General features: G+C 39.8%; 3 protein-coding genes across 11 annotated transcripts; 2 read left to right on the top strand and 1 right to left on the bottom strand.

Annotated features, from left to right (window-relative positions):
- Positions 1 to 2,094: 2,094 nt before the first annotated feature.
- Positions 2,095 to 26,443, top strand: GABPB1 (GA binding protein transcription factor subunit beta 1). Of its 6 annotated transcripts, XM_054213792.1 has the most exons (10): positions 2,950 to 3,260; positions 9,135 to 9,225; positions 9,561 to 9,668; positions 10,609 to 10,776; positions 11,244 to 11,438; positions 12,574 to 12,685; positions 13,081 to 13,194; positions 17,983 to 18,168; positions 19,502 to 19,617; positions 24,642 to 26,443. In XM_054213792.1, the coding sequence occupies exons 3-10, from the start codon at positions 9,561 to 9,563 to the stop codon at positions 24,792 to 24,794; spliced, it is 1,152 nt and encodes a 383-aa protein (XP_054069767.1). In that variant the 5' UTR covers positions 2,950 to 3,260; positions 9,135 to 9,225; the 3' UTR covers positions 24,795 to 26,443. The 6 variants fall into 6 exon arrangements, with proteins under 6 accessions (XP_054069764.1, XP_054069766.1, XP_054069769.1 ...); XM_054213789.1 differs by lacking the exons at positions 2,950 to 3,260; positions 9,135 to 9,225 and adding an exon at positions 2,095 to 2,225; XM_054213791.1 differs by lacking the exons at positions 2,950 to 3,260; positions 9,135 to 9,225 and adding an exon at positions 2,333 to 2,460.
- A 150-nt stretch (positions 26,444 to 26,593) lies between these two features.
- Positions 26,594 to 39,948, top strand: HDC (histidine decarboxylase). Of its 4 annotated transcripts, none has more exons than XM_054213765.1 (14): positions 26,594 to 27,413; positions 28,291 to 28,339; positions 29,197 to 29,354; positions 30,206 to 30,378; positions 31,451 to 31,564; positions 32,979 to 33,101; positions 33,917 to 34,051; positions 35,019 to 35,162; positions 35,417 to 35,483; positions 36,338 to 36,500; positions 36,603 to 36,693; positions 37,890 to 37,988; positions 38,686 to 38,787; positions 38,981 to 39,948. In XM_054213765.1, the coding sequence occupies exons 3-14, from the start codon at positions 29,327 to 29,329 to the stop codon at positions 39,740 to 39,742; spliced, it is 2,001 nt and encodes a 666-aa protein (XP_054069740.1). In that variant the 5' UTR covers positions 26,594 to 27,413; positions 28,291 to 28,339; positions 29,197 to 29,326; the 3' UTR covers positions 39,743 to 39,948. The 4 variants fall into 4 exon arrangements, with proteins under 4 accessions (XP_054069740.1, XP_054069739.1, XP_054069742.1 ...); XM_054213764.1 differs by having other exon boundaries at positions 26,594 to 27,420; XM_054213767.1 differs by lacking the exon at positions 37,890 to 37,988 and having other exon boundaries at positions 26,594 to 28,339.
- A 1,507-nt stretch (positions 39,949 to 41,455) lies between these two features.
- On the bottom strand, positions 41,456 to 56,188 carry SLC27A2 (solute carrier family 27 member 2). The gene is made up of 10 exons (XM_054213769.1): positions 55,711 to 56,188; positions 53,259 to 53,468; positions 52,352 to 52,510; positions 51,708 to 51,832; positions 47,810 to 48,004; positions 47,385 to 47,475; positions 45,565 to 45,763; positions 44,857 to 44,954; positions 42,709 to 42,839; positions 41,456 to 41,632 (listed from the first exon to the last, which is right to left on the bottom strand). The coding sequence occupies exons 1-10, from the start codon at positions 56,186 to 56,188 to the stop codon at positions 41,456 to 41,458; spliced, it is 1,863 nt and encodes a 620-aa protein (XP_054069744.1).
- Positions 56,189 to 56,811: the final 623 nt, after the last annotated feature.

Raw genomic sequence — 56,811 nt, 5'->3', positions numbered from 1 at the left:
ATCCTGGGAGAAACAAGTACAGCTCTATGTCTTCTATATTGTGCAATTGGAGAGGTTAACACCAAAGTAAGGTAATTAACAATATTAAACTGATCAGAATAATATTAATAACACAATGCTCTTGTAAGTGCCCTTTTCAGAACTGCTCCATTTGTTTTAGCCAAGGTGGGCCATGCCAGAAAGTTATGACAAACATTACTCCTTTCAGTAAGTCTACTGATGTCAAAGCTTGGGATCTAAGTGTTCAAATTGAGTGTCATATTAGCTGCTCTCCAAACTGCACTTGGAGTGTCCTCTTTATTGTTTCTCTTACATGAAGAAAGCTTTTGGTCTTACTTGTATGGGCAAACCCCAACCATATATAGAAAGGTGTTGAGGAGGACCTGCCTGTACAATTAGCTTTACCGTATTCAAGAACTTGTTAAAGCATGCTAATACATCGATTGCGTTATAACATGCTGTGGCGTTGCCTTAGGTTAAAACACATTTTCCTATCAGCACGTATGTCACTGTGTAGCAGTATTGAATAAATACAATAAGAATTGTAAACAATAGAAATCAGTGTGCTTTTTAATAGAATGTATTAGATTATTTAGTTAACAAAACCTATAAATTACTATCTTATAAAGCAGGGTAAAATAAAGGAAAAGAAACCAGGTACTATACAGATGTGAAATGTGTTTTGACTTGCCTACATCAGACATCAAATGTCTTTCTCTTAAATGTACTTTTGGTGAATTCCGTCAAAAAAAACCCCAACATTAGACACGATTATTTTAAAGATGGAGGTTGTGATCATAATAATGAAAACTCACATAAATGCAGACTGCATTCTTCGCCTCTATAAAAGATTTTCAATAATACAGAATGTTTTGCTTTTCCGTAGCACCTCAGCTAACGCCACAAGGCATTCCTGCGCGTTGGCACACGCCTGTGAGGACTTTGAAACGTTTTCTGTATCTACTGCTACTGTGTAAATGAACACCCATAAGATGGCAAGCTTGTTGAGAGACACAGAACACCTACCAACAATGGAAAAGAGATGTGATGAAGGCTGGATTTAAGGTTTCCACACCCTGGGGACAAATGACAGCGAGAGGAGGTGTCTGGACTTGTTCTCTAGTGCCGCCTTCTGGCTGGTCACTCCCAGAAAAATAAGTCAACAGGTCCCCGAGCCAGGTGACAACGTATCTGGGAAGATTAAATGGCTTTCCAAAAAGTTCGTGGAGAATTCCTCCCTGTAGCCTAACTCAGAGCAAAGATACTGCGGGAACTGGAGGGAGCCCTGTCAGCCAGGGTGACACAGGCCCCGCGGTGGCCCGCAGCCGGGAGAGCTGCTCTGCCGCCGGGCCAGGGAACGCAGAGCTCTGTGCGGGGCTGTGCCAGCAGGCGCTCAGGAGGCACTGCTGGGGCGTTTGTGAGGTGATGCTCACTCTTCAGAATCTGGTTATCTGTATTTTCCCCAAAGCTGGGTTAGGCACATCAAGGGCAAAAAAAGAATGGCTACGTAAACAATGTTGTTCCAAGTTTTCCTCTGAGTATCTAGTAGGTATTGTGATCTCCGAAATAAGAGAGCTGAACTTTGTGATTGCTAATCTTTAAGATTACGGGATCTATGCTTTACAGTGGTATCAGAAGATTTGTGACCTGAATAGCTTTGGGAGAATGTGAACATGACCATTTTGCATTGCTCAAACACAACCAGGAGAAACATTTCAGGGGCTGGCATCCCAACCCCAGTGCCCCTGTGGGACAGAAGGCCAGAGCTCCCTGCCAGAGCAACAAGGGCTTAGGATCATTTTGGAGTTGTCAACCGTATCAAATCCTATCTCTATGATCCCAAAGCGTAGCTAAAGCCCTGCCGAGGGCAGGCAAGGCAGCAAAGTCGTTTCTCAGGCTGGGCACGATGAGGCGGGAAGAGCCCTGTGGCAACGAAGAGCCCCAAGAAGGACGGCGGGCAGGACAGCGACCCCCTTTCTTACTTTTTTCAAGCTGCTTTCAGGGCGGTCCCCGCCCCCGGCACACTGAGAGCTCGCCTGCTGGCGCCCTGCCCCCGCCGGGCGGGAAGCGGGACGGAACATGGCGGGCCCCTCCAGTCCCCGCTTCCCCCGCCTTTCCCCGCGCCGCCGCGCATGCGCGGCGGGCGGCACCGAGGCCGTATCCCTCCGCCGAGCCCCTTTTGTCGGGGATATTTTGTGTAATAAGATAATAACCCGCACCCCATGGTAAGTGCCGGGCGCCCCTCCAAGCGCTGCCCGCGGGCGGCCCCCGCCGCCCCAGGCCCGGCGGCGGGCTGGCGGCGGGGCGGCGGGACAGCGCGGGCGCCCCTCCCCTCCGCCTGCCGTGTCCCTCCGCCAGCCGCAGCGGGGACTTTTGTGTGGGGCTTTTGGGCGCCGATGAGCGGCGGCCTCCGGCGCCCCTGGTTGTTGTGGCGGCGGCGGCGGCCGGGCCGGCAGCACGGTAAGGCCCCATCCCCGCGCCCCGTCTCTCCCTCACCCCCCCCGGGCCGGCCAAGCTTTTCCAGGTCAGTCTGCGCCTTTGTATAGGGCCCTGTTACCGGATGTGGAAGTTGATCTCTTCGCTGGTAAAAAATAATTCCACTTCCCCCGGAACCCGGCGCCGCGGCTCCCTCCGCAGCGCCCAGCCCAGCCAGGATTTCCTGTTGGGGAGAGCGGGCGCGCTGGCCGGCCTTCCGGGGACCCCGCCGTGCGGGGGGCGCGGGCAGCGCCGGCGGCGGCCTGGGCCGCGGCGGCGGCCTGGGCGGCCCGCGGGGCGCCGGGCGCGGCCTGTGGGGCAGGGGCTGCGCCGGGGTCGGGGACCGCCGGGCGGCTGGCGGGGCGGCGGGGGGACACGCACGGGTCGCCTCGGGACCCGGGTGCCCGCGGCGGCCCCTCTCCCGCTGCCGCCCAGGCCCGGGCGAGCGCGACGCGCCCGGCGAGGGGCCCAGGCGCTGAGGGGGCAGAGCGCGGCCCAGCTCGTCCCGCGGCTTTCCCCACCGGGCAGCCCGGTGTGGGCTGCGTGGGGCCGGTCTCGGGCCTGGCGTGGTGCGCGGGGACCGGTTCATGTCAGGGCCAGGCGCCCCGGGGCCGGCGGAGCTGCGTGCCGGAGCTTGGCGCCAAAGGTGCCCCGAGGAGAGGCAGCCTCGGCGGGAGGGGAGCGCGTCCATCCGCTGCGGCCGCCCTCCGCCGGAGTCTGCGATTCGCTTTGGATTCTTAATAAAGCGTGTGGTGGGAGCATAAACGAGGGATAAGATGTGTTAGGTGGGACTGCTGTTTTTGTTTTCTCTCCTAGTAGTCAAAAGTGGTTTCTGTTGCTGAGGGGCCTTCTGATAGCACGGCGGTGAAATCCCCTGCAGGAAGTCGGCTGCACTTAAGAGTTTTTAACTTAAAGCAGTGGTGTGTTGTCCTTTAACCTGCATACTAAGGCAGCCTTCATTTAATGTCAAGTGCTGCATATTAGAGTTAAATATGCTAAGAGTTGTGAATGCACATATAGGAGTACTTTTGTTTAATTATTTTTTTTTTAAATTATTTGTGGCTCCTGAAGTATTAGTAACACTAAGCAGTTTGGTTGAAGTGTGCACACAGAAATACTTGTAAAGGTACCTAAATCTGCTGTGTAAATAGAGTTAAGAGTATACATGGCAGATCAGTGTACACTAGGTGTAGGCACTTATTTGTGACCCACTTTCTTTGCTGAAAACAGTTTGTTCTCTAGTTTTTCTTAGGCCTATGTGCTAGACACAAACTGTCAAGGAAGATTCCCCATAATAAAATGAATGCTTTAATTAGAGACGCTGATGACTTCTGTTTGAGCGTATTTTCGAGTTTCAATCAATGTGAAACTTACACTTAAGGCTGTAGTACAGTTCAAAGGCTATGTCACAAGCCCTTAGATTCTTCATGTCAGTCATAGCTGCTGTAATGTAAATGTTTTGGTATCTACTGCCAAACTTAGCTGTGAAAGCTTTGCAGCTTGTTGGCAGTGCCAATCCAAGTCTTGGTTGGTGCCAATGGTTCACCGTTGTTGCATAATAATATTTTTCAGATGTTGCATTTTGTTGCAGATAACGGCTAAGTCAGCTCTCCTTTTTAAGGACAAAATTTTTCTACTGTCTGCATTATTTAATGGAGTTACGTTGATAATTGTTGCTAATTTAAATTAATATATGAACCTAATTGGAGGACAGACCTGCATAAATACAGCCTTGACTATCTTAACCACTGAGCATTTCTGATCTCTCTTCTCAAATCAGATATTTTTCATCTGATGCATGTGTAGTCCAACATGAAGGTCATGTTGCTGTTTAAACAAACCAGAGAGAATTTAGTTACAACACAGTCACAGAAAAGCTGAAAGCACTGGAATTAAAGCTGACTGCTATTAATATATTAATGTCACTTTCATTATCATGATAGAAGTGTGGATACTCTAAGCCTATGATACTTATATTAAGATTTGAAGTATGATGTGAAATAATCGTCAACATACATTTGGAAGAGTATGATTCCCTTAGGAAACAATACAGGAACTTTCTGAGTTTATCGCATGTAAGTCACTATAGTCATTTTTAAATGAGATATATATATATATATATATGGTAAAATCATACCAAAGTTCTAAAGAGATGCTAGCACATGGAAATACATGTGCTAGGTTTAAAGCAGACCTTCTGGTTCCTTTAAAAGTTACAAAACTGAAATTGAAATAAAAAACTTTCTGAAGAGTTGTTCTGGGTTCAAGTATTACGCTGTTATATCAGGATGTAAAAGAAATAAAAAATAAAGCAAGTTTGTATTATTTAAACTCTATTAATGTTCAAAACTGAGTGATTAAAGATCTAAATAGTTATTGCTAACTATTTGTACTCTGTACTTCAAAATACTTTTGACCTTGGTACAGATAGCCATATAAAGTTAGTTAGAAATTGCTTTTCTAAATTTCTAGTGATACTGGGCAATATTGAAATCAGTAGGATGATTTCTGAATATCAGGTCTGGGGAAGGAGGTTGATTTTTTTTTTTTTTTTTTTTTTTTAAATAATGGAAAGAAAAAGATATTCTGAAAAGGGCATTTTTTTCAAGATGTAATGGGTGTGAGAGATTATGGGTCTCAAGCCATAGTCCGGGCAATTATGCTGCGTGTCACTTTAGTAGAGAGACCTGTTTAATTAGCATTTTATGGAACTTTTAAGGGTTTTTAGGAATGATTGGAAATCCTTATCATAGGTATGGTGTATATTGATTCAGTTTACCTTTTGGTAAATTGCACTGCTGCAGTCCATGCTCTTCTAGTGTAAGTATTTCTCTTTTGGGCATGTGCCTTGGTAGAAGTACATTGGCGCCTGTGAGATCTCCATGTAAGCAGATGTTCTGCAACAGCTGTTTTGTGCCAGCCAGTCTTGGCCAGCTGATGTTCACCACACCAGTGGTAGAAGGGGAATAGGGCTGGGTCTGGGGTCTTTGGGGCAGGGCACCAGTCTGAAAGGTGCTGCAGTATTTTAAGCCAAACAATCTTCGTCCTCTGGACTGCAGGTGCTGCTGCTCTGTTGTCTGTAGGCTGTGGTGGGGGACCCCAGGCTTCCCAAGCTGCGTGTTTTTTCAGTTCCTCCCCACAGAGCCCATTTCACGCACAGTTCCACCTAAACTGCAGTCAAGTGCTGTTATATACCACTGTGGTAACAGCATGGTGTTTGGAGGTTTATAAGATGTATAAAAACTTTAAGATGGATACAGAAAAGCAGTATGATTTCCTATTGAACAGAAGTAAAATAGCAATAATGACTTAATGTAAGTTTTAATTACCAGTTAATTGTAGCATCTGGCTAACGATACTGTACAGAATGGTTTGCAGTAATGAAATGTGGAAGTTCAGGGGGTGATTAATGCAAAGTCCAAACCCAGCAGAAGCTCTTCCCTATTTACTCAACTGTAGACAAACCCCTCTGTTCACACAGTTGTGTAGGAGTTGTTAGAAGTCCGAAAACATACTCAGATTGCCATAAGAATAACTACAGTAGTCTCAAGACTTTATATCAGAGCCAGTAATGTATTTATTGTCTGAAAGAATCCTCTTACAAAGCACTACCCAGCTGTCATTCTAGCCAAGCTTGATGGAAATGACACAGTTACTGAATACAGTTCAGCAGGGTTGATTTGTAACACTACGTGGAGCAGAAGCGGTACTTAACTAAGAGCGATGCTTTGAAATGGAAATCTCATTTCAATTTTAAATATATTTTATGGTACTATATACAGAGCTTTGCTTTTGATAGTATCACTGCTATTGTAGTGTGACTAACTGATCTCGAGAGAGCAGCTGAAGAATTTTTCCGGAAAGAGAAGAAAGGGAAATTCTGACACTGCAGACCTGTCTCATTACGTCCCAGTGCTAGCAATGGAAGGGTATGGAGGGAAGTGTGGGGCATATCATTACTCAAGGTTTTCCTGACCTTACAATATGGTCCTTAGAATGGTCTGTCAAGTAGAAATCAGCTTTGGGTTGACTACTCTTGAGAAATTTTGTTAATGCTAGTATTTTTTGGTTAAAAGTGACTAAGTGTGCACGAGTCTTTTGTTGGAAAGGCCTCTTTGGTTGCTGTTGTTAGTGCATTCGTCACATATAGTGTGATTTTTATTTTTGAGCTCAACGGTGTAATTTCGCTAGGATTTTAACTTTCTTCCGCTAGATGGCCCAAGCATGCTTTCAAGTACCCTATGAGAGCTGAAACTTTTACTTCCTTTCTAACATAAATTTGTGTCGCTTTAACTGAAGTTAAAATTGTATATCATGAAACATACATAAACTTCTGTGATGCTTTGTGATTGTTTAAAATATGCTTTATATCAACCATGAGAGTATTGGTTAATGTAAGTAATAGGTGGCAATGAAGGTTATGTCATGTATGATCTTTCATGTCCCTCTTTTTTTTTCCTTGGTTACAACATTTCTTATTGAGTATAGTACAGCGCTGTTTAGTTTTGCATTGAGATGAGAACTTGATGTACTGTCACTCTGACAGTGTGTTCAACAGTAGTGGTTCAGCGAGACTCTGAAAAGCTGTCGATCTCAGGCTGAAGTTTGTCTTTAACATCCCTTGGGAGTGAGACTTGTATTTTGCAGGCCACCATAATTGGTTTTGTTTGTGTTCGTTTGTTTTTTTTCCTGCTTGATTTTGCTGCATAGGGTTTTGGTAACAGCGTTGCAGTTCATTTCATCAGCATAGATGTGGTCAGTGGGTTCTGAATAGGTGTAGTTATTAAATGTACATACTGTAATTTAATTAGCCTACTTATGTTGTCTAACAGACGTCAAGTCTTGTTATCAAGGCTATCTTTTTGTCTGCTGGAGAAAGACAGGTAAACACAAAAGGCAGCTCTTCCCATGAGGGTGGTTGGATGCTGGAACAAGGAGTGGTGGGATGTTCATCCACAGAGACATTCAGAACTCAACGGGACAGAGCCCTGCACAGCCTGAGCCTGTTGGGCCAGCTCTGACTGGAGGGAAGGCTCAATTAGGTGACCTTGAGAGGTCCCCTACAGCCTCAATTGTTCTGTAATTCCAAAAGGAGACTCCATTAGTTCCTTCTGTCTACTCTTGTTTAAAACAAAAATAAATACAAGGAGAATGAACTGTTGTCTTTCTGAAGTAGTTCCGAACTTCAGTATTTTGCATTAAGTTCCAGTTAAGTTCCAGCTTTCCTCTTGCTTCTGAGGACCTTCATGTGATGGTATTAGATCACTCGAAAAAGTGTGTGTGTGTCTGTGTGTGCTTTTTTCCCCCTCTTAAATCGGGCTCCCTGTGCCCCTTTCTCCCACCAAAAAAAACCGGATGCCATATAAAGAGAGTGCTGTATTCCTCCATTTCACTGCTGCAGTTGCCAAGTGCCCTCTCTGTCCTATAAAGGGAGACAATCCTAGTGTCTCCCTTTAGCTGGGATAGTAGATTTTCTCTTATTCATGTTTCTCTTTTGCTCTTTTTCTTTATGGAAGAGAGTCAGCTGTTGGCCTTTCCTCTGCATCTGACTCTGTGCTCCTTTTTTCCTTCCTTTTCCCATTGTCAGTATTTGTCCTGCCCTGCCACCTTCCTGCTTCTCTTCCCTTTTCTGGCTAGAGACAAATCAATGTGTCCATATGTACTGGAAGGATGGACATAAATGGAATATTATCTTGGTGAAGGGGATATTGCTGCCTGCAGTCAGTTCTGTAGACAAAGAGGTAATCTGCTCCAGTTCATGGCTCTACTGATACATGTTGGAGCTCTCCATTTGCACTATTCCTGTCTTCCTTTCTAGTTTCTTCCAAAGTCGATAGCTTTCAGCTTATTGAGCAATATACCAAACAGATTTTGCCAGTTGAGCCAAGTGCAGAAAACTTTCTAAATATGTTGGTTTTGTGATAGTGGCGTATGTTTAAGAAAAGAGATTAAAATATGATCCTATAGGTATTTCTTTTTGAACTGATATACTCTAACTTTTTGTAGGAAATTGGTAGCATAGCCAATTATTAGTAATACAGGCTGAACTGTGCTTGTGACAGGAAACCAAACTGATGAAAGTAATTCCATTTTTAGCATCTTGGTAGTGGAAAACATAGGTATAGGACTAAAACGGTAATGAGATATTTTGGGTAGTAGCATGAGTTAAGGTTTAGTTAGCAAGTATGGAAATAGAGTGGGTTTAAAAAGATGTTTTACTAGGAATCCTTTGATGCAATGGAAACATAGATAGGTGTCATTTCTCTACATATAGTTTTGCATGCTCTTATTATATGGAATGTTGAGTGTTGTAAAAGGGACGTTATCTAAAGATGATGTGGAAGTTCTTCAGCTAGTATCGCAGTCATGCCTCAATCAAAATTTTGCACTTAACATGTTTTTAGCAACTGTAGACAGTTGAAGCAGGTAGTAATGTTTGTTTTCAGGCAGACATTTTATTTCATGTATCTGATGCAAATAGTACAATAATACATGTCTGTTGTGTTGTTTTGTATCTAGGAATACAGAAATTGTATTTTAGGGTGAACAAAATGAAGTGATAGTGATGGACAAGATGTCAGAAAGGTGTTGTGTTTCATATCTATCTAAATGTGTTTACATAGTGGTACCTCTTAAATACGTATGGGCATTCTGGATAGGTGAATGCAGTGCCTTTGGGCATGTGACATAGCAGCCGTGTTGTAGTACCATTTGAAACCTGCACAAAGCTGCAGAAGGCTGCAGCATCAGGTGAGAGCTTCTAAACCACTTTCTGCTAGAAGAAATTCGCATCCAGTTCAGTTTAAATTTAGTGTCATGTAACCATAGCAGCTGCAAAGTTATAGCATTGTAGTACTGAAATCTTCACCCCAGTATTTGTTCTGTATGGCTGACAAAAGTAATTTTAAAATGAAGCTGCTTATTGCAATCAATTAAGCTTGTTCCATGGCTAAAATACCAACTCTGTTTTTTTAACTTTTCAGAGTAGTTCAGAAATAATTAAAAAAATGATAGTGGCAATTGTGTATTTAAAATAATATTAATGTTATTATTTTTTCTTTATATTCCTTTATGTCCTTCACTAGATGTCACTAGTAGATTTGGGAAAGAAACTTTTAGAAGCTGCACGAGCAGGTCAGGATGACGAAGTTCGCATTTTGATGGCAAATGGAGCACCTTTTACCACAGATTGGGTAATGAAAACTTTTGCAGTGTTCAGTAAATCCTCTTACTTTTCTCACCTGAAGAAGAAAATAGGATTATTACAATTAAGCATTTATATTGCCAGCCTTGGGAGTTTCTTCTTGGAATTTTGCAGTCACATCATCTAATGTCTAATTAAAAATTAAAATTGTCGGTTTCTTCATGTGACCTCCTACTGATTTTAGTAACATACTGCAAATGAGCTTGTTCCGCTGGCTTTTAAGATGAACTTTGGCATGGTTAATGGGAGAAAGCAGCAATCATCCTCCTAGGTATTGTGTTTATGCATTTAGCATAGCAAGAGGTCTGAATTACGAAAGCAATCCCAACTACCTAATACGTGGAGCTGAGAGTTCACTGTAATAGGGACTCTGAGGGGTCTTTGGAGGTGCCTATTTTTGAATAGGTTTTATAGGGAGGTCAGATACCTAAAATTCTAGGGTATTCACAAGTCCTTAAGAGCGTTAGTCTACTTAGTGACCTAACTTCTGACTTGACTCTGTTTTGAGCAGGAGATTGGACTTAAATGACTTCCGGAGGTCCCTCCCAATCTTGGTATGGTGTGCTGACCAATACTAAAAATGGGGTTAGGCCCCTTGAAACATCACACCTGAAAAAGACAGAAAAAACATAACACAGACCTCAAAAAGTTGCTTCCAGTGAGCTGCTTTTAGTGTGGTGTGATTATTAAAAAACAAAAACAACAACAACAAAAAAAAACACAAACAAAAAAGAAAACAACCCCCCCCCCCAAACCTTAATTTTTTTCCCTTCATACTCTGTAAAAGTCCCGACAGCTTCTTTCTTTGAGACTGCAAGGGAAAATGATTTGAACTGGTGACCTGACACCTGAGCTTGATAGCTCCAGAATAAGAAGAAATATTTCATACTGACATCTGTTAAAACTCCACTTTTTCCATTACTTTACAGTTGGGAACATCTCCACTTCATCTAGCAGCACAGTACGGACACTACTCAACAACAGAAGTGTTGCTGCGAGCAGGTGTAAGTCGGGATGCCAGAACCAAAGTTGACAGAACTCCGTTACATATGGCAGCATCAGAAGGCCATGCCAGCATAGTGGAAGTCTTACTTAAGGTAAAGACTGCTGAAACAAGGTCTGAGATGGGGATATTACAATGGATTATGATCAAATATTTACAATTTCCTTTTAGTCATGAAACCAGCATTGAAATGATATTAATATTTATGTTGTGTGCATTGGGTGCTTTGTTTTCCTATTAAACTGTAGTTTATTTTAGCATTAAAAGCATTGTGATTTCAGGTGAATTATTTATTGCTGTTTCAAAATAAGACTACTTCCTAATTTGACATTGTGTGAGTAACAGCTTTTAGAACTAAGATATGTTATGTTTTAGGGAGTCTTAAATCCTTTGAGGTAAATAATTTGGTAGATAGATTGAAGTACATTTAATACATCTGTAAATGTAAGATAACAGGACATTACCGCTAGAGAAAGGCAATTTTGGGCTTCATTCTGTGACCAGCATTATTTAATTCAGATACTTCTAATGACATAATTTATGCAATCATCTTGTTTGTAGCACGGTGCTGATGTCAATGCGAAGGACATGCTCAAAATGACTGCACTTCACTGGGCTACTGAACATAACCACCAAGAAGTTGTAGAACTCTTAATCAAGTATGGAGCAGATGTTCATGCTCAGAGTAAATTTTGCAAAACGGCATTAGATATTGCAGTAGACAATGGGAATGAAGACCTTGCAGAAATACTACAGGTAACTTTTGATTCATGATGTTAAGGAACTTGCAGCAAAGTACCTGTTTATACATGTGATAAACTAAGCTTTTAATATATATAGCAGCTGTGAGGTCATATATTCACTAATAGTGCTACACTCCAGTCTAGTTCATGACATGGAAATTAGATTAATGTTAGTAAACATTAGTTAGCCAAAGAGCATTTTCACCACTTACAAAGTCAAGGATAAGTGTCCTTTATTTTCTTAAATTTGAGCGTACACAAAACTAGGTGGAGTATTCACAAGCAAGGTATAAAAAAATGTAACTCCCTACTGTGCCATTTTTTACTTTTTTTTTTTTACTATACCCGAGCGTTCACTTAGCTTCATGTATGGATGTTAATTTCGTAACAGAACTGAACGTGAGGAGAGATGGCAATTTTTCCTGAATTAGAAAAACTAGGATTGGATTGTTGGAGAAGCGATTGGGATCAGGATTATAATAGACACTTCCATGGAAATATGAGCTCACTCTTCAGTAGTGGTCTTAAAGACAAACTGAGTGCTAAGCATTATTGAGAAAAGCACAGAAAGCAAACCATAAAGTACCATTAAGCCACTATATAAATCTGGTGTTCCCCTACATCTTGAACTCTGTGAACTTCTGGTCTCTTCCTTTAGCCTCCTCTTCATTACAGAAAGGATATAGTAAATAAAAGTCAATAACCATTCAAAGAAAGACAAAAAGAAGAAAGCCGTCTTCAGTTCCTGGCAATTACTATGTTGTCCAAGCCAATTTTCATGGCACGTAGCTGCCACAGCAGTCTTGGTTCTTCAGGCCTCTGTTTTAGATACTTGAGCTTGCACATCTACAAAAAGGCCTTGTTTTTGTATGGTCCTCTTTGTTTACAATAAATGGTAAGGAGAAGTAGCAGTCTGTCATTATTCTCTTCCACTTCATCAGACCTTTTGTCTTTAGATTTCGGCCAAAAATATGTTTCTCATGTACTTACACAGAGCACGAGATGTGACATGATGTGTGTATGTTGCATGAGTATAACGAGGAAGGCCATTCCTGTTTAAGTGGAACGTGCAAAAATTCTAGTTCTTACAAGGTAAATAACTTCTTTATACCTACAGTTGGAATGATATTATTACCTTTGTCTCCTAGATTGCAATGCAGAACCAAATCAATACGAATCCAGAGAGTCCGGACACTGTGACGATACACGCAGCAACACCACAGTTCATCATTGGACCTGGAGGGGTGGTGAACCTAACAGGTCTGGTATCTTCTGCAAATACATCAAATGGATCAGGTATTTAGATGCCTATAGGATAGCTACTGGGATTTTATACTTCGATTGATTTTCACCGTTTAGTGAAAAGGCTTGAGGAAAAACAGTGGTAAGAATAGAGTAGTTCCCATGTTCCTCTTTTTTTTTATGTGTTGTAAATATCTAGGTACTTAGAACAACAGTCTTCACAGAGATAAATTATCAGAAGTTGTGTTTGCTTAACAAACTTACCTTCAGGATAGCACTTTGGTTTATCAGAACGTTGCTGAGAGCAGAGTGTGTGTTTGTGTGTTAGAAGCTTCAGTGCAATAATAATAAAAAAGGTACTTCATTGGTTTGAAATTTATTACCTAACATTATTTTTTTTTTCATCCTACTAGATGAAACAGGAGTATCCGCTGTACAGTTTGGAAATTCATCAACGTCAGTATTAGCCACATTGGCAGCTTTAGCAGAAGCATCAGCTCCACTGTCTAATTCTTCAGAAACACCAGGTTAGAAAGCTAAGTCATTTAACCTCATTTAATAAACTGGAAGTACATAACTGACGCTTTTGGAGATGTAGTTCATTCCCTTTTTTCAGCATGAACAAAATTTTTCCTTTACTTTCACCTGGAAGGTTGCCAGATTCATATGTACAGTTATTTCTTAGTAAGATTTCTGACCACAATTGGTATTTCTGGGCCTAATGTGAGTCACATTCATCTTGCTGAAAGCAGGAGTAATTCAGGAGATTGAATTCACATCTTTGTCTACATACAGTGTAGTTGCATTTGGTGGGAGAGTGTTTTCTTTGAATGCTTCTTTCTGTTTAAATATTGGGAGATGGCCCATGATGTTGTTTGCGTCTCCCTTGTCAGCAGTTTTCTTAATCTTTTAACCAAAAGGCCCAAGAATATATCTGGTGATCTTAATGTGCAGTTTGCCCATTAGAATGTCTTTGGGTATTCTTTTCAACATTGAGGCATTTTACTTGCATTTATAGCAATACGTAGTGATTGGTGTGTCCCATGTCAGGTAAACATAAGCCTAGCAATACGTTATTGTTCTCCTAGGAAGAAGCATCCTGCATCCCTCACTGCAGATGTATGCAGACTCTCTTATTCCATAAGGAATGACAAAAAAGCCAGAAAGGCATGAGGAATTCCATTGTCCCTAGTTCCCAAGTTTTGCATTCCTCTTTCTTAACACGAAAAACCTTCACCCCTGCCCCATGGATCTTTGCCAGTTAATGCTTTGTCTAAAAACAAAAAAAAACCCACAACTTTGGTCAAGGTTCCATACCCTGCAAGTTGCCCTGGATATCTTTCTCCATTCTTTCTGAATAATGTGGTGCTTGCTTTGCGTACTTTTTCACTTTTGTTCATTACAACGCACTAAGTGAAGAAAGAAAGGGCAGTCAGGACTAGTCGTTACCACTAACAGGTTTGAGAGAGATATAAGCAAGGAAAAGACCTCCTTTTAAATGTCAAGCAAGTTGTAATACCATCTACAATAAAGTTAAAATGTGATCAAAAGCTTCTGAATTACTGAAAATTATTTTATAAGAGGATGCCACTAAATTTCTCTTCAGACCATATTTTCCAATTATGTATGTTAATGTCTTGCCATTGCATAAAAAAAAAATCAGGTAAAACTAGCACTTAGGAGGTCAAGTGCTCTGTTAATTCTTTGTTAGCTAGCTTTGGGACACAGAAATCCCTAGGTTTTTGTCTCTGAAGTAGGCTACATGGTGTACTTGCATTAAAACTTCTGTTATTCTGAGAGTCCCAAAAAGTGTTTTGGTGGAGACCTGGCTTTCTAAAGAAAGCTGTGAAGTATTTCATGCATACTTTACTTGCCCAGTGCTGTTTTGCATATGTTGCTCCCCAGTTTTCTCAGGCAGTACGATATGTCTGTAGCTACTGGAGTTTTATGGTAGGCCAGATTGTTTTTTGTTTCTTTAGTATTTATAGTATCCATTATACTGACGTGTAGCACCATAGCCTTATTTCCAAGTTAGTTCGGGATTTTGAGCTGTGATTAGTGATGTGATATGTAGCAAGATGAGGCTAGCTTTAAAGCCAGTGACTGGAGATCACTATGGAGGGTGACAACCCTCTATCGATCAAGAATTTATGATGCTTATGGAAACCTGAATTTTTCCAAATACGTTTCTAAAGAAATGCATTTATTTTACTTTTTTATTGGTGATGGTCAGTATGATAAATTTTACAGAACTGAGATACTTTCCGTGGTCAAAGTCTTTGGTACTTAAAAATTCTCACAGAATTCAAGTCTGCAGATGACATCATTCTTAAGGACACAGCTTTCACTGAAAATATATACGTGATCTGTACTTTCAGACTTGCTGACGTGACAGCTGCACCCCCAACATATACCTGAGTTTTAATCTCTAAGTATTTTGAAATCATGCAGGATTTCTTGTTAGTACAGCTCTTCTCTTCTACTGCTATTCAAAGCACTACCTCAGTACAGCTGTACTGTTCTATGACATTTAAATATTGGAAGTGAAGTGGCTGATTCAAAACCAGAATGCAGCGTCTTTCATTACAGAAGAAACTGCTGTTTTCAATCAATTAATATATTGAAATGAAACTCGTATCTAATTGTAGGAGAGAGAAACTCGAGAAGGGATTGCATGGGGTTACAGAGCATTAGGTGCATATCCAGGACTAGTAGCCTTTGGCAGGTAACCGAGTGTTCTCATGTTTCGTGGCCCTACCCTTGCAGTGGTGCAGCGTAACCTACCTTACATCACAGTAAACCACTGAAGATAAAATTAGAGAGGAGGCAGGAGATGACAGGCAGGAAGGAATAAGCTTGAAGTCTTGATGCAGTAGCTTCCCACGTCCATAATGCAGTGTGCATCATACCTAACCCTCCTGTTTATTTCTGTTCTGCTTTGATTTTTATGCAGTCATGTGGGCAGTCTTGCAGCATCTTACTGTCTGCAAATTATTTCCTGGGTTCTTTCTCCTTTAATAGTCCATAAAGTGTAAAATATACAGAAGCAGCTTTTTGTCACCCATGCATCTAGTAAGTGTGTTCAAGAAAAAACCCAAACAACCAGCAACATAAAAACCCCTTTCTCTGGATCCCTTGTAAAAGATCCATTTATAAATACTCTAAAGAACTGCAGGATTGAGAATTATGGTTTTGGTTCTTATCTTTAATTTAGCCTCCTGTATTTAAGACTGTATAAACTTGGACAAAGCATGTAAGTTCTGCCTTTTATGTTGTTTCTGTCTAGGTTTTTCTCCTTTTTCCAAGTTAACTTTACCCTGATCCTCCTCCCCCTAGTTCCTCATGTCTTACAGTTAAAAACACATCGATTTCTTAAAACCAAAGAAAGAAAGGTGCTTCTCACTGGAACTGAATTGAATAATGCTTTTTTTAATGGTTGCTCAAATGAAGTATATATGAAGACGTTGATGTTACGTACAAATGTGGTGCATAATGTATGTATGGAACTCAGAGTTAGATGAGAGAAAAATCTGATTTAAGATGTGTATTTGGAATGCGGTATTTGGTGTACTTATATTGGAATTAGGTATATGTCTTACTGCATATGCAGGTGTTCTTTCCCCACACACTCTGCAGAAGAAAATAATGCACGTTAATACAGTAATTCTGGAAAATAATAGTGCTGCTGTTTTAAATGACTTCACCTTTCCTTCAGCATATGAAGTATGATAACTATTGGATATAGAGAGGGAAGGAGAGCAAGGAAGGAATAAGGCCTGTATTTATGGGGATATCTACCTTTTGTATAGAATAAATTTTTTCCGGACAAAATCTCCATTTTTCTTTCAAAGTGTGAAGAAGTCCTAATAATATTTCATTCCAGATCTAAAAGCCCAGTGCCGAGCTTGAAACTGAAAGATCAGAGCTGTTTGCTACAGCAGCTAGTATTGGCACTTGCAACTTGGATTTTTTTGTGACAGTGGTCTTTCTTACTGCTGAGCCTGCACTTGGAAGCCAAATCAAGTTCAGTACAACAGCACTTATTCATGTAGGACTTACTGTTTTGGTTTACTGAATAAACACTCTGAATATTTAAGCAGTACTATAGGACAGTAATCTCCGAACATAAAGAAGGCAATGACTGCGCTCATTATTTGAACTACAGAGTGATTTTTGTGTGTGTGTTATATTGTAATTAACTTAAAAGATGAAAGCTTCAGGGTTTTATCTACCTTCTCTCATCTTCAGCATCACAACACACTCTATAGGGTTTTAATTTCATGTCTGTAGATAGAAAGCACTCTAATGTCTGTTATTTAAATCAAAGGCTTTGCTTTTACCCTGGCAAATTGAAAATAAAATACAGAGTCAGTGTGCTTGAAATTCTTTGATTGTGCTACTAGTGATCTTGCTCTTTGCCTCAGTATCTTGCTTTAAAAAAATAAGGGTGGTAGTGCGAGACCCCAGTTATGTTGTGTAGTGCTAGCTGTGGTATGCGTTCTAGTTCTGAGTGCAATCTTTCCCTTATCTTACCTTGATTTACAGATGTAATATAGAACTCTGAGAGTTCACAGCTGTATATTCATTACTGAGTCATGAATTTGAAATGTTTAGTTGAGCTGGGATTTTTGATTTTTACTTTTATCTATGAAATTATATACATGTTTATTTTACTTTTTAAGCTTTATCTTTCTCCTTCAAAGGTATAGAAATGTCAGCTCTGCAGAACTTTTCCTTTAGTCCTGTTTCATACTTCATATAATAAATAAAGTTGTGGTTGTGTTTGAAGTACCCATGTAGTACAGAGAAAACTTTAAGATTCTCTAGAATCTCTCAGTCTATTACCGTTTTGAAGACCAGTATGGTAAGCAGCAAAATCAGGGCTGGGTCCTGGCAAGGCACTGGTTGAGGGGTAGTTTCAAGCTGGTATTTCAAGTTTAATTTTCTTTTTTTTTTTTTTTATTCTGCTGTTAGTGTAACTTAGTCCAGCTTGTGTACAATGCAGAAGTTATTTGTGTTCTTAAAAACGACTCATGTTCTTACTGCCATGTTAACAGTGAACCCAAAGTGTCAGTTTTGAATGGAGTGTATCTATTGGGAAACATGCTAAATTAAAAAAAAGGTTATATTGAGCAAGGTAAACTAGGACAGAGTTTGCATGTACATTTCAAGCTTTTAGTGCTTTATGTAGGCTTGGTGAAAGATTTGTGTTAATTATATGTAGTAATGCATTATGGGGGGTGGGGGGAATCAAATTTTAAAAGACATGGCTTAGTTTATAAATTGACTTAATTCCTTTACTAATCTGTTGATAGTTGTGGCCACAGAAGAAGTTGTGACTGCGGAATCTGTGGATGGTGCTATTCAGCAAGTTGTCAGTTCTGGAGGTCAGCAAGTTATTACTATAGTTACAGACGGCATTCAGCTTGGAAATCTGCATTCGATTCCAACCAGTGGAATAGGGCAGCCAATCATTGTGACCATGCCAGATGGACAGCAAGGTGAGTGGAAACTTGTACGGTTCAAGCTTAAGGAGCTATTTTATTTACAGTAATAAAAATAAATTGAGGTGCAAATGGATTGGACAATTTAGTGTAATTATCAATTTAAGTATATCTTTGAATTCTTCTACTGCAAAAGGCTCAGACCCATGAGCTGCTGCAGTTCAGTGAGTTACCACATGTTAGCTGAGCCTCTGCATTAGGAGAAAGAATGGAAGAATTACTAAACTGTATGACAGAGAAATGGGATGTTTAAGGGAAAAGTGGTAATTACTTGCTTTGCCTTCAGTAAGTTTGATTATTGCAAACTTGTTAAGAAATTTAGAAGGTGGAGTAAAACAAAAGCCTTCTTCCAATACTTACGCTGTTGCCTTGCTGGAAATAGCCTGGGGAGGTGAGGCTTGGATTTAGAAATATGATGCATGGAGCGAGCTGTGCAAGTCCCATGGAGTGTGCTCTTCATAGAACAAAAGCCAAGTCTTACATGCCTGAGGTTTTAGAGGAGCAGTGGCAGAACCAGTGAAACCAGGGTGACAAAAATTGTCTTCTCATTGGGTTATGTGTACTTTGTTTGTGGAAGCTGCTAGTGTAATAAGTGCTGTTTTGTGACGTGTGTGTGTGTTGGGTGGTTTCTTTTAAAGATGCTCTGCCACTACTATTTAGACAAAAATGATTCCTTCTCTGGTTTCTCCGTGAGGATTCCCAGTGTGGAGCTTGAGGAGTTGTGCACTGGAGACAAGTGATTTGGTTCACAGTCTGTCTGAACAAGTACAGCTAGTTATCAGAAAGCGTGAATGTGTGTAGGTAGTAATTGAAGTGACAATTACAACATTTATTTGGCAGATGGTTGCATCAGTAAATTAGAGTATGAATTTTTTTAGATCCCTAATTTTTTTCCTCCAAGGTTAAAAACTACTGGGTTTTCAGATTACCTGAGGTGTTCTAATTAATCAAAAGCAAAAGCCAGTTTTGTATTTAGTATTTGCTTAAGAAACATTATAAAGGAGATAGTCTGATACATAATTGCAGAATGAACAGACTGGTAACGTCTGTTTACTCTGTGAAAAATGGTGATGATACTCCAAAGTGACAGCTAACTATTGTAGACCTCAGTAACAGAATTTAAAATTCTTCAGCAGCATATAAGCAGCTAAATTTTTTAGTAAATTTTCCCTGTAATGATTTTATAATTCACTTTATTATATAGTTGTCTTTTCATAAGGGAAAGTCTTTGCATTTTATTGCTGTTAATAAAATTATTTAATTATATGAATTTTATATAGTGAAGTATTGCTTGAGGCAAATGTATTCATGTGCATGAATATGTTTTCAGTATTAACAGTTCCAGCAACAGACATTGCTGAAGAAACTGTGATAAGTGAAGAACCACCAGTGAAGAGACAGTGCATTGAGATTGTTGAAAATCGCGTGGAGTCTGCAGAAATAGAAGTAAGGAGTATATTACATGATATGTGCTAACCAGATTGTTCAGCACTGAGCATTTGGTTGTGGTTTTTTGTGGTATTCTAGAGTTTAATTTCTGTGTGACCACAGAATGAAGTGTGTGAAGCAATAACTTGTTCAGTCTCCCCTGCTACTAGAATTCATCTCTTACAAAATTGTACAAAGAATACAGGAGGGCTGTTCGCTTCATCCTCTGGTCGTACACGTAAAAGTGACACTTGTTTAAATACTTGATAACTTAATTTTTTTTGTCTTTCTTCTAAGATCACTAGCTAGTTTTTAAAACAAGGTACCGATATATTATCAAGTAACTTGACTCTCTTCCACTAGCAGTGAATGAGAGTACAGTACCCTCATCTTTCTGTTATAACCACATGCTTGTCCTGATTGTGAGATCATAATTTTAGCAATGTTTCCTTTCCGTTCATGATATCTAGATAACTGTTAATGGAAATGTGAAACAGTAAGATTCTGTTTGTCAATTTTTTATCTGCTCCGTGCCCCCCCCCCCCCCCCCGCTTTTTTTTTAATTTCTGGAGCAGTTTACCATTACACATCTTTGCACCGTCCTGGTTGTTTTGGGGGGGGGGTTGTTTTTTTTTTAATTGTTTGTTTTTTGTTTTTTGTTTTTTTTTTTCCTTAATTACAGTGTGGAACACCTAACAACATTGAGAGAGCTTTTCTTTTTACATATGACGAATACATGTAACTGTTCAATTTAAAATTGTAGGTTTTTTTATATTAGCCATAATAGGTCAACCATCTCATTCCTCCTTCTGTTACTTCTAAGTGTGCTGATCACTTTTGGTCAAAAGTTCATGAAAATTGCTGTCTGCCTTGACTAGGCTGTACGTTCTCATTTTTGTCAACTCCATGATACTTCCATTTATCAAAGGTTGTATTCTCCAGTTCATATTATTGAATTGTGCCTAATTGAATACTTTTTATTGTACAGTATGTGCTATATGTTATCCATGTCTAATAACAATAATTACCACCTTTCATCACTTGCGTTCCCTGCCCCTAAGTTGTCACATCTAATGCTTTTGGCCTTTGCAGCTTTGTGGTCATTACAGCTTATCATGACAGTTGAAATTTTGTTGCTGCGTTTTTTAAAATGTATAAATGTTACAATAAAAGCATTTATTTTGTTCACACTTTTAAACATCTGCCTGAATTATTCATAAAGGAAATTATGTTTCCTTATGTATTTTAATAATTCTGTTAGGTGAAGGAAAAAATATCTAGATTGGTTAAGGAATGAATTGACCAGTTCCTAATAGCAGATAGTTGGTGTAACAGTACAAATAATTCTTTTAAGGGGATTACCAATTTCAATTATGTATTTTGAACATGTTTCTCAAATATCAAAGGAAGTTGGTTTAGGTGAGTTACTTTATGTGTTACTCTTAAGTGCAAGTTTTGATGACTGACTTTGTCCCTGCCTGTACAACTGGAAACGCACATGCAGACCTCTGCCTCTGTGTGGAGACCAGTTGGCTTCAGGAGCCTTGTTGTGGTTCGCAGCGGTGTGGTGCTCCCTCACTTTGCTAACCGGGACATTAAAGAAGTGCACATAAAGTCAGTTCACTTCAAACTTCATCATCATAGAAGGTGTTAGATACTTGAATTTGGAGGGATTGGGACCCCTCCCCTCTATAAAATACCTTTTTAATGTAGAAAGCCTTTATTGTTTGGTTTCTTTGGTGATTCATTCCTTTATTTAATTATGAAGAGTTGATTCCAGGCTAAGAGTGCTTTCTTCAGTTATTTTAAATTCCTAGTGTATGAACAGTTAACTGTAGTTTGAAAGTCTTTATTTCGAACATCCTCCCATTCATGTCAGGTGACAAACTTTCCTGTGAAAGTATTGTGAAATGACTGAAGCTATAGTGGTGGGTTTTGATTTTTCTCTTTTGGGTCTGTTAAGTTCAAACATTTTAGCTCATTTTGAAGAGTGATAGTGGTTTTCCTGAACAGTTGGATATTTTAAACATAGATGGCAACAAAAAAACCCCACCTGTTACACGGATACTCTGTTTTTCATTTTCATGCATAATTCATTAACATACAGCAATTTTATTTTCATTCTTGAATTTGACTGTCTTTCCCATGCTGCATGTTTGAAAGGTGACACGCATTAGAACCAGGACAATAATTTCATTAGCCTAAAAAATATAATCATAATTGTAAATCAGTTATATTAGTGAATTCATATCTATGCTTCTTCTGTTGTTAAAAAGAATGCTTGGGTTGATTATTTTAGTTATAGGGTGTCCCTATTGTCAATATATAGACAGTTAAGAAAAGTTACATGTAATGAAGAAAATTCCCTGATAAAATGGAAGACTTCTTAAGAGCACTCAGGATTCTCTAATTTTTACCCGGGTAGGTTTTTATACTGATAAAAAGGGATTTCAGATAATTAGAACACTTTCAGTTGTGTTCTAAAGAATGCCCTGAGAACACTTTCTGATTTCGATGAAATTAATAGACCAGATATAGCCCTCCCTGTTCCGGATGTCAAAGTTAAGGAACGCAGTTCTCACTGTTCAGCCCACTGTAGGTCTGCATTGCTCCTCCAGAAGCGCTGATTTCTTTCCCCTGCCTAGTTAGACAGTATAGTTGGCCTCAGTTCCTTAACTACTTCTGTTTGTTAGGGCTATGTCTAAAAACTCCACCTATTAGTTGCTGGACTAACCTATGTGCTTTGAATTGTTAGTCTGATTGGTGGATACTGATTTTTATCTTCTTGTCTCTGCCACTGAGGCATTTTTTTCCCTTTTTTTTTTTTCTATCCCTTCCTTAATGTGCTATGCTCCTTGTGGGTACATGGCTCTATTTCTCTCTTCTGTGGGAAATACTTGTAAGATGTGGTCTGCGAACCTCTCCACCCCCGAGTGTTTGCAGTCTGCGCACACTCCATAGTAGCGATAGTGCCTTGCTTTTTGTAATGCACCGCAGAACCAGTGGCCAGTGAGCTACTGGTGGTTTTTATTCTTCTGCAGCACAGTAGATAGAGCAGCTTTGCTTCTTGCCAGTAGTAGATTTCTTATGTGGTTTTTGTGACAAATTTAGGCACTAGATAATGCCTAGCTCAGTATATCCCGGAGCTGGGTGCCTGCAAAAGGGAAGGGTTCCTTTCCGCGTGTAGCAGGATCAGCTGTTTTTGGCTGCTTCCCTGTGAACTGTCTTGTAGCTCCCTTCACCAACTTTCTACTCCACAAGGCTGTTTTACGTAAGCTGTTGGCTCCCCTTAAACTATATAGGTAACTTAAAGAAATAGCAGTATGTCTTGGTTGGACTGGTGCCGGAACAACACTGGTGTATTTCAGACCCTTTGCGATGTACGCTTTACCCTTCACTTGGCATTTCTCAGTCTAGTTTGCTGCAAGGGTTGGCCGTTCATAAAGTCGCTTATAAAGCAGAATGCAAATTTTCCATGGTGGAAGCTGAACTTCCTTTTCAAATAAGTAAGCAAGATCAGATGAACTCTGGTTTTATTAACATGTGCTCCAAATGAAGCAAACTCTAGCTCGCTTCCTTCAGCTCTTAAAGCCCTATGTAAAATCAGATTGCACTAAATGGAGTTTGTTCTGTATTATAGCTAGTCTTTATTACCTGGTAATAACACCTCTCCTTCACCTGTTGTTTTTGCTATACAGATGCTGCTGTTAGCAATGATCTGATCACCTATGTCATTCTATTCCAGCACATTCAGTACAGCATGTGACAGCTAAATGTGGCTGTGACAAGTACTGAGAACAGTAGCAAGTAGAAGGGAGGCAGAGTATTTGGTATTTTCAGGCTCTGACCATGAAAATATGTGAGCGCATCAAGGAGGTGAAGAATTAGGGCTGCTGTTATGGGGTGTGCAGGGCGAAACTTCTAACAACGGTTTGAGGTATTAAATGGGAATGTGATACTGAACTGCTGGGATGGGAATAAGGTGAAAAGGCAACTTGGTTTCACTGGGCCTCAGTTTTTGATAAGAGTTTTGTTTTTCTGGGAGATAGGTTGCTTCTCTGACAGCCTCCCTCCTGTGGCTACTTAACATCTACAGTGGAAAGAATGATTTGAAATCAAATACCTTACTCATAAAAGTATGATGCACTTTAATGAAATGGTATTTGGTTGAAGATCAAAACAAAACTACTTTCCAAGCAAATTGCTTTTTCAATTGGGCTCAGTGCAGCATCAAACAAAATGATCAAACCTACGTCACTGGAGATAGAAATACATTCTCCTTAGCTCCTAAGGCAGCTTCATAGGAAGTGGCATTTCCTGTGTTATTTCGCTTGGAAACCATATTATAGCCATCCCCAACAAACTTGTATGCAAGATGAAGCCTTAAGTTACTCCTTTTGAACTGAAAAAGCTTATCTAGCTAAATGCCTGCTAATTCATAAAAATGTGGTGTCCTTGGGGATGTAATTATACCTTTGGATTGCATAGTATCAATCACTTCATTTAGAAACTAATTATGTGTATATTTCAGTTAGTGGGCAGCTGTCCCTTTCCAGTACAAATTGTTGTTAGGTAACAGTTTTTCATTATACTGTCTGATTAGAAATACAACAGAATGGGGCAATCCTGTTAGATCGGATTCCAATCCTATTAGAAGTTGATTTTTAAAAAAAAAAAAAAAAGTAACAAAGGGAGTTAAATCATTGGAGATATGTTAATATATTACATTAGTATTTGATCACCGTGCTTCCACTTTTTTATTTCACTCTTTTTTTCCATGAAGACTTGCTTGGGATCTTTGCAGCTGAAGAAACTTGGGTTTACTATATTTACACTTCAGGCCTTATTGTGGGGGGCTGTCTGGTGTGATAGTTCATGTTTAATGTACACAGCAGCATTCACACGTGCTTGCCTGAATAAGAACTGAACAGTTTCTACATGATACCCTAACGTGTGAGCTGCATGCAAAGAAAAAGTATTTGCCATTTTAATTTGTATTTGATACATATTTGACAAAATATTGCTGGTTCTGTTTCTAATAGGAAAGAGAAACTCTTCAGAAACAGCTGGATGAGGCAAACAGAGAAGCACAAAAATACCGTCAGCAGCTTCTAAAGAAAGAACAAGAAGCAGAGGCCTATCGGCAGAAGTTAGAGGCAATGAACCGCCTCCAGACTAATAAAGAAGCAGTTTAATAAAAAATGAACATACTGCAAAGCCTGTTACTTTCAAAAACCTGCAGTACAATCTTGAACTGTACGCTATATAGGTACAGCCACAGGATTACATGATAGAGAAGATGCTACAAGTTGATAACTGGACTTAAGCCGTGAGCTCTGATGAATTTCTTGTAACATAAAAACTCTGAATTTAGAAATTGTGAAAAGTATTTAAAATGAAATACTGTAAATAGTTGTTTTTTTTACAGTTTCAAAATGAGTTGATAAATCTTTTTGAAGGGATCCAGAAACATGAGAAGCCAATGTTTTTGTGAAATTTTTGATTTTAGTATGAATCTAACTTCTGAAAAACAGAACAGTTTTAAGGGTGATGTTGTTGATTTAAGCTGACAACTTGAAAATTAATTATGTGGCAAAATGAGTTAACAGTTATTTCTACATGGTAACAACGTAAACTTCTCTGAATAAGACATTTCCAGGTGGAAATCTTTGTACAGCTTTAAATAGTTGTCTCAGATTCTCTGAAAACCATTTTTGGTTTGGTTTTTTTTTTTTATTTTAGGCGGTGAAATTTTTATATTTAATTTCAGATATATCCAAGTAGATTTACATGTATATGAAGCTAATATTTTTTAAACTTTTCAGTTTGTACATATGCTGCATGTTTTTATAATTTCTACACGTACATCTTGCATAGGTATTTTTCAGCAAAGACGAGAAAAATTATGAGAAAAATGTTTAGCCTATAGGTCATTTGAAGTAAGCTAGCAGCCAGTTTTATTGTGGATGGTATATTTCTTGGAAGAATGTAATTTGTAATTAAAAAGAACAAAAAATATCTTAATTTACATATTAGAGGCAATTTAAAATTTGGTAGTGGAGGCATTGAAACTTCACTTTGTGCGTCTTACAATTTTCCTGTACAAACATTTTAAAGTTCAGTAACAAATAGAAACGAATGTCTCCACTGGAACACAAATAGTAGTTCTTTTAGAATATTCCTATTGATCTGTTTTCCCCAATAGCCTTGAAATTATTTCAGTGATACATTTTTTCTAAACGGACTTTTGCATTTTAATTATGCAATTGGACAATAATTTTTTATGTTGTAGTGATGCTCTTCTTACCTGGCATCATTGTTCTTCACTGTGATACCGTGTTTGTGTGCGTCTGTGCAGTGATCTATTATGCTTAGGATTTATATAGCACGTTACATCTTCAGAGCATTGTAAAATCTTTTAAAGAGCCCTTACTGTACTGCCTGAGGCAGGTAAGTGAGTGTTATTGTCTCAATTTTATAACTGGTATAAGCGCAACACAGGGAGTGTTAAATGACTGGCCCAAGACCACGTGAATCTGTGGTAGACCTGGGAATGGGTCTCGGAAGTTTCTGGCTTCTAGTCCTGTGCTTAGACTGAGCTGCCTTAAGACTGTTCAGTGCTGTGTTACATTAAATTTTGAACTACTGTGCAGATTCCTTTTTTTGTAAGATAAAACTCTTTGTGCTTTGCTTTGTTGTTCCATGTTTCACTGCTTTTATGGAATTGTTTATATAAACTTAAGCAAAAAGTCTAGTTTACCTATACTGTACACAGAAGAATTACCCTTAAAACTGTACTCTGGCCTACTTTTTCTATTTTACAATTAAATATCTTTTCCACATATGTATAGTGTAGAATCAATTCCATTTCAGTTGTTTTGTATGTGCATTAGAAGGTCAAAGCTGTGGTGTGTTAGGCATTCAGAAAAATATGAAAAAAACCCCTGTTTTTGGCTTAGAAGAGCCTTCGAAGGCAGAGGGGGGTGTGAGGAAAGAATTGCCTGATACAATACGAAGTAAAATCTTCCTTCTTCAAACTTTGGCTTGAGTTTATAGAATTGGCAGTTAGGAAGAAATCCTAACTCCGCTAGTATTGGTATAAATTTGGCAAATTTGATCTCGATTGGCAAATTTCACCCCAAAATAATCAAAAGATAATAAAAAATGGCAAATCTATGGTGGTGGTTTTTAGAAGAATTATTTTCAAGGATCTAATTGCGGTGAGCTGATATTAGGACTTGAAGCAAGCCTTGTGCAGTGACTAACGGGAAATTGCCGTATTTTAGTTTTGGGTTTTTTTTCAGAAACTCTCCGTGATGTCACCAGCGAACACAGGAACCAGTTAGTCAGGTTAAATGTGCTGGTTGGGCATTGCTCGAATTGTAGTATTCTGTGATCAAAATAACATTTGTGTCCTCACATCCCACAAACTTAACTACAGTTTTAATCTCTGTGAACTCTTAATAACGATAAGAATTTCAGCGTTAGCCTGAGTAGTGATAGTGGTAGTGTTCATGTCCAAATGGAGAATTTCCCACGGTTTTGACGGCACGGACCTTTTAGAGCAAACAATGAAAAGAACCTTTTCTATTCATTCTGCTTCCTGTGAGCAAATATTCTGTTCCTCATTGTCTGTAACAAAATCCTTCCAAGTGCAGGGTAGCTATAACAATTTATTTATCACCAGCAATATTTACCCTGCCTGTAATTCATTATCACCTATCTCATTCTAGTTCCGAACAGGACCCTGCTGTTTATTCTCTTCCGGACAGAATGAGAAACCAACCTGATGAAACTATCACCTTTGAGCAGAGGTGCAGGGTATATGTCACATGGAATATTTATTGTGTAGTTTAGCTCTGAAAACATTATTAAAAGTATTGCTCCTTATTTGCTGTTCCAAATCGAAATCGGAAATATAATTAGGTACCAGTTTTCTTTGAACAGATGTCGTATATTAAAGTAATATATTAGTTACTTGTAATGAGCTAGAATCACAGGTTTTTTTGGGAACTGAGCTCTTTTTGAGTTGGGCTTGTGCTTGATACCAGCCCCATATCAACTTCTTTGTTCCCCTTTATGGTATCGTTTACAGTAAAGCCAAGAGAGGTTCATAATTTGACACTAAGTGTGTGGGCAGCTTGTTATTTTTTTCCTAATGTTTCCAGAGAAATGTGAGAAAAAGGAGATGAATAAGTGTATGATATGGAGATTTTTGTGCACTTCTTGCACTTCTTTCAGTGCCTTTTTTTATCATTTTTTTTCCAGTATATTAATCTGATGCACGGGTATCGGAGCATCTTTGTCGTATCTATGAAACAGTTGTTTCTCAAATATCTAATCGCAGCAGAAACTGGGAAAGGTTTTCACACTGTTCTGTAGAAATTGCGCTGTGGAGAAAGACATAACAGCTTTCTAGAACAATGAAGGCGTTTAGGCTGCATTATGGTACACGAGGCAGAAAATCAAAGCTGTCCTGACAGCCAGTTCTCTTCTGTATGACGAGAACAGAGAAGCTGCTGTCATGTATCGGACGAAGGGTCTGCCTGGCCTGGTGTCCTGTCTCTGACAGGGCCAGGCCTAAGCAGGAGGCTAGGGTATAGCAAAAATGGGGCAAGCGTATATTGTACTATGTAATAATATCTCTTTCTGGTGCTTAGTCCGTAAGTCCTACCTCTCTCTTTTTCCCAGGGATGCCTGGTGTCAGTGTAGAGCGAGCGAGTTCCTTCTGGTGGAGATGGTAAGAGCTCAGCACCGAGTACAGTGTCAAAGGTCGTGCTGCCAAAGCCAGGTCAGGATGTGTTCAGGTCCTAGGACTGGAACAAGGGAATCTACATGGCTGTTCTTCCAAACTGAGAACAATCCAGGTGGAGGACACGGGGGAATTCTGGAGATACAAGGCCAAATCCCAGTGCTTATGCATATCATATGTGAGAAAAGCAAGTGCAGTAGTGGGGGGGAAAAAAGGTGTGTTTTCCTACATCTAGGGTGATATCAGTGGAGGAACATCACCCTTCAGTGTAACCTGGTCTGATCTGGAAGGGCAGGAAATCCACAGAGATGGTCATTGCTGCTTTGTATTGCAGTTCTGGAACGGGCAATAATTGTAATGCCTTTCCTTCTAGCAGCAAGGGACTGACAGCACAGGCACTGAAGACTTGTGGGAATGAAATATACCTCTTCTTGGGAAAACTCAGTCCTACAATCCTTTTAAAAAAAAAAAAAAAAATCCCCACCTGCCGTGTCTAATTCGTTATGTGCTGCTGCCTTGTTTTAATGGCAACTGCTAGCTCTGGTGTCGGTGTGCTAGCGTTAATATGTCTGCTTTCTTTTGGTGTTGGACGCTCTTGAGCGTTTTTTCTCCCACAAGTCTGGTGTTAATGTGTCTTGTATTCATGACATGGATTACTGTGAGACTTCTGAAAGACTGTTTGAAAATGGGAAGGGGTTAGTGCAGAGGCAGCTCCTCTTAGAGACAGGCTACCTCACACATCAAAAGAGCACAGATGAGAACATAGGAGAGACTGTAAAAGCCCTCGGTTGGGAGGAGTTAGATAAACACTCACCAATAACCTGCCTACGTTAAACCTTTTCCAGAGTGCGTGAGTCTGAGAGATAAAGGGAGCTATAAAGGGTGAAGCAGCTAGCGGGGCACCAGACCAAACTGCCCACAGCTCCTGAAAGGTCGTGGCCCGGCTTTGAAGAGGTGCTTTTAGAAGGAGTCGGTATGGAGCCTGAGGTGTACAGACGGAGAGGTGAGTGATCCTCTGCTCTTGGAAACAGGTAGCATTTGCTTGTGGAGATCAACTGTTGTAGGGCTGGGAGTGGTACCCAGAAATGGGGATGGGCTGTGCGCTCTATTTGCACACATGTCCTCGAGACTTAGATCTGCTGGGGCTGAGACATAAATGTGTCCCAGGGCTGAGTTTAAATTAATGGATTTAGAGTCAGTGGATGACCTAGACTTCTTGGTCTTACCTTTAAAATACTGTGGGAAAGCTGCAAAACTGTGATTCTGAATAAAATTGTGCTAAGGGGTTATGCACGGTGGCTCTTCCCCGGCTGACACCATGAAACTTCAGTGATACTGGCGCAGTTCTGGAGATGGGCAGCAAACTTTGGTCCCAGAGCTGGAGGAGATTGCCTAAAAAGTGGAGAAGAGGTGTGGAGCTGTGCACCTGTTTTCAGAGGATGCAAAAGGGGGAATGCCATAATGACAGGGAAGAATGGGGCATTATGAAAACTTAATTTCTATGGAACGCAGTTTCAGTTAATTTGCAGGCAAGAAAATCAGTACAGTGCATCAGTAATCAAACAAAACCGTACTGGTACCACGATTGTATTTTAAAGGTACATTTGAACTATTCAGTGGCAACACTGAAATATCCCTGTGAATCTGTTCTGTCCCCACGAAGCCTGTTTTAGAAGCGGTGTCCCTACCTTATTGGATAGCACAAGTAGGGTGTAGGAAGGCTAGTTCCTGGGGCTATCCCGGGAGCAGCATCCCGAGCCCTGTCCAATGCGAATGACAGATTGCGTGAAGTGCTAGTACTACTAGTTAGTTTTTCCGCAATCAAAACTCAAAGCACTGGTTTGCCTCTTCCAGGGAAAGAGATGGTGGATTACATTTGCCAGTACCTGAGCAATGTGAGAGAGAGACGGGTGATTCCTGACGTACAGCCAGGTTACATGAGAGCCCAGTTGCCGGATTCTGCCCCAATGGACCCAGACAGCTGGGACAACATCTTTGGAGATATAGAGAAGATTATTATGCCTGGGGTAAGAAATAAAGTATAATCATGACAGGAAAAAGTCATTACAACCTGGGGCAAACACCAAATCCTGGGAATGCACAGGTTCTGCAGAACACTTATCTAAATAAATAAAACATCCAAAATGTAGAGTAAGTCTTGTAGAAGTTACGTCCACAGAAGGATTCTGGAGATTGCTGTTGTGTTCCTAACTATAATTTTAGGGGATAGACTGAATGTATTTTTGAAGTATTTTATACATTAAGAATAACTTGTGTTTGCTTAGAGGGGAAAAAATTATTTTCTGACACCGGTAAATTTAGTTTCACAAGGCCTCTACGGGCTGAATTGCATTATCTCAATTTCAGAGATGTAGAAGCTCAGGCACAGCGAGGTGAAATCTCTCTCGCCCATGGTTGTGTACATGTAAGACTTGTCTCCTGCTCTTTGAGTGTAAAGGTCTCCTTCCTCTTGTACGTAAATACTGCAGATTCTGCTAAGGGAGTTCATATTATCTAATTAAACATTTTATGTAAGAAGCTGTTTCAAAGTCTATTTTAAAATTTTCTTTGTAGATATTTGAAGAAACTTGGTCTGATATAGGAGAGGTATTCACATGAAACATGCTTACGCTGTGTCCCACATACAAGCTCCTTCAAGTGTATAGAAGGGGGCTGTGTAATGGTAAATTGCCGTGTGTAGCTAAAGGCAAGCTGTTGTTTGATGACAAAATGAGCAAGAGCAACTTTGTTGCAAGGATTCCACTTATAAAGATGAATATGTTGATAAATATTTCTGACTCCCTTGTGCAATGTTCAAAAGACCTTTCTTTCCTGTTCAGAATCTTTGTCTGCCTGTTTAATTCAGATAAATGCTTTTGCTATAATTTGGAATTTATCTAATAACGACACAGCGTTATCATTTGTTAGTGCTGCACTCCTGTTGATATTATCTCTGTAGCTTTCTGCCAGCAGATCTATAATTGCACATACTATGGTGCTGTGATCCTTTTCCATCGCTTTAAACAGATGCTAATCACTACCTCTCGTGCAGAATTTTGTGACGTTTTCAGACTTAACTTCTAGACAATTTTGTTCTAGGTAGTCCATTGGCAAAGCCCACACATGCATGCCTACTTCCCAGCTCTTACTTCCTGGCCTTCACTCCTTGGAGATATGTTGGCTGATGCAATTAACTGCTTGGGATTCACATGGGTAAATTTTGTTGTTGTTGTTATTTTAGATATTCTTCTACTGTGTGTATTATGCAGGAGCACGTCATAGTCATTCTTTCTCGTTCTGTGAGTCAGTATAATTACTTACTTTAACCAATTGTATGTCATTTGCATAACTGAAAAAGTCACTTGAATAATAAATAAGTAGAATATACAACAGCAGTCATTAGCTAGTAGTAAGAGGTGAATGAAGAAAATATATCACCAGAAATGTCTGTTTTCTAAATCTTTGCATATCTTACTGTGAGCTTTGTTCCCCGTCATCTAGTCTTGGTGCCAAGACTGTTACACAAGCACTGCAGGCGATAGAGCAGCCACCACCCATGACTGCAGGCCAGGTTGGGCTCCGTTCCAGCTCTCCTGCTCCTTTGAGAGGCACATTCCCTGTTTTCCCTCTTCTGAAAGTAATTGTTTGGTGACCTGTCCCAGAATATCTGAGTATTTGATATCCTCCTGCAGCTACACAGCACTACTTGGTTATGGCTCTGCATTACCTCAGTGGCGTTCTGAAGCCAAGGTTTTCTCCAGTGGTGGAGCTGCCCGTATTTTTAGATGTATGTCTCCGTGTAAGAAAGCAGTAGAAGCTCATAAACCTGTAAGAAATTTATGGCTATGCTCTCCATGTCATTATATCAGATTAGTGCATTGCATACACAAACGTCCATTTCCATCCCCTCAATCTAGTTTTGATAGACTTCTGTTAAGTTTGCAATGTAAACAGATTCTTTCATAAGTGGAAAGCTGGACGCTGCAGAACAGCTTTCATCTTTCTTTTGCTGTTCTTCAAAAAGCCTCCTTTAACTCTCCTCTGGAAGAGAGACCACTGCCCTTTCTCATTAGGGACCAAGAGCATGTACTTGTGTGGTGAATTCCAGTTCCACAGTTTTGTCTCAAATGGCTCACTGTGATTTTTTTTTTTTTTTTTTTTAATGACTCTAAAATGATTAATAGTTTAGAAGCTCAACACTGAGGTGATGCAGATAAGCTGGAGAGAGCATTTTAAGGAGGTTGGTGAGGGTCTCTGTATTTGGTGTTCCAAGAAAGCAACTGGTAATGAGGGAACGAACAAGGCAGCTGGAGCTCGCCCTCAGCTGCAGCCTTAATATAGGGGTCTGTGTTACAGAACTCACCAAACAACATCATTTTTATTACAAAAATGTGTTCTGGTAGGTGTGGGCCTACCAGGTGTGGGAGTATTACAGTTAGCTGCTTATATATCCAATGCTACAAAGTTTTTCATCTGCCTTTATTGCATCTAGGTGACATTTCTCCCAAGGCAATTAAAAGTGTTAATAGCTATTAATTAAAATGCGGTACGTGGTTTACTCTAAGCGTTGTACTCTTGTGTTTGCAGGGTGAATTACAGCCTGATTCTCTTTCTTTGATTTTCCTAGGCCTCCAGTCCAGCCTGTACAGAACTGGAAATGAATGTGATGGATTGGTTGGCTAAAATGCTGGGCCTTCCAGATGAATTCCTGCACCACCATCCTGACAGCGTGGGCGGAGGAGTATTGCAGGTAGGGGGAGATCAGAGGTGGCCTCATTGACATTTTGCTTTCACTCAAGGGAATTTTCCTCTGTGTGATAGTTTTCCTGGAGCCAAATCCAACAAGATTTGCTCTATGGGTCTGAATAGAGACAAATCCCACTTTCACATTACTTTCCCAAATTTTAGTATTAAACATATAGGTTTATAGAATAGGAATTGCTATTTCTTTTAGTCCAATTGTGTTATGGATGAGGAGCAGGTACTCTTGTGGCCTTACTAAGGATAAATGAGAGATGTGGTTTCTTCAATATGTTTCACATCACCAAATTATTCACTAAAGTGATTCTTACATAATGAGAGAAGGAATCCTTGTCACTGTGCTTCTGCCAGCAGTCCTTGTCCACACAGGAAATTATTTTTCCTTTTTCTCATGTCTACTTCGTGTCTCTGAGAGATGATACTAAGGCCTGAACATTTACCTCCTTTCATAAGGCCTAAGCAAGCGTCCCCAGTAATCAGCACTAAGGCTCTCTGGTTAGGCTTTGCTCAGGTTTGCAATTTTTATGAGATACGCCACATTTTAGCTGTGAGGAACAAAAGGAAAATGTGATTTATTTACAACGCCCCAACTTGGTCCCGCACATTAAAAATATACAGCAGTTTAAAGGCTTTGCTTTGTGTTGCTGGCCCAGAGAGCTGCTCATCAGGGAGTGACTTGCCAGTGCATCCCAGGAGAGTGGGAGTAGAACGAAAGAGGGGGTGGGCAGCTGAGCGCTTCAGCGACTTCAGTAATTCCCTGATAAAATAGCAATATGTTGCAGTAAATGAGTAATGTCTTTGCAGAGCACTGTGAGTGAATCAACCTTGGTTGCACTGCTAGCAGCAAGGAAAAACAAAATTCTGGAGATGAAGGTTTCTGAGCCAGACACTGATGAGTCCTCGCTCAACTCTCGCCTCATCGCTTATGCGTCTGATCAAGTAGGTCCTTATGGTTACAAAGAAAACAAATTCGCTTCTGCTGTCTCACCCAGGCCATACAATGTGAACTCGCGTTTCTGTACCCAGAGAAAAACACAAATACAAATGCCTCAGAAGCATGAACAAATCCCTCTCGTGTTGCTTTCTGCGGATGGGGAAACTAAATCAGTGTGAGATGAGGTTTTGCAGGGTCCTGGCAGTCGTCAAGAGACTGACATGACTCATTTCTGCGCTTCCTTCCTGTTTTTCACAAAGCTTTACTCCAGTAACCAGGTGCTGATCTCATGCTGCTTCAGCTCTTGCTTCTTCACAGCCTCCTTCCACTGGGTGACAGGCACGCTCGGGACGTTGCCTCAGTGCTGCTCCTGGTCATGGTCTCTGCTCCAGGCCTCTGCGCTCCTTCTTGAAGGAAGCATCTACGCAGCACTGTGACTCTGCCTGCAAACCTGCTCCGTCCTTTGGCTCCTGAACTGAACAATCGTATTCCCCTGTGAAAACTGCAACAGGAGAGAGACTCATGCTGGTTCTCTCTTAGGATAACTAAAAGGGCTTTTTCTTGTGAGGGGTTTTGGTCTCCCCCAGCTCATAAGTAGGCACGCTTCAGGGGGTTTTATCTTCTTATGGCAGGGAGGAGGGGGAATAAACCGAGGTTGATCCATTTCTAGAGGGTCCTTTAAGATCTGAGTTTTGATAAATGGCCCTCCAAACACAAGGTGAGGGTTCCTATTATGTTTTAGGGACCAGTACAGAAATAAATGGAGCATATGCATTCCTTGGAATTACAGTGCATTATTTCTTTTAGTTATTCACAAAAAAGAAACGTTCAGACTTACATTAAATGGATTATAATAAGGACCTTATCTCTGCTTTTCTTGCAACCACTGTCTTTTATAAGGCTGTAACTTATCACAGCGGTTCAGCCTCAGAGCTTGCTTACTTTTTCTTATTGTTTTTCTTTTTTTTAAAGGCTCATTCTTCGGTAGAAAAGGCTGGCTTGATTTCTCTTGTGAAGATGAAGTTTCTGCCTGTGGATGAGAACTTTTCCCTCAGAGGTGAAACTTTGAAGAACGCCATTGCAGAAGACAGAAATAAAGGCCTAGTGCCAGTCTTTGTATGTTCAGCTTTCTGGTTGGGCGTATTGACATAGTCTTGTGTTCTTAATGTCAACATAAAATTACATCTGAAACTTTTCTTATTGTGTTAAAATGCATTGGCTGAAGGTTAAAATGTATACAAGAATTTCTGGTTTATTGAACAAAAAATTTTTAACATCATCTTGAGTGTGTGTGATAGCCTCTCTGCTTTTAAAGTGCTACATCCATTTATTTAAAAAAGTGCCACCTTAACAGGTTTGCTTTCTTCTAGGTTTGTGCAACTTTGGGTACAACTGGTGTCTGTGCTTTTGACAATCTCTCAGAATTGGGTCCAATTTGTAAGTGTCTTTTTTTCCTGATCTTAAACTATGATAGCACAGAAAAGATAGTATGAGAATTTTTCATGCCAAACCCAAGGAGAGTAGAAGCACTGCTCAGTGGAATTTTTCAGATGTGTCTCAAAGATCGGTGGGGTTCGTGCAAGACTGTGTGCATGGTTTCTGTAAGATTTAGTTTAGGATGCTAAAATATATTCTGTTCAAGGTGGATGAAATTTACCAACTGATCAATCTTTAATGTGGTTATTCAGGGAATTACAGACTGTACGGGACAGAGTGCAGTACTGTTGTAGGATGGCTACATAAATATTTAACCCAGCAAAGGAGTTTTGAAGGCAGTGTTTGGTAGGACATCCTTTGTAGCCACCAGTGCGATAGGTAAATTTGACATGGTTGCAGATTCTAATCCAGCATAAATTCTGACAAGTAGCTGCTGGAGACCTGGGGCACTTTCTCTTATGGGTCAGAGTGTGGCATCTGTCTGTCTCTGGATGCTTTTTGCTTCACACCATGTCTTTATTCTGGTTTTGTGCAAGTGAGCTGTACTGGGGAATTTCACTCAGTAAAAAGGCAGGTGGCAGAAAGCAATTGTTAAAAAGCCTCACTCATGTGAAATAGGGAATAATGAATTTTGTTACAGAGGCTATCTGATTTCAGCATTATCCTGTATTTTGGGGTTCTGGATCCACAGCTTTAGAATAAAACCAGATTGTCAATTGTTTGTCTTGCTATTTTGTTGCCAGCCTGTCCGCCTCCTGCAAAAACACGTGCACCTAGTTTTCCGAGAGGGAAGATTACGCGTGTACTTTGATTCCTTATGTCCCTTTACGTGACAACAATTTCAATTCCAACAGGTAAGGCTGAAGGACTCTGGCTTCATATTGATGCTGCATATGCAGGAACAGCGTTTGTATGTCCTGAATTTCGGTTGTTCTTGGATGGAATTGAATATGCAGATTCATTTACTTTTAACCCTTCTAAATGGATGATGGTTCATTTTGACTGCACTGGATTTTGGTGAGTAAGGGTGAGGCACAACACCAAAAGGATAAGATGCAAATTGCAAAATCTTTCTCTGCACAATTCTTTGCTAAATACAGTTCATTCTACAATTGATAGGGTTAAAGATAAATACAAGTTACATCAAACCTTCAGTGTTAACCCTGTCTACCTCAGACATCCCAATTCAGGAGCTGCTGTTGATTTCATGGTAAGTTGTTATTTGAGTTGATATTTTAAATTGCCTATAAAATGTTCAAACAGAATGTGAAATTCCTCACGCTCTGCAGTGTGCTTATCTTAGAGCTGGTCTTATTACGTAAAAGCATAAAACCAGTTATACTGAGATCTTAATCAGATTAAATAGTAAAACTTTGAAGTGAGCCCTGGTTATAAAAAATAATTATAAAATTGCTTTCAGATATGGAGATTGAAGTACTTCAGATTTTTACACAGATCAGGATCCAGCCTTGCATTTTTGGTTAGAAGGGTCTTTTCTGCGCGTCGTGTTGCTGAAGTAATTTCTATTGATGGCATTTTGTCTGGTTGTCTTGTATCCCTGATATGTAATAAAGAAGAGAAAGGAGTAATCAATGGAAACACCATGCTCTGAAACAGCAGTAGAATGAATTATGTTTTTCTTCAGATTAAGCTATTCATAGGAGAGCTAAGAGGGCATTTCACTTTAGCAGCAGCATTTCATCTTACAGCAGATTTTGGTCCAGTAAAACAAAAGAATATTCACTGCCAGTTGTTTCTGCTATGATCTCACCCTAGTCCTCAAAAGATAATTGTTTCCTTGAAATCAATAGTGCTTTTCACTAGAGCGTGAGCGTGTGTGGGGGGAAATATATCAGTGAGTCCCTCTTGTGGTTAAATAGGACCCTGCATGTCATTGTGTAGCTCCCTAGAAGTATTCTTTTACATTTTTGTCACTTTTCCATGCAGTAGATGTTACTTCCTCTGGAAGGGTCTACACCTGTATCAACTCTCGCTGTTTATAGTTGATTTGGGAAAACATTCAGGATGGCACTTAAATGTGCAAATTACAGGAACCGAAGTGAGCACTCAGTCCTAAAGTGTAAATGGACACATCTTAAATTGATAATGCTCTTTAAATGCAAAAAGGTGTTGTTATTAGCTGGTAATTAACTAAAAATTGTAGCACATCTAGGCCATAGATTAAGGGGAATAGCCAAAATCTTCTATTTTTTCAAATAATTGAAAAATATGTAGACATAGCGTTTCTTTGGCTATTTCCAAGGCTTAGCAGACTTTCAGTAACATGAAATTACTTGCGTCCACGGAGATTTCTGACCTGTGTCTGAAGCAACAGACACAGCAGTGTAAGGGGATGGTCCTTGCTGTTGGTTTTGCACTCATTCATACACTGTTGTGTTTTCACAGCACTGGCAAATTCCACTGAGTCGTCGATTTCGTTCTTTGAAGCTGTGGTTTGTGATTCGTTCATTTGGGGTGAAAAAGCTTCAAGCTCATGTCCGACATGTATGTGAATTAACAATGCAAGCATAAACGTATTATGCTCATTTATTGGTAGCTGAGTTGAGTAAATGCAGCGATGCAAAGATGAGCAACAGAAATCCTCTCACAGACAAAGCTCGCATGTGAACACTAAATGTGTGCTGGCTTTACTCTTCAGTAATCTGTAAAGATTGACTGTGTAGACAAAACATTTCCTGTACCCTTCTTGGAAGCAATAGGCAATGGAAAGCAACTCGTTAAGTCAATGCCTTCTGCATATTACTGACTACTGATCTGTAGAAGCTTTCTTTGAGGCAAAGTGGCAGCTGTTTGGGAGGCAGGCTGTGATGGATGGCTGATCCCATTGCTAGGAAGATTTACAGGCTTGAGCCTTTGATGGAGTGTAAATACAAGGGATCGCATTGTGGATCAACGGTTGCCACAAAAGGACTCTAATTTGAGAAGGCACATTCTGTTTTCAAACCTTCTAGAAAATTCCTATGTATAGTCCAGTTACTCTTGTTCACTGTCAAGGGTTTGGGCAAATAGAGAGAGACTTTAAAATTCTTAGCTTTGTTGTTATTCTTCTCTTTGCTACCATTCATGCATTGGAATGATGTGTTTTAGTAAGGAAAGGAATTCTTTTTAACGACATCATTTAGTGTCTTACAGTGCGTTTGTGACAAATCAATACATAACTACTTTTTTCCCTTAATTATAGGGTACCGAAACAGCCAAATTCTTTGAATCATTGGTTAAAAGTGATCCACTCTTTGAAATTCCTGCCAAGAGACATCTTGGACTGGTTGTATTTCGTTTAAAGGTAAAGATTGGGCCTTTTGCATGTCTCTTTGGAATGAATTGACCGCAGTTGATCTCTCCCCAGTTGTTGAGGACTGTGAATAAACTTTCATGTAAGAATTCGTAATGCTGGAATTCTTACAGAGACATTTGGATGTCACTGGAAGTTCTAACTATAGTATTCTTATTTTTTTTCTTATTTATATTTAAAACAGGGTCCCAACTGGCTGACAGAAAAACTCCTGAAAGAACTAAGCAGCTCTGGCAGACTCTTCCTTATTCCAGCAACCATTCGTGACAAGTTCATCATTCGCTTTACTGTAACATCTCAGTTCACAACCAGAGAAGATATTCTGCAAGACTGGAACATCATTCAACACACCGCAGCCCAAATTGTTAGCCAGAATTATGGATTGCACTGCATCAATTCTGGCGATGGGGCAAAAATCCCTAATGTGATAGTTAAGCCTAGTTCTGATGCCATTGGTAATGCTTCTCAGGTTTATCCAGATGGAGGAAAATACAAAACACCTTCCAGAAAAATAGTAGTTCAGCCTAAGAAATTAGCAGCGAGTCCCAGTACATGCGTGATTAGTCAACAGGTGGAAGGTCAAGGGGATCCTGTAGATGACTGTTTTCCAGAAGATGTCCAACACGTTACCAAACACAAGTTAACTTCTTTTTTATTCAGTTATTTATCTGTTCAAGGCAAGAAAAAGACAGGACGTTCCCTTAGCTGCAACAGTGTGCCAATGACTGGTAGTCTTGAGCAATGTAACCCCAAAGCAGCAGCCACTGATAAGAAGGAGTCTCATGCAAATGCCAGAATTCTTTCCAGGCTGCCTGAAGAGGTGATGATGCTCAAAAAAAGGGCCTTCAAAAAACTAATTAAGTTCTACAGTGTCCCGAGCTTTCCGGAGTGTAGCATTCAGTGTGGCCTTCAGCTGCCTTGTTGTCCTCTGCAAGCCATTGTTTAACAAGTAAAAGAGATTAGTCCTTAAGACCTCTCCAGGTAGAAAGAGAACCAAAGTTTGCTTATTCATATGCAATACCACATGTTATTTTGTTCAATATGTAAGCAGTGGCAAAGACCCCGAGGGAATTCCTGTGCTTTTACTGGTGGAAACCTTGTGTATTTATAGATTAAAATGTCAAATAAATCTTGTAGGCGCATAACATGAAACTCTCTGGTTTTTAGACTGTGGTAGAGAACATGCCAATTTAATACCTGACTTAAGCTCTCTAGACTGCTGTGAGCATCGGTGTGTGCAGACAATGCCAACATCAGTTCTGAACTGTGCAAAAAGAAGGATGTAACCCCTCTAAGAGGTTTTTCTCTATTAGGGCAATTGTAAAACTCCACGAGTTTAAACACAGAGCAGCCCTGTCATTCCATGTGTGCTCATCAGTTACGCTGCACAGGAGGCTTTATGCAACCATGTTGCAAGAGTGGTTGCCCTTGCTAAGCACCTGTGGCCTTTTTCAGCATTACCTAAGGTCCATAAATCACAAATGCATGCGGAGAGAGTAGGAATGGTATTTCACCCTTTGTCATAAAAGAACTAAGCGCCATTACAGAAGAAAGGGTCTCTAAGCAGCAAACAAACCTCTTACTGCAAGAGGTCAATGATGTACATACATATTTTTCAAGAATACCTAAAAAAAATGGGGGGAGAAGAATCTACTGAGGGCAGTTTTAAATTCAGAGATACTACGATGATTGCTAGGAGATTATTCTGGGAAAGCACTGCTAGATGTTTGCTGCCTTCATAGTTGTTTCCAGACAGCTACAATTGCCCCAACTTGAAGGCAGCATACGCGGCCAGATGGATCGCCAGTCTGACCCAGTACAACTATTCTCAAGTTATATAAATGGTGAGTCTGGTTAATCAGAACGATTTCCATACCTTTATACAACATCAACTAAACTCGCAGTGGGGTATATTGAGGCATGTGTTACGAGGAGCAGTAAAATTTGGCCTCTCATCCCTTTCTAGTAAGAACAGATTTATTTTATCCCATTCTGTAATATTATTTGCCTTTTTTTTAAATCCTAGGGAAATCTAAGCAACACTTTACTTTGAAGCATCTGGCCTGCCACTATTCTATTTGTACCTGAAGGAAAGTATGTCTTAGTTCTTATCAATTGTTCTCATTCCGTGTATGTATTAGTTGGTGCATAAAAAATAAGAGGGCATCTCTGCTGCAATGGATAAAAGTTAATGTAAGCATCTAATACAGACTTTTTTTTATTAGTTAATTTGAGACAACTGTAAGCTTCGTTAATGGTCTTTTTTTAATGAGTTTTGTGTTTTGACTTAGGGATGTAATTTTTACTAATGCAGAGGATCACCCTTTAGTATGACTATAAATGCATTTGCATAAAGATGTCTTGTATTGTGTCCACTTTCACATGCTTAGGTGCCCAATATCAACATTCACAGCATTAACAATAGATCCATACGCAGTAGGAAGGTAGGTAAGATTCAAAGTATGAAGGAGAGGAGAAGTCAGGCTAAGATACAAGTAGAGCTGAAGTTCTGCTTTATTAAAACAATCTCACATTCACAATTTATTTCAGATACTGATATTTGCTAATATTAATAAATAGAATTTCCTGACAAGGTTAGAATAATAGATGCTTTAAAAACTAAGTATTATAAAACACGGATTTACTTTTTTTCACATGCTCACAATTTGAAGATGTGGTTTTTTACTGAGTTATACATGTCCTGTGTCATTTGTACATACAGGTTTTCTTTGTCATCCAGGAAATACAGGCGATCTTTGATGACTGCTGGATTGAAACCCTCCTCCACTAGTTGTACTTTACGGTACTTAAAAGTTGCTGTAAGTTCAATGGCACTCTAGAAAACAAAATTGCATCTCTACTTATCAATGTCAGCATATAATCGTGGGAATTAGATGATTAGATTTCCTCAATTCAAAGGGAATCATTCAAAGAAAACCCATACAGCACAGAAGTCAAAGCCTTGCTAATAAAGGTCTAAACTATCTGCATTCATCAGATAATAACTGGACTGTGGAACATGCTGGGAACACAGAAACACTAGTGAAAGGCTTACCTTAGCATTCTATTTAAATGAGGCAGGAAAACACTAGTTTTCAGCTTTTAGTCAGAGAGAATGAAGGGTTTTATCCAGAAATGTATTTAATTATGTTCTGAGATCAAAAAACAACAGATTTTTTTCACAGAAAAGAAGAGCAAAGAAAATGCTAGTTGGACACGGGGCAAGACTCTGTACTTCACATGGGATGGCAAGACATACCACTACCTTGACTGGTCAACTGTTTTGTTTGTAGAACTCAAAAGTTTAAAGATTGATTAAATAATTAGACGTGCTGAGATCTCTGCTTTAGTCCTCTTGAATCATCTCAGTGAATATACAACCTTTCTCAGAGGAGCAACATTTATTTTAAATAAATAACTTCAGAAGTACAGTGACAGTGACATTCTTGCAACATTTTCCTAATTCAAGTTAAAATTCAGTTTAGAATTTGGCTATTTAACTTGTAGGAAAAAAATGTAAGGCTTCTCTTGCAAGCTTTTATTTGTGTGGGGATCTTTATTTTGCATAGAACAGTCTGTAGATGGAGCTGCACTAGAGCTAGGAACACAGCTGCGTTACTGTGCTGAAGGAATCCAACAAGAAATGTACTTTCTACTAAGAGATCTTCCTGATTTTACATTATAAAATGTGCGAGGTATACTGTGGCTGCTCATGCAACTTGGTTGAGTTCAGCCTGAAAAAGCATCTGGGCGCAGTTCTACTTTCATATTGGTAAGTGACAAAAGCAAGTGAGAGACAAAAGAAGCCTTCTGGGGAATTGTTAGTATAACTAGAAAGTCCATAGTCCTCATAGAAATGAGAAAATACAATCCAGATGGACGCACAAAAGCTACGTAGGAACACTGCTTTACCTTAATCCTTATAAAACGAGGTCTTGCGTAGTTCGGAAGGTGAGTGCTAACATGTCTGTAAGTACTTTCTCCGTTAAATTCCCAGTTTTCCTTTAGTCGAATACATGCCATTCCTGTTCTGCCTTCATAACCTGAAGAAATAAGGACAGCAAATAAGGGTAGCTCATATTTAACGTTCAAGTTCAGGCTAACCCTCTCCCCTGCCCTTTAAGTGAACCCTTCCTTCTAAGCCACGTTAGAAAACACGCTAACTGTGTTTTCCTTTAGAGATGCAAGTGATTAGATTTGCTTAAGGCTTCAGCATGCTAGATGCCAAACTCTTTTGGAAGCCTGGCACCAGAATTATAGATGGCAGATATTTTGAAAATCATTCTCCTTTTGAACATTGTTGGAAAGACTTTGGAAAATCAGGTCTTGGTGCTCTGCAGAAGTCCACCTGCAGCAGCATTTAACTGTGTGGGTTAATTTACTTTACAATAAATCATGGTAAATCTGCTTGTACTCACTGTGCCGACAATCTCATCCATGCAGAAAGAAGACAAAAAGGAGTAAGACCCAGTTTACCATTATTTATTACCATAAGAATTATTAATTAAGCACTGTAAAAATCCAAGTACTTCAGATTTTTTACTTGCTTTACATACTGAGAGGGCTTCTTCCCTCCTCTTGTGGCTGAGGGACAGGGCACCATTTAAACACAATTCTTTTAGTGTTCCTTCTGCTTTCTGGGGTTACAGGTAAAGTAGGAAGAAATAAGTAATATTCTTATATGAAGTTTTACATTAGAACCGTATGAATGCTTTCCCAGAATTGTGTAGCATCTAATGCTTGAAGAAAAGTAGAGCACAAGCTCTCTACTTAAATCAATAGGTGTAGCAGAGGCATACATGATTAATAAAGACTTTATTTATTTCAATTAAATTCACTATTCTAATATCTCATCTTGGTTTATAAATAGCCTTGTTACTCTAGCCTCAGAAACACTGGGCATTTCTATTCTCATGGCTTCCACTTTTAGTAGAGGAAATAGCGAGCGGATCGTAACATTAATAGAATCTCTCACATGCTGAATAAATGGTGGAAGGAAATGGTGGATGTAGGAAGAGTGGCATCTCTAACACGCCTTTCAATTCCAAAATACTAAATTGTCATTGATGTGACCCATGTTATGATATACCATAGTCTGGAAGCCTTTCTGGAAAAGTGTGATACTTGTTAATGAATTAATAATTAATCTGTTATACCTATTAATATCTGCTAACTTAGTTAACAGGGGCTCCAAAATTCCTCCTCCTCCTCAGACTACTCTAAGGGCATGCAATGTATTATGCCACCTCATTCAAACCACTTGCGCAACGCAGTACCTGGGATTTCGATCAAATCTAACCTTGTTTGTTTGATTTCAGATCCCTATATTAACTCTAAGAATGGGTTCCATTCTAACTGTCCATCGCAAGGCAAATGTACTGACGGGCTAGATGGGTGTCCTGTGGATTTTGGGTAAGTGAAAAACATGGACAGGAAGGTACCTCCAAAATATAGGAGGCCAGAAAGTAGCGTAAAGCTGTATCTGTTCCCTCTTTTATCTTCCAATATACCTGGGAATCTGCCTTTAGCTGCAGTGCATCTCAAATTTGAAAAAAAAAAAAAAAAAAAAAAAAAAAAGCTGCTATAAGCACTTAAAGAGTTTATAAAGGTTCAAAGATTTTTGAGGAGTAGAAAAAAGGCAGTAAACCCATTAGAACTTCTTGCATTCCTTCAGATAGTTGAAGAAAGGTGAAAAAGGGAGGAATCAATTTCCTAAGTGATGTTTGTTCTTGTAGAAATTCAAGTCTATTTTTTTTGTCCCACTCTACAGTAATTTCAGGGCTATATTCCTGTGAAAACAACGATGTTTATATCCAAGATACTTAATCTCAAATGTTCTTCCATTCTCCTGTTAGTATTCTTGGCATACTATGTTAATATAAGCTTTGGCTAGGTTTTTTTAGCTAATTAATATTGTATACATTGAAATGATGGAATGTATCGAATGTAGCTTACAAAAAATAAGCTGGTGTTCCTATACTCTGCAGTTCAGTATATTGGTATCTTGTTCATGTTTTAAAAAATTCTTTTGTTGAAATACTTCAAGTATTTCACTCATACCTGGAACAGATACTCCATATACAATAACTTCTTCAATGCAGTCAATCAGTCCTAAAACATCTGCAACTTCTGTTGTAGAAACGTTTTCCCCTTTCCACCTGGAAAATAAGCAGTCAATAGAAGTCATGATTTCTATGTGCATTACATATAGTAATCTCCAGCGTTTTAATATCTGACTTTACAATCGGCTGAGCACTGAGCTTGAGATCAGAAAGCTCTTTTGCGCTAGAACAAGGAACATGTTCTCAAAAGTAGACAAAAACATGCCGCAAAATTCAACAATGCATTCCAGTTTATTCAAATCTCAGAAGAATTTAACACGCTTAGTTTAATCATGCTTAAAATGGCTCTAAACAAACAAAACTCCCAAACATTACTTACCTTAGATTTCATCCTACGCTCTATGCTGAGTTTTAGAAGTATAGTGAATGTGAAACCACAATGGTTCTGTTCTATGAATGACAGGCTTCTGACTATTCAAAATAGCACTCATTCTTCACCCTAAACTGAACCTCTTGTAGGCTCTGTATGTAACTAGGAACACAACTGATAAAATACAACAGTGGAGGTGACTCAGTCCTTTCTTTTTCTGACCAAAGTCAGAGAAATTCCTCTTCATCAGTCAGTAGGAAATACTGGATATAAACTCAAACTTGCGAATGAGTCAGAATTTTCTCTTGTGACAAGAATTTAAATAAATAAACTCACCGGAACGTGTCTCCAGTTCGATCATGGAAATAAATGAAGTTATCATTGTCAATCACTAAAAGGTCGCCACTATTAAAATATAAATCCCCTTTTTGGAATACATCTCTTAATTGCTTCTTCTCTGTTTGCTGTTTTGCTCCTGCATAGCCACTAAATGGTGCATATTGGGTGATTTTGCAGATCAGTAGTCCAGGTTTACCTATGAAGAGGAAAAACATTTTTTTAAAATGCACAGTGTAAATTGCCACAAAATAACTGATTTTTATTACATCAGTGAAGTTTGCAGCTGCTAGTTATTTGAGAATTTTTTCATAATCATCATCTTTTAAAATCAGTTTTGGAGGTACAGATTGAGTTTCACCTTGCCCTCTCGATTCACTAGCCCTTCAAAAATGCCAGAAGATTATTTTTAATTTATCTCCTGATTATTTCAATGCAGCAGAACAGAATCTCTGAGGTCTTGTCTGGTAAGTAGAAAATAGTTGCCCAGTTTCTCTAGACAGCTTCATAAACCTCAGTTTAAAACACCTGACTCGGTAGGAGTTAAAAACACCTGAGTTTAAAACACCTGACTCAGTAGGCTACAAAGGAAACTTATACATGGCACCAGGCATGTTTTTAGGGGGTGACCATTGGTATAGGCTACTTCCATGTAACTCAGTGGCATGGGCCACCCTTGCCCCTCAACCAAAAGATTCAGCTGGATTTAGGAACCAAATATTGGAGTTCAGCTTGCTTACTTTGAATGTAAAATAGACCAAAAGGCTGCTTAATATGTTCTTTATTTCTTTGATGTGCTAGAGGTGGAGTAATTTATGAAGAGAGCAGGAGCACCTGTATGTTTATGTAAACTGAAACTCAACCCCACATTATATAGAGCTTTGCATGGATGTTACATGCTGGAGTGAATTTTATCTCTATACAAAATAAATTACAGTCTGTCCCCATCAGGCCTGCAATTTCACACTTCTTCATGGGTTTCTCTCTTACATTGCAGATATTTTCCACATCTCTCCAGTTCAGCAACTTAAACATTGGGTGCATTTATGTAAATCTGGAATATATGCGTGCACATCCCTCCTCATCCCAACTCAAGAGACTGCATAGGGAGAGCTGGCATAGGAAAGAGCATGCCTATGGGACAGACACTTAACGTAACTGGTATATTCCTCAGCAGTGAGAATTTAACACAGTTGATAACCCATCCACCTGTTCCCTTATGTAGAGAGAAGGTAAACATTTCTGGACTCGCTCACAGTAACGACTACACAGGTAACAGAATGCAACAAAATTAGGAAGTACCACAAGTATCTGGTTTAAACAGAGATTTGCCTGTGCCAATATATAAATCCCTCCTATGAAAACTGATATTAAGATATATTATAAAGTAAGTATTTCATGTGTGCTTTCTCTATTGCCAATGGCAAAAAGTTTCAGCTACTGCTGGAAAACAGAACTGCTTTCTGTTTTGCAAATGATTCTTTAGTGGCATGTTAAGTACAAATTCTGAGAAGAGCTAAATAGCTCCTGCTGGAAGTCAAGATCTGTACTCAAAAATGTTAGTCTGTCCATTATTAAAATCATAAAAGTTATTAAAATCTAAGTATACAGATCCTGCGTTTCCCGCTGTACTTTACCTTTCTGTTATGCTGTATTACAAGGGCATGTGATTTGTTACATATTTTCTAACTTGTATTTAAAAACCTGCCTTACTCAATGGCAATTCTTAGTATCTTTCCAGGTAGAAGCGATGCAAAGAGATGTGATTTTAAGAAGTAAATACCTTTTTTTGAATTTTTTTGAAGGAGTTAAGTTTTTACCTTTGGGAACTCTTATGCAGTATCCATTTTCATCTCGGACTGGTTCATCTTTCTCTACGTCATATTTAATCAGTTCATAGCGTAAGATTTTCTAGTGAAAATTTGCAAAATGTATACACACATGAATATTCAATCTTGAAAAATATTGTCAGAATTATACTACATAGTCAGCTTTCTGTTCAACAGGAGCCAAATTCATCACATTTCAACTGGACGTGCCAAGTCTAAATGTCCTTTTGCCTGAACTAGCAAGAGATATCTGTGATATGTAGCATGGGCAGCTATACACTTTACTTAGGGAGAAGTTCATAACTGGGCTCTGGGTTCTTCGCAACTTGTCATACAAGCAGCCTAGTATATGCCCTCAGCAATATACCAAACTTCACCAAGAAGGACAAAATGTCAGATTTTGTTGTTATTCTTACCTTCTGCAGGCAATTTACTCTTCCCACTGCACCAATTTTTCCAGTGTAATTAACAAAAGAAATGTTTCCTTCAGTTGATGCATAAAACTCCAAAATATTAATATTTCCAAATCTTCGGATAAATTCCCTCCAAACATCAGCCCTTATTCCATTTCCTATGGCAAGTCTGACTTTGTGATCCCGATCGTTGTTTCTCTAGAAACAAGAAACAGTCATGAATTTACATTTTGGCCGAGTGAAAGCTTCTACTTCTGGAAAACGCTTAAGGAAACTTTAGTTTAAAAGTATTGAGCATATTCTGACGCAAAATGTGTGCAAACATCAGTACCATTAAGCTCATTATTATGATATGAAAAAAGAAAAGAAATTACTGGGCAAGTTAGGCTATGTATCTAACTGTAGTTAGTAGTTAACTTGATTTGGATGAAGACAGGAACAAATAATTCTACACAAAGCCAGAATGAAACTCAGGCACCGCGTTAAACTATTTTGTTTGTAAGCCTTGTGGTCACTATCTGCAGCAGAGTGTAATTTACCCTGAATTCAGCAAAACATTTGCAGGATTTAAAATGGTGTTTGGGTGGAAAGGAAACTCCTTCTCCCATTTTAAATGCAGGATTGAGCCTGCTAAAAATTCTATTACTACACTTCATATAATTTTTAATAGTGCTATTAGATCTTTCTGTTTACACAATAAGGTAATAAATACATAGTGAGGATTTATGCCTTCTCGTAAATGCTTATATTTATCGTCAACACTAGGAACAACTGAACTGGGTCAGACACTTGTAATTCATAAACATACCTAATGTGCTAATAAGTAACAACAGCCTGAGAGAATTTTAGCAAAATATGGAAAAGCTCTTTTATCCCACTTCCTGCCTTTTTCTCCAACTGTTTATTACATAATTTAATAATATTTTAAGGCATGAAGAGTCTTTTTAAATACATATTGGCTTCATAACTTGGAATACTTTTTTGAAAGAATAAGACTATTCTATCAGCAACAGATTAGAACAAGTATTTGTGCAGAATAAGTATGTTGGCTCTGTGTCTTTCAGGAAATACAATACAGAGGGCAATGCAGTAGATGGTAGGAGTAGAGATGGGCACAGAACACTGGAATTGCAAAACGTTCTTTCAAGGAGGGATTCAAGAGAGAAATCTGGCCATTAAGACAAACAGGTATTGGTCTTATAGTGTCATATTCCCCAAAAAGACCAAAAAATGCCACAATAAAATGTCCAAAAATTTTAAATACTGTAAAACTTAAATTTTATTTTTTTATTTCAGTCACACCACTTCTGGATTATTATTGCTTTTCTGCACAATGGTCTAGAAATTGATGTTTAAATCTAATCTAATGAAGAAATACATTAATATATAGTCTTGTCTGTGATACTGAGAGATCTGCCATTAACCTGTTAGCACAGAACCAAGCTTAAAATAGAACAATGAAATCTGCTGAAATTATGCATAGTGTCTAAATGACTTGCTGTTTGCTTTTTGTAAAGTCTTTGTTGTAGATGATCCTCTACAGTACTGTACACAATACCTTAGTCTCTCATGGGAGATACTTTAGTTGATTGGGCATTTATACATCTGAGTTTACACACTTTATTTTGAAATGATTCACTGGGGACAGGATGCTGCTTGGCTACACACTGTCCCTCATCTTTTCTTGTTCTTAAATTTGTATTTTCAATCTTTCTTCACCATTTGCTTAGGCAGATAAAGAAAACTTGTTATTTAGCCATTAATTAGTCACAGTTAATGAAAGGAGGAAGGAAGGACTTAATGATTCACCCTTAAGATGATTTTTATCATACTTGGACTATTCACTTGTTCTGAAATAACTACGTAAATTAGCTGGAAATATAATCAGAAAGAAAACTGTGACATATGGAGTTTTTTTCTCCTGTTGATATATAAAGCAAAGAAATGGTAGCATAAATAAAAGTTACCAGCACAATAAGGAAGTTCAATAATTAAATGGCATTAGTTAGGACAGATGACACCCTACATCAATGCAGATCTTGCTTATACTGTGAGTTTCTCATGGAAAAGACCGTGTCTCTGTTACATCTGTAGTAACAGGCCAAGCCCTTTTGGCACCACAACAGTTTAAGTAATAATATCTATTTGGTCAAGTTCTTGCATTCTTCAAATGTTAATCTCATCCTTCTGGGAGACTTGTGCACTCAAAGTAGCATGCATATGAGTACATGGGGTCAGATATTAAGCTTATAAACCTTGCTTATGTAAAAGTGTTTTCCCCACTGGTATTAAATTCTACGTACGAAGTAAACAAAAATCCTTATATTAAATAATGAAAGCTAAGCTATCTGTGTATTTCTTAAAACCTGACCTTTGTAGATAAGCAGCCACAAATAATGAGTAGTCAGTAGGACAGCCTCAAATACCACTCAGCTTTATCATTCAGTGGGCTTCAGGTTCAGCCATTTGTGTTCCTAATTTTTTTTACAAATCTGTTGTTTTAGATTAACAGGTCACTTTAAGGGTTAACCTAAGTATCTCTGTGGCTAACATTACCAAACTCACCCTATTTGGGAACTAATCTATACTTGGCTGGCAACTGTATGTCTTTGAGATACTGGTTGAATTTAGGAATTCACAGCATATGCCCTGTGACTCAGTTATATTTGTGTATGCATGCATGCTATCAAGAAACAATACTCTGTGAAAAATTAGTATATTAGCTCATTCTTTAATCTTATTTTCCTAAAAAAACATTCTGCATGAAAGAAGATAATCTAGTTTTTTCACTTTTCCTCTTTTATTTATACCAGTTGAGAATTGGCTAATTATGAGTGTTTTGCTAATTGTGATTTTCCATGAACTGCAAGACTGACGTATAACTTATCACCACTCTTAATTATATGTTTCAAGTGCCCAGTTTCTTTCACTCAGTTTAAATCTCCTTCACTCACAGTTTTTGTTGAAGACTGCTGGCCTAATCCAGAGGCTAAATCTTCTGATTATTATAAAATTTCATTTTATTAACAGCTCATTTTGGGCTAATAACTCATGAAGAAATAATACAAAGCACAGCAGAATCTTCCTTAGATACCCAATTCCTGAGGAATTCTACTGGTTTTCAGTGAAGTTATTTCATATCTCTGTAACTGACATCAGAATGACATCTCTGTATATGTGATATTTTGCACACATACATAAACTACAAAGAAACTGTGGATCTGATTCTCTGTTCTGGCTTATAGTTTTCAAATGGTGCTAGGGATACTGATTGATACCACCTTTGTTCTTACTTAATTCTAATTGCTGTTCACTAGGCCTAGCTCTGTGAAAGTCATTTTGAGCAAACACATTTTTTAAATTCAGGATTAACTAATATGATTGCAGGAAAGTGCCTATGAATAGGTACCCTATGAGGACAGTACATTAAGGGTATCTTCAGAGGGGTCACTCTTTCAATAATCACATTAACATTTTCACCTGGGGATCACCTTACTAGCTTGGATTAGGACATTTTAGCTACAAAACCCCCAAAACTCACACTGCCCAAATATGAAATGGCACAGCTCAACTGGTTCCTAGAAAAATCCTCATTTTTGCTTTGCAGCTGGCGTGCTCATATAAGGTAAGTGTTTTCTCTATCCATTTTAACAGAATGTCAATTAATGGATTGCCATTGTTCCACTATTCAAAAGAATGATTAATTCAAGCTCCAAGCTCCATTTTTTTTGTTTCCTCCTTGAAAAATGTTCATGTTAGTATACAATGAGATTACAGACCTCATTAGGGAAGGTTTTGGTTGTTTTTTTTCCCCCCTCCCCTTATAGTTAGATTTTAAGTCTAATATAATCAATATTCCCAGTAATTTAATTAGCCAAAAAAGAAAGGCGGTTAATATTACCTGTGGCACACTGCATAGATACCGAAGCACTTCCCCAATATACTGTATCACTGTTACGTTATATTTCCTGCAATCATCCCAGAACTGGGTTGCTGAAAATCTGGCACGCAGAACAATAGTTGCACCTGTGTACAAAAAAGTAAAACAAATAACAGAAGGAACAATTCTTATTATATCATAAGACTGTATAGAATTTCTTGGCACAACATTGTAGAAAACTTGTAGAATTAGGGTTATATAGCTTTTACCCTAAAACATGCTGAAATACAATCCATGCTGAATAATTGGTTTAACCTCTGTTTCTGTTCATCAAGAAGTTAAGGGCTATTATTGCAGATCAAACTCTGTACTAATTTACTCTAAAACTGTGCAAATAGCTGTCGTGTAGGATAGGCTATATCCTGTTTGTCCATGTGATGAAACAAAATTTGTACAGGGTGAAGATCTGTGCAAGTCATATGAAGATGACAGAGAAATGAAACCGTCTCTTGAGTTACGGAACTTCTGGTAAGAGAGACTTGTATAACCAAGTATTTCAGCTCGAAGTTTGGTAGCTAAGGAAAGGCTTACTATATCCGTGATCATATCTGTGCATGAATTCTGCACAGGAACACATTCATTCATACTAGTCAAGTGCACGGTACCTTTCATGATACATCCATGGACCCCAACGAGGAGGGCAGAGCTATGATAGAGTGGTAGAGCAGTATACACAATATCTTCTGAGGTAACACTGCCAGCATCAAACAAACCACAAGCTAGCATTATGCGTTCATGGCTAATCACTGCAGCCTTGGGAAGACCTATTTAAAGTCAAGCAAAAACATGTGTAACTTCACTTCAACAGTAAACATAGTAAGACCAGTTGGTTTCACAAGGGCTTAAGAAAAGATTTTCTCTCATTCCCTCATGCAAAGTGATAGTCCCGGAGTTCAGGGAGGTGTGCAGCTTCTGTCTAGGCAACACACTGGAGTTTAGCCTTAGTGAGCACAGGTCTTCCCACATGTAACTTCTAGGTGATTACCCCCTGTTAAGTGCCCAAATTTCCAAAACTACGTTAACTAGGAATAGCAAGTACCTAGATATTGAGGAAACGGGATTTCAACAATCTAACATGCTGAGCAAAGGGAATGGGAATGCTAAAACAGAAGTTAATCTCAGGTCTTGCATCCCTCCTGGAATTAGGTATCTCCTGCAGTTCTGAATCATCCTAGATGAAACTGAAATTCATACTAGGAAATGTCTTCTTGGTTTCCCATCAGATACAGCTGAATAGATTACTTGCTGAAATTACTGGAAGACAAAATGATGGTAGTACTAGCCTATTCTGTAAGAACACAGATGTTAGAGCCCTTAACAAGGATTCAAATTCATACCTCCTCCCTTCCAGGGGAGTGCCTAGCCCCAGATATCAAATTTTCAGTTTCCTGAGGGGGAATGAATGAGAGTAGGAATTAATGTTAAGTAACAGATTCTTCTTCTTTACTAAAAAAATCACAATGTCAGGAGGAATGTGTGGCCTTCCATATAGTTTTTGTGACTTTACGTTACCTGTAGTACCAGAAGTATAAATGTACATGGCAGGAGTTTTAAAGGTTGTATCTGATCTCCAAGACAACGGAGTAGGCTCATCTGAAGCAGCATCTACTTTATCAAGAAAGCTCTCAACTCCTTCTGTAGCAGATGTCTTGCTTAAGTAATAAACTTTAACATTTTCTTTCTTCAAGAATGGCAGTATTTCTTCAACAGCTTCCTTCAATTCTTAAAAAGGAGATAAAAAAGTATTACAAGAAAATTCTGTACTATTCTGTGACCTGTACTATCAGTGCATCAACTTTGGCTCAGCAGCTTTCATGTTTAGCTGCTGCTGGAGAAACTCATGCTCAAGTCACTTCAGAATCCAGCAAAAAAGACTGCAGAGGAACAGTGTCTCCCCACAAAACTGGGAGTGATTTGATTTGATTTGATCTGATTTTCTGCAGCAGGAGCAGAATTACAGAGGAGCAATCCAACCACTCTTCCCCTTGCCTACAGACCCTGTGGGACTCTGAGGGAGCGTACACCTGGCATCGCCAGCTCCACATTGCTACCTTCCCTCTCTACTGTGGGGAAATGCCTCACCTGGCAAGTGCCCACACAAAGTTAGCTGCTAAAATCACCACTATGTTTTATGTGTAATAATGAAACTCATCTTTCTCAAGTCCCAACAGAAATGGAAGAAACACTGAAAAACAGAACAAAAAGTGACTCAGCAACCAGTGATACTACTGAAGCCTGGACATGATTTCAGTTATGTGCAACGAGTAGGCTAATTCCCTGCATGATCAAGTCACATCTGCATTACTCTAATTGAAGCAGCAATGCAGATCTCTCTTCTCTACCCACTGCCAGTTTCAACCAAGTTGGAAAGAATGTAGTTGTCCCCGAGACTTTTAGTCCCTTAAGAAGCTGGATAATGGATTCAAGTGAAGGTGACCAAACAGCTGATGCAACGGCTTGCACCTTGTTTCTTTAGGAATACAGACTAAAAGACTTCCAACTCATAGGCGCTTTTACTTGAATAGATAATCCACAGGATTTAAAATGAATCCTCAACAACACTTTCACTGAGATAAGTAACCCTCCAATAAACTTTGAAATCCATATTTTAATGTAGGTATAAGTAACTGTAATGACATATAAACTGTATTAATGAATTCAGCATGCTTCTTTTCAGAAACCTATCTGTTCAATCACACAGACAGGATCTCATATGATGGTAAGATCTGATAAGACAGTATTTTCTTCTGCATGGAGTAGCAAGATAATAAAGGACGAAACTTAATAAGGACAGAGAGAACCAAGGTCCAACAGAAGAGACATAGACTTCTTTCCTCTCCTGATGTCCAGCAATCACTAGTGGAGTCAAGCACATAGCAAATTTGTATGAATAGTGCTTACTTTTTTTCTTTTACTTTATTTTTTCTTAGAGCTGAAGACTTCTTTAGTATGTTATAGAAGTAGAAAAAATACTTTTCCTATACAATAGCTTTTCCCACATATGCTAGTAACTCAAATACTGATTAATTTTTAAAGTTCAGCGACTGCACAGAATTTATTCTCAGTGAGGCAGAAATTTATCACAAAAGGAGAAAATTTAATGTGAACTCCTAAAGTTTTGGGGTATACAAAATACCTCAGTTACATACAACTGATGAGTGAGTTCAACTATCTAAGCTGAGACAGAGTATGTATTTATGTAGAATTTGTTAACTCTAGGCAGATGAAGAGTATCTTTTGACTTCCCATACGGTCATTCATTCATACTGTATGTACGCATACACATGCCAATATATATAAAGGATGGGCATGAAATAAGGTCTCTGCTCTATATGGACAGAACGCAGCTCTCCTTTGAAAACATACTAATATGTCATAGTCTCTCTCCTATGGAAAAGGAATATGGTTTGCCTACATGGGTTCATGCCTTTTTCTTTGAACTGAAACCTGACAAAAGCTTTATATTATATAGACTGCAACCACCTTCATGTGTCTAAGTCACTGTCCAGCTGCAGCAAGAGAATGCTTCATTACCTTGTTTATTTGTAATTTGGACATTTGTGCAAACATAACTGTGAATTCATTATGTTGTTTATGATCGAGGGCTATTTTATTTCTATGTCTTTGTTACCCTTATAAAATAGCTAACAAGGTATCAGAGCTCAATGCCCACGTCTTGCACATGAGCTGAAAACATGGTGCAAATTATTTGGACGCTTTTTCCTTTCATCTGGTTTGAAGCAACTTCTCAGATCCCCAAGTTTAGAGGATGGGATACAACCAGAATAAAGCGTCCCTCTGCTCCAGCCCGCCACCGGGGAGTCCCAAGGGACAGAAAGGCCTCCCTGCCACCTCAGCCCACCGACCGGCCCGGCGAGGAGCCCCCTCACGGCGGGGAGGCAGCCGAGAAGCCCCCCGCGGTCCCGCTCCTCTCCCTGCCAGCCGCGGCCGGTGCTTTCCTCACCTGGGGCCGCCAACAGCACGGTGGCCGCGCTGCTCTGGAAGGAGCGCAGCAAGGAGGCGGCCCTGATGTTGGAGTTGAGGCAAGCCACGGCGCAGCCCAGCCTGGCGCAGCCCAGCCAGACCCAGACGTAGGCCGGCCGGTTGCCCATGAAGAGGGCCAGGCAGCCGCCCGCCCGCAGCCCCGCCGCGTCGCGCAGCGCCCGCGCCGCCTGGCAGCTCCGCCGCTCCACCTGCTCGTAGGTGCAGACCTCGGCCCCGAAGAGCAGCAGCGGCTTGTGCGGGGTCCGCCGCGCCCGCCGCCCCAAGACGTCTAGTAGGGTGCTGGCGGGGCGGCGGGCACCGGCTCTCCGCGCCCTCACGGCTACCCGCGCCATCGTGAGGGCGAAGCGTAGGTCCTGGAAGAAGTAGGGCCAGGTACGGCGCAGCAGCAGCGGCAGCAGCAGCAGCCCCGCCAGCGCGGTGTACAGAGCAGGCAGCATGCCGCCGGCCCGTGCCGTCCCGCCGCCGCCGCGCACCGCCCGCTCGGGCACAACGGCCGCGCCTCGCGCCGGGGAACGGCGGAACGACTAACCGCCGCGCCTCGCGCCCGGTGAGGGACGGGGGAGAACCAACGGCCGCGCCTCGCGCCCGGTGAGGGACGGGGGAGGACCAACGGCCGCGCCCGCCTCCTCGCAGCCCCTGGCCGCGAGCCCCGCCTAGGCCGCGGCCGCCTCAGGTGCTGGCTGACCCTCGCAGTCGCACCTTCCCCCAGCAGCGCTGTCTGACTTGACGGCCATCGTCCCCCGCCGCAATTAGAGGGCCTGCCTCGTGGCCGCTGTAGGGGATGGGAGCGCGGCAGGCGGTGCGTGCCCAGGTGGAGTCGCAGCCTTGCGGCGTCCCGCGTCGGAAGAGACACGCAGATTCGAGGAGGAAGGTTGGCATCGTTCACTATGATCGGGACCGGTGCCTCTCTCAGAGGCTGAATACATTCGAGGAGGAAGGTTGGCATCGTTCACTATGATCGGGACCAGTGCCTCTCTCAGAGGCTGAATACATCCTGCGTGGGATAGGAGCCACCTGCCCCTTTTGAAGCTGTAGTCGGCCAGTGGCAAAGGCAGCCAAG

This window comes from Rissa tridactyla, chromosome 9, assembly GCF_028500815.1.
Source record: "Rissa tridactyla isolate bRisTri1 chromosome 9, bRisTri1.patW.cur.20221130, whole genome shotgun sequence".
Lineage (NCBI taxonomy): Eukaryota > Metazoa > Chordata > Aves > Charadriiformes > Laridae > Rissa > Rissa tridactyla.
This window is presented reverse-complemented; position numbering and strand designations above follow the sequence as displayed.

Excerpts from the sequence above, each read along its gene's own strand:
- GABPB1 (XM_054213789.1), top strand. Across the intron at positions 10,777-11,243 it reads TAGTGGAAGTCTTACTTAAG|CACGGTGCTGATGTCAATGC; the intron begins GTAAAGACTGCT and ends TCTTGTTTGTAG. Across the intron at positions 18,169-19,501 it reads CATGCCAGATGGACAGCAAG|TATTAACAGTTCCAGCAACA; the intron begins GTGAGTGGAAAC and ends ATATGTTTTCAG.
- SLC27A2 (XM_054213769.1), bottom strand. The coding sequence starts at position 56,188 with ATGCTGCCTGCTCTGTACACCGCGCTGGCGGGGCTGCTGCTGCTGCCG. Across the intron at positions 53,469-55,710 it reads CGTGCTGTTGGCGGCCCCAG|AATTGAAGGAAGCTGTTGAA; the intron begins GTGAGGAAAGCA and ends CTCCTTTTTAAG. Across the intron at positions 52,511-53,258 it reads TTATACTTCTGGTACTACAG|GTCTTCCCAAGGCTGCAGTG; the intron begins GTAACGTAAAGT and ends GACTTTAAATAG.
- HDC (XM_054213765.1), top strand. The coding sequence starts at position 29,327 with ATGGAGCCTGAGGTGTACAGACGGAGAG. Across the intron at positions 31,565-32,978 it reads ACTGCTTGGGATTCACATGG|GCCTCCAGTCCAGCCTGTAC; the intron begins GTAAATTTTGTT and ends TGATTTTCCTAG. Across the intron at positions 35,484-36,337 it reads CTCAGAATTGGGTCCAATTT|GTAAGGCTGAAGGACTCTGG; the intron begins GTAAGTGTCTTT and ends CAATTCCAACAG.